Source organism: Antechinus flavipes, chromosome 2 (assembly GCF_016432865.1).
Source record: "Antechinus flavipes isolate AdamAnt ecotype Samford, QLD, Australia chromosome 2, AdamAnt_v2, whole genome shotgun sequence".
NCBI classification, from domain to species: domain Eukaryota; kingdom Metazoa; phylum Chordata; class Mammalia; order Dasyuromorphia; family Dasyuridae; genus Antechinus; species Antechinus flavipes.
In genome coordinates, this window is record NC_067399.1 from 370,955,386 (window position 1) to 371,027,474 (window position 72,089).

Below are 72,089 nucleotides of genomic sequence, written 5' to 3' on the forward strand. Positions count from 1 at the left end.
TTACTGTGGTTTACTGTTTGATCCCTTATGTTAAGAGAAAGAAACACAAAATAGGAGTCTAAAATCCAGTCTCTGTAACCTAAACAGCACATCCACCTACTGCCATGAAAACTTCTTGGAGAGAGATCATATTCCATTGCCTATACATGAGAAGAAAGTATAAAAGAGAGCTTCTATAGAGTCACCACACTTTCAAGATGTACTGAGTGGATTACTCTTCATAGCTCTTTATACTGGCTCAGCGATCAGTATTCTTTGATGCATTCTCTCTCCCCCTGATGGTATATCATCTCCAAATTCACCACTGATGGATCCCTAGAAATGGACAGGAGAGTTCAATTTAGCTCCATGTATGGTCCAGGAGGATGTGTTCTAGCCAGAGTAGATCAGGCAGGGCCTTGATAATTCCCTCTACAATGGAAACATAAGACAAAAAAGCTATAACACAAGTTTTCATGATCTTTACCAAAAGACAAAAATTAACCAGCTGCTCAACTTTTAGTTTATCGATTGAAATGTTTTGATTTTCACCTGCTTTATCATTATCTATATGAAGAAATGCTTTGTTGAATTATTAATAGTTGTTTTGTTCAGTCATTTTTTCAGTCGGGTCCAATTCTTCATGGTCCCAGCAGCAAAGATACTGGAATGGTTGCCATTTCCTTCTCCAGTTCATTTTAGAAACAAGGAGACTAAGGCAAACAGGCTAAGGGTTATACAATTAGCAAGTGTTTTGATCCCAGATTTTAACTCAGGGTGATGAAATTTCCTAACTCCAGGCTCAGCTCTATTCACTGTACTACCTAGTTCTCTATGTATACACATAAGTGAATACAAAATAAAAATAATTTGGAGTGGAGAACGGAACTAGCAACTAAGGAAAAGGTTCTTGATTCTATACTTTTGTGTTAAATCTGTATCTCAGATATCAGAATCTTTTTTTTTTTTAAATAACTTTTTATTGACAGAACCCATGCCAGGGTAACTTTTTACAGCATTATCCCTTGCACTCACTTCTGTTCCGATTTTTCCCCTCCCTCCCTCCACCCTCTCCCCCAGATGGCAAGCAGTCCTTTACATGTTGAATAAGTTACAGTATATCCTAGATACAATATATGTGTGCAGAACCGAACAGTTCTCTTGTTGCACAGGAAGAATTGGATTCAGAAGGTATAAATAACCCGGGAAGAAAAACAAAAATGCAAGCAGTTTTATTCATTTCCCAGTGTTCTTTCTCTGGGTGTAGCTGTTTCTGTCCATCCTTGATCAACTGAAACTGAATTAGCTCTTTATCAAAGAGAGCCACTTCCATCAGAATACATCCTCATACAGTATCATTGTTGAGGTATATAATGATCTCCTGGTTCTGCTCATTTCACTTAGCATCAGTTCATGTAAGTCTCTCCAGTCCTCTCTGTATTCATCCTGCTGGTCATTCCTTACAGGACAATAATATTCCATAAGGTTCATATACCACAATTTACCCAACCATTCTCCAATTGATGGGCATCCATTCCTTTTCCAGCTTCTAGCCACTACGAACAGGGCTGCCACAAACATTTTGGCACATACAGGTCCCTTTCCTTTCTTTAGTATCTCTTTGGGGTATAAGCCCAGTAGAAACACTACTAGAACAAAGGGTTTGCACAATTTGATAACTTTTTGAGCATAGTTCCAAATTGCTCTCCAGAATGGCTGGATGTGTTCACAATTCCACCAACAATGTATCAGTGTCCCTGTTTTCCCACATCCCCTCCAACATTCCGCATTATCTTTCCCTGTCATTCTAGCCAATCTGACAGGTGTGTAGTGGTCAGATATCAGAATCTTATTAAAGATGTTTATACAAAGATGTGTTCACAATCTAATTTCCATATTTGTTCTAGCTCTATCATTGACTTTATATGAGCTTCCAAAAAGTTTATGTAACTGAAATGATTGATTTTACCTTTTGTGATGATCTTTTATTTGGTTTAGAATTCTCCCATTAGCCATATGAAAGATGCCCCCATTCCATTTTCCTCCAATTTTTTTAATGATGTAATTTTATATTTATCAAGTCCTCATTTGGAACTTACCTTGTATGTAAGCTGCTTGTCTAAAGCTAATTTCTAGCTTTTCCCCCAGCAGTTCTTACCAAACAGGGAGTTATTTCCTAAGTAGTTTGTTTTTAGGATTTTTTTTAACACTTTATTATTGTTTGGTTATTTCTGACTTTTAGTCATCTGGGGTCTTTTTCACCAACATATGTTTCTATTTTTAAATCACTACTAAATGATCTTAAGGCATCTAGGTTGCTCAGTGGATAGCACACTAGGCCTGGAGTCAGGAAAACCTGAATTCAAATCTGACCTTACACTCTCTCTAGCTATGTGAATGGGGACAAGTCATTTAATGTTTGCTTTAATCCAATGTAGAAAGAGATGGTAAACCATTGCAGTATGGGGAAGGTGGAGATGGGAAACTAGATGGCACAGTGGATATGCCAGGCCTGAAGTCAAGAAACTGAATTCAAATCCAGTCTGACACTCCCTAGCTAAATTAAACAGTAGCCACTGTTCTACTTCTGTTTTCTCATCTGTAAAATGGAGATAAAAATAATACCTACCTCATAAGGTTGTTGTGAGGATCAAATGATAATTTTGTTAAGCACTTAGCACAATACCTGGCACATAGTATGCTTAATAAATGCTTGTTCTCCTTTTTCCCTGCTCTTCTATTTTTTTCTCCTAGATTTTGCTTTTGCTATGTGGGAAGGCAGATGATTTCTGTGGTTTAATTTTGTATTCTGCAACTTCGCTGAAACTATTAAGAGTCTCAATTAGTTTCTTTTCTGATTTTGGAGGTTTTTCTAAGTAGACCATTCTGTCATGTGCAAATATAAATGATTTCATCTTTATTAGTGTTTGTGACTTTAAATTTATTTCTCATCTTAATGCTGTGGTAAGCATTTATAAAATTATATCAGATGATAGTGAGGAAAGGAGACATCTTTGTTTTCTATACTTATATTTATTAGATTATGTTTCTCATATTTACCCATTGCAAATATTAGCTTTTAACTTTAAATGTTTTATAATATTAAAAATGATCTTTCAATGGCTATATATTTTATGGGTTTTAAAACAAATTAATATTGTATGTTGTAAATTCACGTGCTATGTTCTTTATTCTCTGCGTTTCTCAGAATGGTAGCACTTATAGAAAACTAACTTTGAAATTCTTCTATTCTGTCTTTATATCATTGAATACTGAAGGTAGGGATATACTGATGTTTTAATAATTGGCTCTCTGAGAAGGGGCAACACTTTTAACACTCTTTTGGATACACTTTTAAATTTAATCTTTATTATTCACATTTCCTTCATTTTTTAAAAGTCTAAACAATATACAAAATAGTTTATACCATTTGGAGGGTGTGAACACTCACACTGAAATCATCAAGCTTTCTCAAGTCAATATGAGCCTACGTCCAACACACCACTGACTTTGTATTTCATTCTCTATCATCTCTTTTACTGAAGTGCCTCATTCTTAAGAAACATCAATTCATGAAGTAAGCAATGCTGAAAAGGAGTATCCTGGGATGAGTGCTATGACCTTTAACAGGATCAGCCTCTATTCCAAAACTTAGATTATCTATACTATGTCTGGTTTCATGTGTCCCTTACCATTCTAGGTGCTGGCTCACCTTGTGGACTCATATCTTCTCTCCAAGGGTGAAATTTTTTCCTCAGGAGGACAACTCTTTGAAAAAGTGAAAATTCCTAGTCTCTCTTCTAATCATAATGACTCTTTTTCTCTTTTAAAAATTGTTCAACGGGGACACTAATACATTGTTGGTGGAATTGTGAATACATCCAGCCATTCTGGAGAGCAATTTGGAACTATGCTTAAAAAGTTATCAAACTGTACATACTCTTTGATCCAGCAGTGTTTCTACTGGGCTTATACCCCAAAGAGATACTAAAGAAGGGAAAGGGACCTGTATGTGCCAAAATGTTTGTGGCAGCCCTTTTGTAATGGCCAGAAACTGGAAATTGAATGGATGCCCATCAATTGGAGAATGGCTGAATAAGTTGTGGTATATGAATGTTATGGAATATTATTGTTGTGTAAGAAATGACCAGCAGGATGATTTCAGAGAGGCCTGGAGAGACTTAACATAAACTGATGCTAAATGAAATGAGCAGAACCAGGAGATCATTATATACTTCTATAACAATACTATATGAGGATCAATTCTTATGGGCGTAGCTCTCTTCGGCAATGAGATGAACCAAATCAGTTTCATTTGTTCAATAATGAAGAGAAACAGCTACACCCAGCCAAAGAACTATGGGAAATGAGTATGAACCACAACATAGCATTTCCACTCCCTCTGCTTTTGCTTGATTTTTAATTTCCTTCTCAGGTTATTTTTACCTTATTTCTAAGTCCGATTTTTCTTGTGCAGCAAAATGACTCTTTGTATACATATACATATATATATATATATATATATACACACACATATATATATTGTATTTAACATATACTTTAACATATTTAACATGTATTGGTCCACCTGCCATCTAGGGGAGGGGGTGAGGGGAAGAAGGGAAAAAATTGAAACAAAAGGTTTTGCAATTGTCAATGCTGAAAAATTACCCATGCATACATATATCTTGTAAATAAAAAGCTTTAATAAAATAAAATAAAATAAAACAAACGAACCATTAAAAAAATGTTCATTTTTCTTGTGATCAAGAAACAGAGACTCATTTCTTTTACCACATTTACCCTCTGTGAATCTTTTTTAGATCACACCCTTTTGTTTTCTCTTCAGGGGCAAAACTGCCTCTTATTCCCCATATCTCAAGTCTTCTCCCACTGTTGCTTACCTATGGAATGAGTAGAAAGAAGCTAGCTCCAATTCCTTTTTTTTTTTTTTTTTTGCATAACTCTTTTTTGTGCTTTCTCCCACAAAAGATACCCATTCACTTACAAGGCATCATAGGCTTTAATCCATGGGGTATTATCCATCTCTTCCTCAATCCCTTCTCCTGATTATGTTCTTAAATCTTTAGACTTAGTTTTGTTTGTTAAAGGCAGACGTATGTTTTATCAGTTAGTACCAATATAGCCCAATGCTTTAATGTGATTTGTGTTTTATTGCCATTTTAAGGTTGTCTTCATTAATTTAGTCATAGTAATTAAACATCTATAAATAGAAGCTCTCGTGCCCAAAGGAAAAGCAGGAAAAAGGGTACAAAGAACAGTCCATTTAGGTCAAGTACAGTCACAATTGAAAAGGGGATAGCTCATTCCCTAGAAATTCCAATCAAACGCCTCATGGCCACAAAGCCATGGAAATATTTGAAACCTTTAGCTACTTTAGCTATATTTACAACATTCAGGCTATTTAGTGTCTTCTAGATGGGCTTGCTAGTATATATTTGTTTTTACGATCCTATTTGTCATGGATATGGACATCCTTGTTTTTTTGTGTCAATTCTTTGTTCAAACTTTGTCAAAAGCCAATAGATATTAGATCATTCAAGATAGACACTATATATATATATATATAGTGTGTGTGTGTATATGCATACACATATATGTAATGTTAGATATGTTTTATTGTAATTTTTACATATTTATCTGATTCAGGCTCATATCTAGATATCTAGCGGAAAAATATTTGATTTTTTTCAATTAGATGTAGAAAAAATTAGCTATTTAGAATAATGCAAAACAATTTAGAGCTTACCAGGTAGATTTATTGTTAAGTTATATACTTGATTTCTACTTTCATAGTGATTTTAGATTGATTTCCACTATTTAGGATATTACTTCCAGAATCTGTATGATCTAATTTCATTTTTGACAATATAGTTATAACATGATTTTAAGTAACATTTCTGGCTTCTGAAAAGTAATTTCTCAAGCTATTTCCCCAGTATTCTAGCTACTTGCATCTGTTATGAACTGGAGTTCATGTCTAGGAGGACTTGTTACTTAGTCATTATATAAATATTTTTAACTTAGGTTTCTAGGTGGTGCTGGTGGTTGCTGTTGAGTCATTTAACTCATGGCTGAGTCCTCAGAACCCCATTTAGATTTTTCTTGGCAAAGACACCAGAGTGATTTGCCATGTCCTCCAGCTCATTTTACAGATAGGAAATTGAAGCAAATAAGGACAAATGATTTTTTGCTCACTAGTAAGCATCTGAGGCTATGTTTGAATTCAAGTCTTCCTGACTTCAGGCCCTGGCACTTTATCCATTAAGCTACCTACCCAACTTCTCGGGGCATCAGTTTTCACATCTGTAAATTAGGAATAATATAACCTACTTAAGAGAACCTAATGAGATTATATAAAGGACTTTACAAACCTTAAATATATTATTTTAACTGAGAGGATCTTGTAGCATGTCCATTTTCTTCTAGAGATTACTGTTTTTTGTCTTTTATCCTGCAGATTTTCCTTGTTTTTTAAGATTTATTGTGTTAAATGAGATTATATAAAGGACTTTACAAACCTTAAATATATTATTTTAACTAAGAGGATCTTGTAGCATGTCCATTTTCTTCTAGAGATTACTGTTTTTTGTCTTTTATCCTGCAGATTTTCCTTGTTTTTTAAGATTTATTGTGTTAGGTCTTTTTTTCTTACTTCCTCGAGTTTTTCTCATTTTGATCTAGGTAATTTTTCTGTGAGGTTTTTTTTTTTCCCCTTTCCTCTTTTTTTAGTGATTGTTCTAGAACTTCATTTGATGCATTTATTATTGTTTTGGGAGGTACAAGGCAGCTGATACTTCCTTCCAAAACTCTTTGAACCAAAATAAACATCTCAAAGGCTGAAGGGTGAGGTCCAGGAAATAAAGAATTCTTCGAGACAAGCCTTTCCCATTACAATACAAATAACCTAAATTAGCCATTTTAGAATGACATAATTGAGAAAAAGATTCATTCAAATATTCTCTAGAGAGGACACAGGACTAAAATTATAGATTTCAATATTTCAAAGGACTCATAATTTCATCACTGTCAGTAGTGTATGGGACAAGACCACCTGAATTTAAAACAAAAAGGGGACAAAAAGGAATTTATTTTCTCATAAGAACGAATACGTCCCTCTCAGCACCCAGAAATTATCACATGGGGAGTACAAAGGAACCCAGCTAAAGCAAAGATTTTATCCTTAATGCAAATCCCCCCATCCTAACCTTATTCCCTCATACTATTGGCTGGGAGGTGTAAAAACTCTTCCCCAGAAACAAGAGTGGAAAAATACAGAATGCCTAAGGGCCCCCAGTTATCTTGATGTGATAATCCAGAGATGAATCTGAGTGTAGACAATATTAGGCCAAAAAATAGATAAATAAGGATCTTATAGTTTGGCTATCGTGGTGTTCTGCAAAAATAGATCCTTGTTGTGAGGTATAGAATGTGCAAAACAAATAGTTTGTAGTTACTGGGGGGATACCACTTATTCTTACCTCACTCAATCCCTCCTCTTATTTGTCTGTTTTTAAAGATCCCCTCACACTGATGGAGATGCATCTTCTAGGAGAAATACAGCACTAATTCTGAGGTCCCCAGACTTTGGGAGTGCTACTGTTCTAACAATCTGTTTATCAATGATCCTGAAGTCTCCGGGCTTTAGGAATACTATAGTGTAGTCTAGAAACTCTGGTGACTTGTCAGATAACTGGTTGGTCTGAGGGTTTCTGAGACAAACAGTGAGGTACATACCAGACCACTCCTCAGTTCAACTCTGTGCCATAAAATTAGCATATCAGGGACTTGAAGAACCAGATCTTTCTGTCTTTTCCTATAAATTTGTCTTCTTGCTTCTAGTTCTTTGATAAATCCTTTTTGGAACTTAGCCCATTTCAATGGGCATTACAATAACAATAAACTTTGCCTCTTGACTTGGAGATGGGTTCAAGGCTGCAAATTCTTTTGAGACACCTTGTGACCCTGTGACGGTTTTTGAGATTTCCTTTTGAACCTCAGTATCACTCCTGGTATGCTGCCTCAACTAGATCTCCATCTGGTTCTTTCACAGTCATCTTGCTTTATAGAGATCCATCCCTGATTTTTAAAATCAAGTCTTACTCCTTTTCCTTATTCTCCAGTCCAATAATCTTAGATAGAGTCTTAGACAATTTGACTTATTAACAGACTCATTCAGGGGAGACATATAGTAGGATTACATCATTGATGGCTATGAGGAAAAATCAAACCATCTGTTTTCATTATGATACTCCAAACCATGACCACCAGGAAGTATTGAAAGGGAAATTCCAAGTTTGGAGAGGAACATGAGTCAATTTCCTAATATCCTCTGTACCGCCTTTAACTGCTTGCCCACTATTATCAATCTTTAGGCAACAAGCTGAAAAAATTCAATTTTCCACAGATCCTTTCTTCCTCGACCAGTAAGTAATCCAGAACCCAGTCTATGTTATAAAATTGCCTCCCTCACCTGGGTGGATTGGTTGGTCAAGAGATCTAAAGCCCTGGCCATTTGGTTAGTACCTAACAGATTACACTCATCTCCCCACCAATTGGACAGGCTTGATCAACCCAAATTCTTCTTCCTTCCTGGAAGAAGGGGAAATCATTTGGGAGTAAAACTGTATGAGGACTTGGGGGGAGTAAAAAGAACCATAGACATTTCCCTTACTAATGCAGAAGATGCCAATGAGTGGGTGACACACTTGACTCCCGGAGAGAATCATCCAAATTTATAAACCTTCTACATGGGCAGTAATTGGGGGTACAGGATTCCCATATATATTCAACAAGCTCATTAGACTAGTAGTGGTTAAGATTATTACTAATCAAGAATTACTAACCAGTTCCTTCATCCCATCCTCCTTCCTTCCCTCTGTCCATGTAGGGTATCATATCCTTACCTACAGATGTTCTTAAAGGCAATTTTTTTTTCCTTTTTGCACCTTTGAACCTTCCCAAGATATCTTGGGGTTTACTGGCTAGATTTCCTTCTTAAAGATCCTGCTTTAAACCAAAATAAATCTGATTCTAATTGGCCACCAGTTCTTAGGCCAAGCCACATTTGGTCATTGTTTGGGTCCTGATTGACTCAAATGGAATGTAAGTAGCAATTATTTCTGCTTTGGCCAGAAACCTGCGGATCTTCCCCTCACAAATTCATTATTTATTTACTTATTTAGAGGTATTTGTTTTTGTTTTTGTGGGGTTTTTTGACGTTGAAAGAGGAGATTCTTTACCTAGATTGCTACCTAGCTTTAATCACTAAATTTCTAAAGCAGCTGATAATGCAATGGATAGAATACTCAGCATAGAATCATGAAGACCAGAATTAAAATCCAGACTCAGACACTTCCTAGTTGTGACTATGGATTTAGTCACTAAAAACTTGTTTGCCTCAGTTTCTTCAACTGTAAAATAGAGATAACACCACCACCTACCTTTGCAGGATTGTTGTGATGTTCAAATGAGATAATATATGTAAAGTACCTGCTACTTATTAGGCACTATAAATGCTTATTTCTTCCTTCCCATTTCCAGCTCTAAATCTTGGGGATACTGGAGCTAGGGCAATCACTGAACCTGTGGGAAAATCACTGGGGGTGTGGGTAGGGGGAGTAAACAGGCATCATAAGGAATCAAAGTTTCTCAGGGATGGAAAAGACAAAAACAGAAGTTGGAAACTAGAAGCTTAAGTGAGGAATCCAAGCCAAGATCTGTAGATAGAGCTAAGACACTAGGAAGGTAGTGAAATGACACTTTGTTTGAGGGTCCACCCAGACCATAGAAGGATCCAAGAGCGTAGTGACAATCATTAGGATTTCATCATCTTTAAAATGAGAGGTTTGAAATTGGAAGAGCATAGGATAGTTTACCTCTCAGACCTGTGAAAGAGGGAGGAATTTATGACCAAAGAAGAACTAGAGATCACTATTGACCACAAAATAGAAAATTTTGATTATATCAAATTGAAAAGTTTTTGTACAAACAAAACTAATGCAGACAAGATTAGAAGGGAAACAATAAACTGGGAAAACATTTTTAGTCAAAAAAAAAAAAAAGAGATTTGAATGAGATCATCCCTAAAGCCCCTTTTAGCTTTAGTTCTAAAATCCTATGATCTTTGATCAGCTTATAGGTTGAAGTGGTGATGTAATGGAAAGCTTGTTTAGGGTCCAGAATTTTTTAGTCAAATTCTGACTCTTTTAGAAATATGTAAAAGGAAACAGGAAGTTATAAAAGTCCAAACCCAATGAAGTAAAGCTGCTAAAACATAGCATTAGAGTATTTTATTTGTAAGAAACTAATAGTTGAGTATTGTCAAGAAATTAAATATATTCTTCAAGAAGATAATCCCCAAGCTAGAAAGGGTGGTGTCATATATAGATCTTCTCCAGCATCAGGCACTTTTTAGAATGCATATTCCTCGTACAAATTCCTGGTACAAATGAAGGTCTCCAATAAAATTGGATAGAATTTCAAAGCAACTGAAGCACACATCATCTGAAGTACCTCATTTGGAAAGCTGTGGTTCTTGGGACCCCAAGAGTTGAATGGAGCACCAATAGTCTTCTTGAGACAATGAGGTGCAATGGAAAAGGACTGGATTTGTAAACAGAAACACTTTGGTTGCTTTACTTGTGTGACCATGAGCAAATTTCCTTCATCTCTCTGGGCATCATCAAGTATAATGGGGAAGGGGAGGGAGAGAGAAGAATCTCAAAGTTCCTTCTAGTTCTTAATTTTGTGATCCTAAGAAACATATATAAAGTGCTATGAAACTCTTGAATGAATTATACAAAGGTGAACTATCATCCATATTCAGGCTGATTCCATTGTACTACGCCTTCCACTGGATTAGGCCCATGGAAGACATTCACTAAAAAACACATTTTTTAATACAAGGGTAACACTCAGAAGGAATCGCTGTCATCTGGGGCCATTTAGTGAGAAAGGACACATATGAAGCCATCTTTAAGTGTGCTTCCACTATTCTCAGTATTTGTCAAAACTGCCTTTTTCTGGGGACTAGGAAACTAGCTTTCTACAGAACTTTACAGGGAACAATCACAACATGCCACTTGTCTTATCTTATAGGCAGATTTTTCCAACATGGTGTTTGGATAAAAAAGGACTTAAATTATGCAGTAATCAGATTTTTGCTTTTAGAGATGGAATGAAATGCAATGGCAGAAATAGCAAATTATATTTTAGTTTTTGCTATTGTAATAACAGACTCTATACTAATAACTTTGGAAAATAAAGTTTTGAAATTAACAAGGCTTTTCATAGCTCAGCTAGAGAAATGCTGGCCTGGAGCATAAGAGATGTGTATTCTTGCCCTGGCTCTGACACTAACACATCAGGTTGCCATGGCCAAGTACCTTTTCTTCTCTCTGAACCTGCTTCCCACATCTGTTAAATGAAGGGGCCAAAGACAGAATGTCACAAGGACATGTACATAAGAGGTCTGGTGTATGGTCAGCAGGTTCTTTCAATAGACATTCTACGGTTCTAGGGGGATTCATGGTCCTTTCTGGCTCTAATTTTCAGCTCAAGCACTAGGATTCTGAGATCCCTTCTAACTTGGACATACTGGTTCCCCCCCCACCCCTGCCCCTACCTCTTTTCATTTTGGACTCTCACTCTCACTCTAGGCAAGAAAGACTGTTATCTCCACTGTAGTTTAAAGTCTGCATTTTCTTGTTGTCACAAAAGTAAAAGTGAAATGAATATCTATAAAAACCATCAAAAATAGAAAAAGAAATAGAAAACACATAATTTTTAATTTAATTTTTAAAAGCACTGATGACAATAATTTCTACCAAATGGAAATGTACATAACAACATTTGCACAGGAAAAAAATATTTAAAAATTTAAATACTGATACAACCAAAATTAAATCCCAAAATTTGAAGATGGTTACTTATAATGTCATAGAAAATTGAGGAAGATTTTCTTTTAAAAAGAAATGATATAAATAAAATAGTTTTCTGTACACATACAATCTGGATCAATTCAAAATGATCTTGAAATTATTTACTTCTGTTTATCTGTGACATCAGTAACATTAAAATGATTACTTATCTCAAATATTTATAATTCAGGATAAGCTTAAAGCCAAAGTACATCCTTATTTCCTATCACTTCCGTCAGCACATTTATACCTCCAGTAATAAACAGAGTTGACACTAAAGAATCCCAAGTTAACATTTGGCATTGAGACATGACCGACTATTATTTCTTAAAAGATGATCTGATCGATTTTGATTTTAGTAATCATATTTATGTATTCAGTTGCTAAAAGCATTCTGCCAACAAAAGCTCTATAAAATGAAAAACATATTTTGAGAGAAGTATATTGGAATATATAGATCCTTTACCAAAAAGAAACCTGAGGTCTAAAAAGAATTGACCTTTCCAAGATCACACAACGATTAAAAGCCTAAACCAGAATTAGAATTTCCCTGACTTTCAAATTTGGTGCTTTCCCCACAATACTGATAACATATGGCTTTTTCTCAAAACCTGATGTTCTTAAGGCAGATGACAAAGGAATACAAAGTTAGCAGAGATTAGGCCAAATTTAAGAGGTGAAGAACAGATCAGCAAAGAACTCTGCTCAATAAAGCTCCAAAATCCCTGGCCAAGATATCTTGGTCAAGGAATATAATATTTTTAACACCAGAACCTTTTAACTCCAAATTTCAAAGGGCCCTGACATTAAGTTTCATCTTACTGTGAAACTGGAGACATTTTCTTGCTTTTGTGAATTCAAGTCAGATGTTTTGAGTTTCTCAAAATTTTCTTCTTGAGAGAAACATATTTATATAAAAAAGTTCAATAAACCAGTTCCAGATCACTGGAATTCTTCATTCTTTCCAGGGGTTCTTGCTAAAAGTCCATTGATGCCTTATTCAGTAGCACTGTTTGTCAAGCACTATTCAGTGCTGATCTGTCCCATTACTAAAGGGATGATTTAAGCCAGTAGAACAAAATAATTTCTTTTACTAGCTCAACATGCAGGCTGCTATCATAGCACCTTAAAGACCTTAAAGATAATTTCAGAAACCTATTTTGGGACACTTGAGGCCAGTTTAAAATAGCCACAGGAAAAAACCACTCACTATTTTAGAATCACAGCTTGTTTGGAACCCAAAGCTATCCCAATCAGCATTTGCTTCATTTGCTAGACATGGCTTCTCAATGTTTCAAAAATTCCAATCACCCTTTGAGGATAAAGATATATTACAAATTAAAATATTCAAAAGATTAGGAGGTAACTTCTGGAGAGGAATTCCAGAAATATTTTGAACAACAGTTATAGTTTCATTTGGACGTACCCACATTCTTATTCATTTATTTAAAAAAAAAACATAAATTTTTAATTGCAATATAGTCACAACTTCAAAGCTTTGTTTCAAAGGATATTCAATTTCAAAATAAGGACCAAGTATTTCTCTAAATCTTTGGCAACAGATATGATGTCTGACCAGCACATGGATATATATACTGGGGATAGTTAATGTTTATGATGGCTTAATTACCTCAAACTGTGATTACCTCATAAGGGGAACCTCAATTCCTTTTAAAGCATATTTTAGGTAAGTCTGGCACAATGAATTATAGAACCTTGATCTTATCTCAAAACATGCTGACCAAAAACTGCAAACTCAAGAATTTAAATGATCATAATATTTATCTTTATCAGGAAAAATCATGTGGAGCAAAAGCAAGCTGAAACCTGAAAGTTCTCTGAACCACACCTCTGTCTTGAAATAACTCTTCCACAATCTATTCCAAGTCATATAAATTACATTAAGGGCTTGGGTTGTTGTGGCAGGAATATAAAAGTGACTCTCAATGGAAAAAATTTTTAAAACCTTTTGGTTACTTAAAAAAATTTTCTTTATCATCTACAAAAGTTGAGTTTGTCAAGTCATTTTCATATGAAATAATTATGTTCAAGGTAAATAGATGTATGTCACAGTCAGCAAAGAGCTGGTAAAGGCAGATGCAGGCATGCTTCTAATTGTTCTTCATCTGTTTGAATCCAAGCTTCTTCCAAATCCTCTCTAGAGCCACTCTTCCCATGAACAAGGTGATAGTAAAATTACGTTTGTACCAGTCTCTAAATTTCACAAGAAAAAGAATAAGTAGCATTATATATTACATGCAACAATAAATTACAATTAATATTCTAAACATCAGAGAAAAGATCCAGTCCCAAAACCAAAGAGTTCAGCTTACTATCCTCCTCTGTTAATAATGTTTCCATTTCCTTAAGCTGCCACAAACATTAAATATTTATTACAATTAAACAGTAGGAAGGATATAATAATATTTATGGTTAATGAGGTTCTTTTTATCATCTAATATTTTAAAATAATATATTTTTTAAAATTTTTACAGGAAATCACAGAATCTCAGAATCCCTAAGAGAATATCCAGTTTCTACTTGAATTATCTCCAGTAATCGAAACTGACTACTTGTAGAAGCAGTATTTTACTATGAAACAGAGATCCACCTTTTTTAGTCTTTCTTGACTCTGATACTACTCTGTGGTTTATATGGAGTTTGCAATGTACTAAAACCCTAGACCTTTGTCCAATGAATTATTATTGTTTGTTTAGATCTATATTCTCCATCCAACTTAGGCAGTTGATTTTTTAAAAATCTAAATGCAGAACTTTACATTTATCCTTATTAAGTTCCATTTTATTAGACTTTGTTCATCATTCTCCTGAGAACTCTATTAGCTTTCAAAATGAATCAGGACTAAGCCCTTTGTCCAACTATCTTTGCTTATTCTGGTGATGTAAGCTCATTCCTGACTTGAGTTTCCAGGAAATAAGGAACATTGGTGGCCTTAGGAAGAAATGCAGAAATTTGATGGATTTTCTATACATGTTAGAAAGCTTTCTCTGAGAAAAAAGACTTGGTAGATGAATGCTAAGGGATATGTTGAATAGGTAATGAGGTACTTGAACAAGCTCTGTGGGAGCTGGGAAGGGGGGTGCTACACTGTATGTATGGACAATGCCTGATCCTGGGACCCTATTTACAGGAGCAACACATTTCATGCTCAAAGGGAAAAAAGACAGGCTCCACCTCCTCTCCCATAATGGCCAGAAGAGTGGTTAGATTAATTTATCACTGACACTGACCTCAGAAAGATTATAGAAGTCCTCTGTTCTCATTTAGTGGCTCAATTTCATAAGTTTTTCTTTCAGTTTAATTCCTCAAAAAAGCTTTGAATTGTCTAAATACAAAAAATTGCTGATCCATTTCATGCATAATCACAGTCTTACTTGATTTTAAAAATCCTCAAGAACATACTGAAACTTACATTTAGCATTACTATACTTAGTCCCCATTTCAAGTAGTAATGCTCATATAGAATCTATAACTCAAGGCAAAAATCCCATATTCTGAAAGCTAAGTCTTATCTCAGAGGCAGAATGCTAATAAGTATGTAGGTCATGCCATTACTTTCAGTCAAATGAGCTGATGAGTGAACACAGGACTTCTGTTCTGGAATAGGCTCAGAGTACTTTATCAGCACTTGAGACAGGATGAGGAAATAACAAACAAGAGCTCAAACATAAAGCAAAGGGATGGCAAGCAGATGATGTGAAATAGCATATTACATAAAGCCTTTCATAGTTATTCTGAAAACTACACAACTATCCAAGCCACATGAAAACACTATTTAAATTTCTACTACTTCAGGGGAGAGCCTGGGAACCTAATCACAACTTGTAACATCACTTCTATGAGAAAATGTGCCCTGAATTCTAAACAATTGATGTGTAAACTTTTAGAACATGTTATAGTGAAAAGTATACAGGGTTAAAAAATTGGAAACCTAGGTTCTACCATGCACTCACTATGTGACCCTGGACAAGAAAGCTTCAATTTCTTCCTCTATAAAATGAAAGGAGTGGAGAACATGGGCTTTAAGGCTCCACCTGTTGTGACATCCTATGTGCTAAAGTCTCTGTCCCTTTTAACATTTGAGATTCTCTTAAGTCTGTGAATTTATTGATGGATGACCATACAAAAGGAAAGCAATGCTTTAATAAAAATCAGTATGAAGAGTCACTAAGTATTCTGTCTAGATTTATTGAGAATGAGTCTATCATACATGAGTATCACATATTGATTCCTAATTAGATTTTTAAAATGTAAAATTTGAAATTATGCAACTGTGGCTAAGACTCCATTGCTAGTGTTCCCTCTCACTTCACATACATAAGTTATAAGTAGTCAATGGTACCACATTATTAACAAACTATAAGAACCAAGCACACAAGGCTGAGGATAAGTATGATAATAAAAGACTTAAAAGTTATTTAATGAAATCTGTAAGCATTATTGTGTTGCATTGCAAGATCATTAGGCATAATTATAAGTAGCTCATATATATGACTGATTCATGAAATAAGACTTGGATTCACAAATGGAATTCACCAACTTCACAATAAGTTGTGAGAGTTAACAGCAAAGCTTCACTTTCCTATGTACTAAATGAACTAATGGACACATCCCTCAGCTTCTACGGACACAAGGCTGTTTACCCTATTTTGCAGAGAACAGGAGGAAAGAATAAGTAAGTACCAGGCACCTAAGAGGGGAGGGAATGTTACCAAATGGGTAAAAAGACAAAAGACAAGGCTGTGGGCTTCATCCACTTCACAACTTTGCTTAAAGTTTATTTACTTTCCACTCTACTTTCCATATAAGCTTTGCCTAGACAGATTTTAGGTCATATGGTGTTGTACACCTACAGAGAACACAGTCATGTGCTCAACTCAGAAGCTGAAGAAAGAAATTAAGTACAATAGATACATGTTTGACTAAAAACCTAGTTCAAAGTACTAAATCACCATTTAGAAACACATTTTAGGAATTTAGTATGGTAAAAAGGAAATGTTTTTTCCATTTGAAATCTGAAGCAGCAAGCCAAATCCTGGCTCTGTTACTTTGATCACATCTCTTCATCTTTTGTGTGGCTCTTGATAGCAGCTGAAAAAACCCGATCCAGACCTGCCTTAGAGTATGGCCTCAGTTTCTTATCTATAAAACTAAAGAGTTGGACTAGAATATTCCTAAGACACTTTCCTATCTGATATTTCTCAAACCTTTAAACTTTGTTAGACCATAAAGAAGGCTAAAATAAGAAAGTTAAACAGATCATTTCAAAATTTAAATATTCTAAGTAGTAGGTTGGCAGTAGGAATGTAAGCCTCTTACATAAAGATGAGATTGTTAAGTTTAAAGAGACTATTACTGTGAATTAATGTGCAATTATAAACCATTTGGATTTAGTTTTCTCAGCTGTGTTAAAATAAAGATATACCTACCTGTTATAGTACATATGCTTTTGAAAATTTTTACTTAAGAATTCCTTGTAAAAGTCTGCCATTTCTTCTGCATTCAATGTTATTTTTTTACCTGAAAGTTAATTTAGACATAAAACAATGATACAGATTTAGACAGGAAAAATTTTTTTCTACTGTAACTAGAGTGTAGAGTTCAGTTTTGCTTCCAATCATTTAAAGAAGTATAAGGAAATATATATAATTTTAGATTTATATTCCTATCACAAACTTTTTTACTATTTAAAAAACACAAAATAAGAAATGCAACACCATTATGAGAAAGCAGAGTTACTAGGTGAGAGAGACTTTCCCTTCAAGCATTCTAGTGTGAAATTCAATCCTGTGTACATACCAAATTGTGTATATATCATATAGGTTATTTTATTACAAATAACTGTGGTGGGGGCAGCTAAGTGGCACAGTGGATAGAGCACTAGCCCTGAAGTCAGGAAGACCTGAGTTCAAATCTGGTCTCAGACACTTACTCCTTTTCCTTATTCTCCAGTCCAATAATCTTAGATAGAGTCTTAGACAATTTGACTTATTAACAGACTCATTCAGGGGAGACATATAGTAGGATTACATCATTGATGGCTATGAGGAAAAATCAAACCATCTGTTTTCATTATGATACTCCAAACCATGACCACCAGGAAGTATTGAAAGGGAAATTCCAAGTTTGGAGAGGAACATGAGTCAATTTCCTAATATCCTCTATACCGCCTTTAACTACTTGCCCACTATTATCAATCTTTAGGCAACAAGCTGAACAAATTCAATTTTCCACAGATCCTTTCTTCCTCGACCAGTAAGTAATCCAGAACCCAGTCTATGTTATAAAATTGCCTCCCTCACCTGGGTGGATTGGTTGGTCAAGAGATCTAAAGCCCTGGCCATTTGGTTAGTACCTAACAGATTACACTCATCTCCCCACCAATTGGACAGGCTTGATCAACCCAAATTCTTCTTCCTTCCTGGAAGAAGGGGAAATCATTTGGGAGTAAAACTGTATGAGGACTTGGGGGGAGTAAAAAGAACCATAGACATTTCCCTTACTAATGCAGAAGATGCCAATGAGTGGGTGACACACTTGACTCCCAGAGAGAATCATCCAAATTTATAAACCTGCTACATGGGCAGTAATTGGGGGTACAGGATTCCCATATATATTCAACAAGCTCATTAGACTAGTAGTGGTTAAGATTATTACTAATCAAGAATTACTAACCAGTTCCTTCATCCCATCCTCCTTCCTTCCCTCTGTCCATGTAGGGTATCATATCCTTACCTACAGATGTTCTTAAAGGCAATTTTTTTTTCCTTTTTGCACCTTTGAACCTTCCCAAGATATCTTGGGGTTTACTGGCTAGATTTCCTTCTTAAAGATCCTGCTTTAAACCAAAATAAATCTGATTCTAATTGGCCACCAGTTCTTAGGCCAAGCCACATTTGGTCATTGTTTGGGTCCTGATTGACTCAAATGGAATGTAAATAGCAATTATTTCTGCTTTGGCCAGAAACCTGCGGATCTTCCCCTCATAAATTCATTATTTATTTACTTATTTAGAGGTATTTGTTTTTGTTTTTGTGGGGTTTTTTGACGTTGAAGGAGGAGATTCTTTACCTAGATTGCTACCTAGCTTTAATCACTAAATTTCTAAAGCAGCTGATAATGCAATGGATAGAATACTCAGCATAGAATCATGAAGACCAGAATTAAAATCCAGACTCAGACACTTCCTAGTTGTCACTATGGATTTAGTCACTAAAAACTTGTTTGCCTCAGTTTCTTCAACTGTAAAATAGAGATAACACCACCACCTACCTTTGCAGGATTGTTGTGATGTTCAAATGAGATAATATATGTAAAGTACCTGCTACTTATTAGGCACTATAAATGCTTATTTCTTCCTTCCCATTTCCAGCTCTAAATCTTGGGGATACTGGAGCTAGGGCAATCACTGAACCTGTGGGAAAATCACTGGGGGTGTGGGTAGGGGGAGTAAACAGGCATCATAAGGAATCAAAGTTTCTCAGGGATGGAAAAGACAAAAACAGAAGTTGGAAACTAGAAGCTTAAGTGAGGAATCCAAGCCAAGATCTGTAGATAGAGCTAAGACACTAGGAAGGTAGTGAAATGACACTTTGTTTGAGGGTCCATCCAGACCATAGAAGGATCCAGGAGCGTAGTGACAATCATTAGGATTTCATCATCTTTAAAATGAGAGGTTTGAAATTGGAAGAGCATAGGATAGTTTACCTCTCAGACCTGTGAAAGAGGGAGGAATTTATGACCAAAGAAGAACTAGAGATCACTATTGACCACAAAATAGAAAATTTTGATTATATCAAATTGAAAAGTTTTTGTACAAACAAAACTAATGCAGACAAGATTAGAAGGGAAACAATAAACTGGGAAAACATTTTTACAGTCAAAAAAAAAAAGAGAGATTTGAATGAGATCATCCCTAAAGCCCCTTTTAGCTTTAGTTCTAAAATCCTATGATCTTTGATCAGCTTATAGGTTGAAGTGGTGATGTAATGGAAAGCTTGTTTAGGGTCCAGAATTTTTTAGTCAAATTCTGACTCTTTTAGAAATATGTAAAAGGAAACAGGAAGTTATAAAAGTCCAAACCCAATGAAGTAAAGCTGCTAAAACATAGCATTAGAGTATTTTATTTGTAAGAAACTAATAGTTGAGTATTGTCAAGAAATTAAATATATTCTTCAAGAAGATAATCCCCAAGCTAGAAAGGGTGGTGTCATATATAGATCTTCTCCAGCATCAGGCACTTTTTAGAATGCATATTCCTCGTACAAATTCCTGGTACAAATGAAGGTCTCCAATAAAATTGGGATAGAATTTCAAAGCAACTGAAGCACACATCATCTGAAGTACCTCATTTGGAAAGCTGTGGTTCTTGGGACCCCAAGAGTTGAATGGAGCACCAATAGTCTTCTTGAGACAATGAGGTGCAATGGAAAAGGACTGGATTTGTAAACAGAAACACTTTGGTTGCTTTACTTGTGTGACCATGAGCAAATTTCCTTCATCTCTCTGGGCATCATCAAGTATAATGGGGAAGGGGAGGGAGAGAGAAGAATCTCAAAGTTCCTTCTAGTTCTTAATTTTGTGATCCTAAGAAACATATATAAAGTGCTATGAAACTCTTGAATGAATTATACAAAGGTGAACTATCATCCATATTCAGGCTGATTCCATTGTACTACGCCTTCCACTGGATTAGGCCCATGGAAGACATTCACTAAAAAACACATTTTTTAATACAAGGGTAACACTCAGAAGGAATCGCTGTCATCTGGGGCCATTTAGTGAGAAAGGACACATATGAAGCCATCTTTAAGTGTGCTTCCACTATTCTCAGTATTTGTCAAAACTGCCTTTTTCTGGGGACTAGGAAACTAGCTTTCTACAGAACTTTACAGGGAACAATCACAACATGCCACTTGTCTTATCTTATAGGCAGATTTTTCCAACATGGTGTTTGGATAAAAAAGGACTTAAATTATGCAGTAATCAGATTTTTGCTTTTAGAGATGGAATGAAATGCAATGGCAGAAATAGCAAATTATATTTTAGTTTTTGCTATTGTAATAACAGACTCTATACTAATAACTTTGGAAAATAAAGTTTTGAAATTAACAAGGCTTTTCATAGCTCAGCTAGAGAAATGCTGGCCTGGAGCATAAGAGATGTGTATTCTTGCCCTGGCTCTGACACTAACACATCAGGTTGCCATGGCCAAGTACCTTTTCTTCTCTCTGAACCTGCTTCCCACATCTGTTAAATGAAGGGGCCAAAGACAGAATGTCACAAGGACATGTACATAAGAGGTCTGGTGTATGGTCAGCAGGTTCTTTCAATAGACATTCTACGGTTCTAGGGGGATTCATGGTCCTTTCTGGCTCTAATTTTCAGCTCAAGCACTAGGATTCTGAGATCCCTTCTAACTTGGACATACTGGTTCCCCCCCCACCCCTGCCCCTACCTCTTTTCATTTTGGACTCTCACTCTCACTCTAGGCAAGAAAGACTGTTATCTCCACTGTAGTTTAAAGTCTGCATTTTCTTGTTGTCACAAAAGTAAAAGTGAAATGAATATCTATAAAAACCATCAAAAATAGAAAAAGAAATAGAAAACACATAATTTTTAATTTAATTTTTAAAAGCACTGATGACAATAATTTCTACCAAATGGAAATGTACATAACAACATTTGCACAGGAAAAAAATATTTAAAAATTTAAATACTGATACAACCAAAATTAAATCCCAAAATTTGAAGATGGTTACTTATAATGTCATAGAAAATTGAGGAAGATTTTCTTTTAAAAAGAAATGATATAAATAAAATAGTTTTCTGTACACATACAATCTGGATCAATTCAAAATGATCTTGAAATTATTTACTTCTGTTTATCTGTGACATCAGTAACATTAAAATGATTACTTATCTCAAATATTTATAATTCAGGATAAGCTTAAAGCCAAAGTACATCCTTATTTCCTATCACTTCCGTCAGCACATTTATACCTCCAGTAATAAACAGAGTTGACACTAAAGAATCCCAAGTTAACATTTGGCATTGAGACATGACCGACTATTATTTCTTAAAAGATGATCTGATCGATTTTGATTTTAGTAATCATATTTATGTATTCAGTTGCTAAAAGCATTCTGCCAACAAAAGCTCTATAAAATGAAAAACATATTTTGAGAGAAGTATATTGGAATATATAGATCCTTTACCAAAAAGAAACCTGAGGTCTAAAAAGAATTGACCTTTCCAAGATCACACAACGATTAAAAGCCTAAACCAGAATTAGAATTTCCCTGACTTTCAAATTTGGTGCTTTCCCCACAATACTGATAACATATGGCTTTTTCTCAAAACCTGATGTTCTTAAGGCAGATGACAAAGGAATACAAAGTTAGCAGAGATTAGGCCAAATTTAAGAGGTGAAGAACAGATCAGCAAAGAACTCTGCTCAATAAAGCTCCAAAATCCCTGGCCAAGATATCTTGGTCAAGGAATATAATATTTTTAACACCAGAACCTTTTAACTCCAAATTTCAAAGGGCCCTGACATTAAGTTTCATCTTACTGTGAAACTGGAGACATTTTCTTGCTTTTGTGAATTCAAGTCAGATGTTTTGAGTTTCTCAAAATTTTCTTCTTGAGAGAAACATATTTATATAAAAAAGTTCAATAAACCAGTTCCAGATCACTGGAATTCTTCATTCTTTCCAGGGGTTCTTGCTAAAAGTCCATTGATGCCTTATTCAGTAGCACTGTTTGTCAAGCACTATTCAGTGCTGATCTGTCCCATTACTAAAGGGATGATTTAAGCCAGTAGAACAAAATAATTTCTTTTACTAGCTCAACATGCAGGCTGCTATCATAGCACCTTAAAGACCTTAAAGATAATTTCAGAAACCTATTTTGGGACACTTGAGGCCAGTTTAAAATAGCCACAGGAAAAAACCACTCACTATTTTAGAATCACAGCTTGTTTGGAACCCAAAGCTATCCCAATCAGCATTTGCTTCATTTGCTAGACATGGCTTCTCAATGTTTCAAAAATTCCAATCACCCTTTGAGGATAAAGATATATTACAAATTAAAATATTCAAAAGATTAGGAGGTAACTTCTGGAGAGGAATTCCAGAAATATTTTGAACAACAGTTATAGTTTCATTTGGACGTACCCACATTCTTATTCATTTATTTAAAAAAAAAACATAAATTTTTAATTGCAATATAGTCACAACTTCAAAGCTTTGTTTCAAAGGATATTCAATTTCAAAATAAGGACCAAGTATTTCTCTAAATCTTTGGCAACAGATATGATGTCTGACCAGCACATGGATATATATACTGGGGATAGTTAATGTTTATGATGGCTTAATTACCTCAAACTGTGATTACCTCATAAGGGGAACCTCAATTCCTTTTAAAGCATATTTTAGGTAAGTCTGGCACAATGAATTATAGAACCTTGATCTTATCTCAAAACATGCTGACCAAAAACTGCAAACTCAAGAATTTAAATGATCATAATATTTATCTTTATCAGGAAAAATCATGTGGAGCAAAAGCAAGCTGAAACCTGAAAGTTCTCTGAACCACACCTCTGTCTTGAAATAACTCTTCCACAATCTATTCCAAGTCATATAAATTACATTAAGGGCTTGGGTTGTTGTGGCAGGAATATAAAAGTGACTCTCAATGGAAAAAATTTTTAAAACCTTTTGGTTACTTAAAAAAATTTTCTTTATCATCTACAAAAGTTGAGTTTGTCAAGTCATTTTCATATGAAATAATTATGTTCAAGGTAAATAGATGTATGTCACAGTCAGCAAAGAGCTGGTAAAGGCAGATGCAGGCATGCTTCTAATTGTTCTTCATCTGTTTGAATCCAAGCTTCTTCCAAATCCTCTCTAGAGCCACTCTTCCCATGAACAAGGTGATAGTAAAATTACGTTTGTACCAGTCTCTAAATTTCACAAGAAAAAGAATAAGTAGCATTATATATTACATGCAACAATAAATTACAATTAATATTCTAAACATCAGAGAAAAGATCCAGTCCCAAAACCAAAGAGTTCAGCTTACTATCCTCCTCTGTTAATAATGTTTCCATTTCCTTAAGCTGCCAGAAACATTAAATATTTATTACAATTAAACAGTAGGAAGGATATAATAATATTTATGATTAATGAGGTTCTTTTTATCATCTAATATTTTAAAATAATATATTTTTAAAAATTTTTACAGGAAATCACAGAATCTCAGAATCCCTAAGAGAATATCCAGTTTCTACTTGAATTATCTCCAGTAATCGAAACTGACTACTTGTAGAAGGAGTATTTTACTATGAAACAGAGATCCACCTTTTTTAGTCTTTCTTGACTCTGATACTACTCTGTGGTTTATATGGAGTTTGCAATGTACTAAAACCCTAGACCTTTGTCCAATGAATTATTATTGTTTGTTTAGATCTATATTCTCCATCCAACTTAGGCAGTTGATTTTTTAAAAATCTAAATGCAGAACTTTACATTTATCCTTATTAAGTTCCATTTTATTAGACTTTGTTCATCATTCTCCTGAGAACTCTATTAGCTTTCAAAATGAATCAGGACTAAGCCCTTTGTCCAACTATCTTTGCTTATTCTGGTGATGTAAGCTCATTCCTGACTTGAGTTTCCAGGAAATAAGGAACATTGGTGGCCTTAGGAAGAAATGCAGAAATTTGATGGATTTTCTATACATGTTAGAAAGCTTTCTCTGAGAAAAAAGACTTGGTAGATGAATGCTAAGGGATATGTTGAATAGGTAATGAGGTACTTGAACAAGCTCTGTGGGAGCTGGGAAGGGGGGTGCTACACTGTATGTATGGACAATGCCTGATCCTGGGACCCTATTTACAGGAGCAACACATTTCATGCTCAAAGGGAAAAAAGACAGGCTCCACCTCCTCTCCCATAATGGCCAGAAGAGTGGTTAGATTAATTTATCACTGACACTGACCTCAGAAAGATTATAGAAGTCCTCTGTTCTCATTTAGTGGCTCAATTTCATAAGTTTTTCTTTCAGTTTAATTCCTCAAAAAAGCTTTGAATTGTCTAAATACAAAAAATTGCTGATCCATTTCATGCATAATCACAGTCTTACTTGATTTTAAAAATCCTCAAGAACATACTGAAACTTACATTTAGCATTACTATACTTAGTCCCCATTTCAAGTAGTAATGCTCATATAGAATCTATAACTCAAGGCAAAAATCCCATATTCTGAAAGCTAAGTCTTATCTCAGAGGCAGAATGCTAATAAGTATGTAGGTCATGCCATTACTTTCAGTCAAATGAGCTGATGAGTGAACACAGGACTTCTGTTCTGGAATAGGCTCAGAGTACTTTATCAGCACTTGAGACAGGATGAGGAAATAACAAACAAGAGCTCAAACATAAAGCAAAGGGATGGCAAGCAGATGATGTGAAATAGCATATTACATAAAGCCTTTCATAGTTATTCTGAAAACTACACAACTATCCAAGCCACATGAAAACACTATTTAAATTTCTACTACTTCAGGGGAGAGCCTGGGAACCTAATCACAACTTGTAACATCACTTCTATGAGAAAATGTGCCCTGAATTCTAAACAATTGATGTGTAAACTTTTAGAACATGTTATAGTGAAAAGTATACAGGGTTAAAAAATTGGAAACCTAGGTTCTACCATGCACTCACTATGTGACCCTGGACAAGAAAGCTTCAATTTCTTCCTCTATAAAATGAAAGGAGTGGAGAACATGGGCTTTAAGGCTCCACCTGTTGTGACATCCTATGTGCTAAAGTCTCTGTCCCTTTTAACATTTGAGATTCTCTTAAGTCTGTGAATTTATTGATGGATGACCATACAAAAGGAAAGCAATGCTTTAATAAAAATCAGTATGAAGAGTCACTAAGTATTCTGTCTAGATTTATTGAGAATGAGTCTATCATACATGAGTATCACATATTGATTCCTAATTAGATTTTTAAAATGTAAAATTTGAAATTATGCAACTGTGGCTAAGACTCCATTGCTAGTGTTCCCTCTCACTTCACATACATAAGTTATAAGTAGTCAATGGTACCACATTATTAACAAACTATAAGAACCAAGCACACAAGGCTGAGGATAAGTATGATAATAAAAGACTTAAAAGTTATTTAATGAAATCTGTAAGCATTATTGTGTTGCATTGCAAGATCATTAGGCATAATTATAAGTAGCTCATATATATGACTGATTCATGAAATAAGACTTGGATTCACAAATGGAATTCACCAACTTCACAATAAGTTGTGAGAGTTAACAGCAAAGCTTCACTTTCCTATGTACTAAATGAACTAATGGACACATCCCTCAGCTTCTACGGACACAAGGCTGTTTACCCTATTTTGCAGAGAACAGGAGGAAAGAATAAGTAAGTACCAGGCACCTAAGAGGGGAGGGAATGTTACCAAATGGGTAAAAAGACAAAAGACAAGGCTGTGGGCTTCATCCACTTCACAACTTTGCTTAAAGTTTATTTACTTTCCACTCTACTTTCCATATAAGCTTTGCCTAGACAGATTTTAGGTCATATGGTGTTGTACACCTACAGAGAACACAGTCATGTGCTCAACTCAGAAGCTGAAGAAAGAAATTAAGTACAATAGATACATGTTTGACTAAAAACCTAGTTCAAAGTACTAAATCACCATTTAGAAACACATTTTAGGAATTTAGTATGGTAAAAAGGAAATGTTTTTTCCATTTGAAATCTGAAGCAGCAAGCCAAATCCTGGCTCTGTTACTTTGATCACATCTCTTCATCTTTTGTGTGGCTCTTGATAGCAGCTGAAAAAACCCGATCCAGACCTGCCTTAGAGTATGGCCTCAGTTTCTTATCTATAAAACTAAAGAGTTGGACTAGAATATTCCTAAGACACTTTCCTATCTGATATTTCTCAAACCTTTAAACTTTGTTAGACCATAAAGAAGGCTAAAATAAGAAAGTTAAACAGATCATTTCAAAATTTAAATATTCTAAGTAGTAGGTTGGCAGTAGGAACGTAAGCCTCTTACATAAAGATGAGATTGTTAAGTTTAAAGAGACTATTACTGTGAATTAATGTGCAATTATAAACCATTTGGATTTAGTTTTCTCAGCTGTGTTAAAATAAAGATATACCTACCTGTTATAGTACATATGCTTTTGAAAATTTTTACTTAAGAATTCCTTGTAAAAGTCTGCCATTTCTTCTGCATTCAATGTTATTTTTTTACCTGAAAGTTAATTTAGACATAAAACAATGATACAGATTTAGACAGGAAAAATTTTTTTCTACTGTAACTAGAGTGTAGAGTTCAGTTTTGCTTCCAATCATTTAAAGAAGTATAAGGAAATATATATAATTTTAGATTTATATTCCTATCACAAACTTTTTTACTATTTAAAAAACACAAAATAAGAAATGCAACACCATTATGAGAGAGCAGAGTTACTAGGTGAGAGAGACTTTCCCTTCAAGCATTCTAGTGTGAAATTCAATCCTGTGTACATACCAAATTGTGTATATATCATATAGGTTATTTTATTACAAATAACTGTGGTGGGGGCAGCTAAGTGGCACAGTGGATAGAGCACTAGCCCTGAAGTCAGGAAGACCTGAGTTCAAATCTGGTCTCAGACACTTAACACATCCTAGCTGTGTGATCCTGAGCAAGTCATTTAACCCCAAATGCCTCATGGGAAAAAAAGAAGAAATAACTGTGGTTTCAGGCCATTTCTCAGGGGAAAGATTAGTGTATATCACATCAAAATGACTTCCCAGTTGTTAATCCTTATTAGCAGCTTTATTATACATCTCTAAAGCTGATGGGACCTGGAAGTATTTTTATCTTTTATTTATAGTAGGCCCTTCTATGAGAATAGCATTAAAGAGACATTGAATAGGGGAAGAATGATTGTTTTAGGATACTTATACTATATGTATCTATAGAAATCCTAAAACTACTATATATATATATATTTTTAATTCTAGAATTGTTGTTGGCAAACTATGGCTCTCAGACTAAATTCTGTGGCCTGCAAAAACATTTGAGGTTAGGACAGTTTTCACATTTTAAAGTATTATGTATTTCAAAATGCAAAAATCATTTTTAGTTCATGGGCCATACTCTAAGGCAGGTCTGGATTGGGGTTTTCCAGCTGCTGTCAAAAACCACACAAAAGATTCTAAAGATTATAATTAAAGAGATTATATACTTTTCTGTTTTTGGTATCTTTTTATTCATATCTAATCTAGTGCTTTGCAAAGGCCAGATGCTATTGTTGGACACGGTCTCTATTTGTTTGCTAGGGAGCAGGAAGGAGCATATAGGGAAATAACGGTACTGTGAGAATAATAAAAAATAAGATTGGAAGGACACGTTGGAATCACATTCTAGAAAGTCTTATGTAACAGACAACTTTTATTTTATCTTGGAGAAAACAGGGAAGGGAGGTATTGAAGACTGGGATTATTTAATTTGGTAGTTATTTTCTATTCCAGCAAAAAAATCTAAAAATTACACCAGATCAAATAATGATAAAGAAATCCAATAAGAAATTACAATTGGGATAAAGGCAGCTTTGAGAAGGGATGAACAAAACAGGCTTAGCAAAACTGTAGCAATAAGTTCTTTACCATCAATAACAATATGATAGAACTTATGAAATCACTAATAACAAGACATAAATAGAACAATTTTGAAATTTTGTCTTATAACCATCTATGTGGTAAAGAAGTAAAAAGACAAACTAGTATAATGCTAGAGGAGTTGTGGGATGACAGGAACAGTAATGCATGTACAGTTGTAAATTTATTCAGCTGTTCTGAAAAACAATTTGAAATTATACCCATTTTGTATAAACCTTTTGACCTAGCAATCTCACTTTTAAGAGGTAAAAATCTCATGTACAAAAATATTGTTTTGTAGCGGCAAAGAAGTAGAACCCAAGTAGATGGGAAACAGCTGACTTCATTCTAGACTTCATTCAGCATCATTTCATGTAAGTCTTTTCAGGCTTTTCTGAAATCAGCCTGTTCATCATTTATCCTTTTTATTATAGTTGTCATGTAAATTATTTTATTGGTTTTGCTTCATTCTGCTTCCATATTCACAAATTCCTCCAAATTCTTTTATATATTTATTTAAATTTATTACAACACAATAACATATCACAATTTGATCAGCTGTTCCCCAATTGGTTAGAGACATTGCCTTGGGTTCTACTTCTTTGCCACTACAAAGAATACTGTTACAAAATTTTTTGTACATATGAGATTTTTACCTCTATTATATTTAATTGTACTGGTTACAAGGGAGCATTTGGAGGGAATAGTCAGAAAGTGATAGTAATATATATGTGTATATGTATATTATTTTAAAAAAAAGAGAGAGAGCACCAACACAAGATTTTTAAAAAATAAAACAAAAAAACATAAGCCCTGGAAGTCAGAGAATTCAAAACATGGTTTCCTCCTCTAAGGAGAGGTAGTGGACTTCCAGTGTAGAATGGGATGTATTGTTAGTTGTGGCCAATATGTTGGTTTGTTTTGCTCAGTTGTATCTTGGGTGAAGAACAAAGAGAATCAATTTACATTGATATCTGTTAAGGCACTAATGAGACATTAAAAATAAAAACAAAATAAAAGTACGTAGCACCTCCAACAATTCCAGGGCTCTCAACATAAATAACTTGAGCAAATCACTTAACTTCCATGAACCTCCCTCCAGTTTTTCATTTACAAAATGAGAGTGTTGGACTAAGCTGGCCTTTGAAGTCCCTTTCAGCTCTAGATTTGTGAGCCTCTGACCAAAACTTTTCTTTTAAACACCATTATTCTAACAGTTATGCCAACAGGACTGTGAATTGAGAAACACCATCATCTCTTATGTATCAGAGGTGGGTGATCTAACAGTTTGGGCATATATTGTAAATGGCTTATAATCAATGATGACTTACGTACATGAAATAGCCTAAAAAAGATCAGGAAGGCAATATGTGATGGGAAAAGGTACATATTGAGAGCAAGGGATAGCCTGTCATTCTGATAACTCTAATGTTAAAAGACATTTAAAAAGACCTTGAGGATATTGAATATATGAGAAGACAGGGACAAAAGTTGCACATGTAGAGAAAAGTTAGATAGATTGCATTCTCAATCATTTGAGAGAAAACCAGGGAAATAATAAAATATCCCTGAGCATAATTCTAAAAATGTCTTCCTAAAATGCAAGTCAGAAATAAGTTGCCTAATAGACTATTTGTCTAAAAACTGGCCTCGTAGACAGAATATTGAACTGGGAGTCAGGAAGACTTGGATTCAAATCTTATCTCAGACATTCACTTGCTGGGGGACCATGAGCAAATCACTTGACTTAGTAAGATCAGACTGGCAAGACTGTTGTGAGGTCCCCAATGAGCTATGAAAGGTTTTGTGAACTTTGAAGCACTAAACATTAGTATTATTAAAATGGCATCTTTATAAAAAAAAAAAAAAAAAAAAAAAAAAAAGACTGTTGAACTAACCTGTTTCGTCTTTCAGTCCCAGACCTCTAGCTTTCAATCTTGAGTGAATAAACGCTTCTTTTTCCTAAAAGATGATGATTGAAATTGTATGACTGAAATTGTAGACATTTTATCACTGGCTCAAATGTTTCTTCCCAAACTTATTTCTCCTACTTCCCTTTGTGGACTATTATATTGAAAGGTGTGCTCAGTACCAGGGTCAGGTGTGCCAGCATCATAGGATCACACTCCAGGTAAGCCTAGGACTATATCCAGAATAAGGGACTGGTCATTCTCTTCTCTTTTCCTACCCTTCTCTACCTCTCTTGACATTGAGCAAACCATCCCTCACATCTGGAAGGCCCTTCTTCCTCATCTCCACATGATAAAATCCTGCTCTTTTACCTCAAGATGCTGCTTGGGTGCCACTCTATCATTCTAAAAGAAATCCTTTCCTCCTCAATCTTTCTCTGATTGGTTTGTCTTCTGTGTTTATCACATTCTGATTTATGGTGTAACTATTGGTATATATGTCCTATCCCTTTACTACATTTTCAAGATCTTTAATATCAGGTTTGTATATCATCTTTGTATTCACAGTGTTTAGCACAGTGCCTTGCACAGAACAACATGATAGCTCAGAGTTAACACATTATAAGTCCTGTACTAAATTTGCCTATATTTGGCAGTATCAATCACTGCTTTCTATTTATTTAAACCCTCTTCAAAACTGTTTTTCTTACATAAATATCAATTTATATTTGTCAATATAATGAACATAATTAGAAATATTAATAAAATCACCATGTCGGATTGCTAATTACTGGTTATTACTCATACCATCCTGTCCTAATTCTTGTCCCAATTCTCCCAATTTCCTTCTCTTTTTCATTTTCCACATCCGCAAAGAGAATATAACATACAGAAATCTAAGAAGTCTGAGACCTCGATTTCCTTCCTATCTCCTTGCATATTTTTATACTACCAAAATTCAGTTCAGTTTCATAAGCATTTTACAGAGATAGGGAGCACAAGAAATTCTAAAACAAACTTCTGATTGTACAAAGCTTGCTTCTAAACTCACAGAATAGGATACACATTTTTGACAGATCACCAGAAATATTATATACATATATACACATCAATTTAAATATTTATATTTAGTTTTATAAACTATAATTTTAAAAATATTTTTTAAAATTTATTTTTTATATTTATTTTTAATTGTATATAAAATGTTATGGAAAGAAATTTAAAATCTTAGAAAGAATAGGGTCAAATTACACAAAACAATTCTACACACATAGTTGTACTCTTTATGTATAATGCGTGCATACAATTTCAAATTCACAATTCAATAATAATGACTTTTCAAACTATTTTTATATAGTGAATTGAGATTTAAACTAAGTGTAAACTACCAAATAACTAAAGAAATAAAGGTACTTTTAGCACCACCAAGTGGCCAACAACCCAACTTATATTTTGTTAAAACTTAAGTTCACCTTATTAAATGTCAGATTCTGGTTTGCCCAGTATTGTTGGTTCCATTCTTGTGTTTCTTGTCTTAATTTTCTAAGCTGCTGTTCCAAAGGAGATTCATTTTCAGGGATATAAAATTTGATTGGTCGGAGGTTTGAATATCTATCTGGGGGTCCAATCCAATCATTGCAAGATTTTCCAGGAGGGCAGGATCTTGACACCTTTAAGAAGAAGAATATTAATATATATATAACTAAAACATATCAACAATGATTTAAGTTTAATAAACAAACTAGATTCACCAAATTGCTTCATTAATTTTCTTTTTAAGTTTTATTGGGCATCCTTAAGGTGCAGTATGTTACCTGTGATTATCTTTATGCAAAGAATGACATAAAAGATACTACTGAGAACATATGACTATAAAAGGAAAAAGCCAGTTACGTAACAAGAATAAAAGGCATCAGATAATAAAGCGAGGAGTCAAAATATTGCACTGTTATTCACTAAATATTAAGAGAACAAAAGGAAGGTCATCAGAGTACTGGGTAAATCCTGAACATCGTATTTATATGAAAACAGATAAAAGCTGCACACACAAAGAAGAGAGAGAGGTTGTAGGGAACATTCACATAAATGAAGTTATACAACTTTATTTGAAAGCATAGACAAGAACTGCAATTAATGAAATGACATGGGACAAGAATTCACATGAACAACTATTCATCATGTCACTACCATCATCATAGCTAATAGTTACATAGCATCTGCTATGTTTTTTGCATCTGCAGTTTACAATTATCTCATTTGATCCTCGTGCCAGTCCTGGGAGGTAGATACTATTATTATATCCACTTTAGCACTGAAGCTGACAAAAGTTAAGTGACTTGTCCAGGGTCACATGGATAGGAAGTGTCTGAGGCTAAATTTGAACTCAACTCTTCTTGACTATGCACTCTATCCAACTTTTGTTCACTTTACTTTGTATCAGTTCATGTAAGTCTTTCCAGGTTTTTCTGAAAGCATCCTGTAATGGGCTGAGGCTAGAGTTGAGGCACTGAGGTCCCAAGTACATGAAGCTAAATAGTAATGGGACCATACTCTATTAATATATATGCTTGGAGAAAGAATGGCCCCCGCCTGCTCTTTGTGCAAGTCCTGATGTGTTGTATAGGAAATGACGTTTTTGGTGAGTGGAAGCAGCGGGGTGGAAAGGGAAGCGGAGAGACTGCTGGCTGGTGTCTTGACACAGCTGCTCACATTGCTATCTTGACCGCTCTTCACCTCCAATCCCCCTCTGCTAGCTGGCTGCCTGTCTGCCCATATTGCTATCGCAATCCTTCTTCACCTCTTCATTTCAATAAAGATTGAAGATTTTCCCTTAACCTGAATTCCTGATTCTGGCTGATTTTAAATACGCGGTCATCACAGCATACTACTCCTCATTTCTTATAGTACAATAGTATACCATCACATATACTGCAAGTTGTTCAGCCATTCCCCCGATTTGCCTCAATTTCTAATTCTTTGTCACCACAAAAAGAGCTACTATAATTATGTATATATAGGTCCTTAAAAAAAAATTCTCTTTGGGACATAGATATATTGCTGGATCAACAGATATGAATATTTTATAGCCTTTTGAGTATAGCTCCAAATTGTTTTCCAGAATGATTAGATCCATTTTCAACTTCACTAACAGTTGCATTAACATCCCAATTTTCCCACATCCCCCTCAACATTTTGTCATTTTCCTTCTCTATCAAATTAGTCGATCAGATAGTGTAACATGGTACCCTCAGAGTTGTTTTAGTTTACATTTCTCTAATAAAAAAGTGATTTAGAACATTTTTTAATATGATTACAGATAACTCTGATTTCATCTGGAAACTGCCAACTGACATCCTTTGACCATTTACCAATTGGGGAGCAACTTCAATTCTTCTAAATTTGACTCAGGGCAGGGGTTCTTAACCTTAACTTGTTACCCTGGGGCAAGGGCCATGGACCCCTTTTGGCATTATGTAAAACCTCTAGATCCCTCCAAATAATATTTTAAATGCATAAAACAAAAATATATAAGATTAAAAAGGAAATCAATTAAAGATATGTATTTTCTCATTCCCAGGATAATACACTATGACCAAGTAGGATTTATACCAGGAATGCAGGGCTGGTTCAATATTAGGAAAACTATTAGCATAATTGACTATATCAATAACCAAACAAACAAAAACCATATGATCATCTCAATAGATGCAGAAAAAACATTTGATAAAATCCAACATCCATTCCTAATAAAAACACTTGAGAAGACAGGAATAAATGGACTTTTCTTTAAAATAGTCAGGAGCATATATTTAAAACCATCAATAAGCATCATATGCAATGGGGAAAAACTGGAACCTTTCCCAGTAAGATCTGGAGTGAAGCAAGGTTGCCCACTATCACCATTATTATTCAATATTGTTTTAGAAACACTAGCCTCTGCAATAAGAGTCGAGAAAGAGATTAAAGGAATTAGAGTAGGCAATGAGGAAACCAAATTATCACTCTTTGCAGATGATATGATGGTGTACCTAGAGAACCCCAGAGATTCTACTAAAAAGCTATTAGAAATAATTCATAACTTTAGCAAAGTAGCAGGATACAAAATAAATCCCCATAAAAGCTCAGCATTTTTATACATCACCAACAAAATCCATAGCAAGAGAGACAAAGAGAAATTCCATTTAAAATAACTGTCAACAGCATAAAATATTTGGGAATCTATCTATCAAAGGAAAGTCAGGAATTATATGAGCAAAATTACAAAAAACTTTCCACACAAATAAAGTCAGACTTAAATAATTGGAAAAATATTAAATGCTCTTGGATAGGCCGAGCGAAGATGACAATACTCCCTAAATTAATCTATTTATTTAATGCTATACCAATCAGAGTTCCAAGAAAATATTTTAATGATCTAGAAAAAATAACAACAAAATTCATATGGAACAATAAAAGGTTGAGAATCTCAAGGGAATTAATGAAAAAAAAAATCAAATGAAGGTGGCCTAGCTGTACCTGATCTAAAACTATATTATAAAGCAGCAGTCACCAAAACCATTTGGTATTGGCTAAGAAATAGATTAGTTGATCAGTGATATAGGTTAGGTTCACAAGACAGAATAGTCAACTATAGCAATCTAGTGTTTGACAAACCCAAAGATCCTAACTTTTGGGATAAGAATTCATTATTTGATAAAAACTGCTGGGATAACTGGAAATTAGCATGGCAGAAATTAGGCATGGACCCACACTTAACACCGTATATCTTATCTTGATAAGATCAAAATGGGTCCATGATTTAGGCATAAAGAATGAGATTATAAATAAATTAGAGGAACATAGGATAGTTTATCTCTCAGTTGTGTAGGAGAAAGAAATTTGTGACCAAAGATGAACTAGAGACCATTACTAATCACAAAATAGAAAATTTTGATTATATCAAATTAAAAAGCCTTTGTACAAACAAAAATATGCAAACAAGATTAGAAGGGAAGCAACAAACTGGGAAAACATCTTCAGAGTTAAAGGTTCTGATAAAGGCCTCATTTCCAAAATATATACAGAATTGACTCAAATTTATAAGAAATCAAGCCATTCTCCAATTGATAAATGGTCAAAGGATATGAACAGACAATTTTCAGATGATGAAATTGAAACTATTACCACTCATATGAAAGTGTTCCAAATCACTATTGATCAGAAAAATGCAAATTAAGACAACTCTGAGATACCACTACACATCTGTCAGATTGGCTAAGATAACAGGAAAAAATGATGAATGTTGGAGGGGATGTGGGAAAACTGGGACACTGATGCATTGTTGGTGGAATTGTGAATGAATCCAACCATTCTGGAGAGCAATCTGGAATTATGCCCAAAAAGTTATCAAACTGTGCATAACCTTTGATCCAGCAGTGTTACTTCTGGGCTTATATCCCAAGGAGATACTAAAGAAGGGAAAGGGACCTATATGTGCCAAGATGTTTGTGGCAGCCCTGTTTGTAGTGGCTAGAAACTGGAAATTGAATGGATGCCCATCAATTGGAGAATGGTTGGGTAAATTGTGGTATATGAATGTTATGGACTATTATTGTTCTATAAGAAATGACCAGCAGAATTAATTCAGAGAGGCTTGGAGAGACTTACATGAACTGATGCTGAGTGAAATGAGCAGAACCAGGAGATCATTATACATGGCAACAATGATACTATATGAGGATGTATTCTGATAGAAGTGGATTTCTTTGACAAAGAGACCTAACTCAGTTTCAATTGATCAATGATGGACAGAAGCAGCTACCACCCAAAGAAAGAACACTGGGAAATAAATGTAAACTATTTGCATTTTTGTTTTTCTTCCCGGGTTATTTTTACCTTCTGAATCCAATTCTCCCTGTCCAACAAGAGAACTATTCAGTTCTGCATACATATATTGTATCAAAGATATACTGCAACATATTGAACATATATAGGACTGCTTGCCATCTAGGGGAGAGGGTGGAGGGAGGGAGGAGAAAAATCAGAAGTGAGTGCAAGGGATAATGTTATAAAAAATTACCCTGGCATGGGTTCTGTCAATAAAAAGTTATTATAAAATTAAAAAAAAAAAGATATGTATTTTTCCATTTAAGTTCATAGATCTCCTGAAATTAATGGATTCTTTTATAGGTGTGTGGACTACAAGTTTATACATGGCTGAAGTGGACTAGAGAAGTAGGTTGTGTGGGAAAAGAGTAAGTTAAGTAACTAGCAGGTTGGGGTGTTTGAATGAGTATATTGAATAAATATTGAAGTACTATAATATGAGAGGTGTTGGGAAGGAAAGACTGAGGTAGGCACTGGACTCATTGAGGAAAGATGGGGAATGTCTGAAGTTAGGTGACAATAGCTGCTAGAATTATGAATGAATGATAGATGGATTGAATGAACCTCAAAGGAAAAAAAGTTACTTAATACTAGTGGTGTGTAATGTTCTGGTTAGCTCTCTGGAGGTCCTCCAAATGGGTCCTGGTCTCAGCAGAATAATCACCACAAGAATAATCAGGAATAAAGTCCAAAGTCTTTATTATCTCCTTCATAGTCTGTCTTCTTTGCCTGGGGCCGGGCTGGCTTTCTGGGGGACCTCCAAATGAGCCTTGGTTTTAGTGGAGAAGTGAAGGAGACAGGACAGCCACCAAGAGGGTCTTTGTCTTAGAGTCTGGCCTTCAGCCTCCAGTCTTCTGTCTTCTATCTATCTCCGAGTCTGTCCTCCCTCCCAGATCTCTTAGCTCTTATATACTCAATTATAAGCACATCGTCATAGGTGTCAACTTGTAGAACTAAGTACTAAGTACATGTAAACTAGAGAATCATTATCTCAATTCCACTAAGTTAACATCTAGTTGTAGGATTAAATCAATCATATGGAACTAGAGAACTATTAATCATCATGCTAAACTAGATAAATGTTGTCTTATAAATTCCTTTGAGTTAACACCTTCTCCAGAGATCTGGTCCTCTACTGTGGTGGGTAGAGAACTCAAAGATGGCAATGGGGGGCGTAATCCAACTCTCCCATCTCAACCAGTAAGTTGAAGAAGTGAACTTGTAGTCAGTGCTGCAACTGGAGAGAGCAACAATCAACTGCATAAGAATACTTTCAACAACAATTCTGACAAAGTTCATCAACCTTTGATTGTCAGAAAGTTTTCCCTCATTCTCTTTAACAATTCAACTGTTTTTTCTAAATCTGATCTTTGGGGATAGAACAAATTTAATTCTACCTCCTGATGACAATCCTGCAAATGCTTAATGCTACTATGATATGTGACCATCATATGGTATGATTTTGAAGTGCTGCACATCCTATTCACCTTTTTTCAGGATGCGCTGCTGCTAGTCAATGTTCATCCTAAAACAGAGCACCCAGAACTAAACAGAAAACTACAAATATAGTCTGTTCAGAATAAAGCACAGAGACCCTGGGTACAATTCATCTCAACATACTCATAGAAAACATTAAATTTTTTGGCTATCATATTTCAGTGTTGATTCACATACTGAAGTTGCAGCTTTATGAAAGACTAAGATTTTTTTCAAGGGGAACAGCACTTTTTTTTTTTTTTTTTGGCCAAAACTACTCCTCCTCTTTATCCTGTTGCTGCCCCCTCTTCATAGATCTAGTACCTGGAAAGTTTCTGAGCTTCATTATGCTTTTTTTTTTTTTTCACTTGATTTTTCCCAATGTCCTATGAGATAGTATTGGACTCTGTCATCAAACATGTTATTCATCTTCTTATATTTGTGCTAAATACAACTTTTATAAGTATGCTTTCTATGCCATTACTTAAGTTGCTGGGGGGGAAAAAAGATTAGCACAGATCGCAAAATTACTGTATATATCTAGCCATTCAACAAAATCTGAATCCACTTATGTATATTTATCCATTTTTATCTTTTCCACAAGGATAGCACGAGAGGCTTGGTCCAAACTTGAAAATAGCTAACACACTGGATAGCAGAATCAAGATCCCCTCCCCCCCCAAAAAAAAAATCTCAACTATCTAGAATGATGGACTAAATCAGATAAGGTCAAGAAGCAACAGTATAGTCAAAAGAATGATGGATTTGCAGTCATAAGGGCTGGGTTTGAGCCTTGCTTCTGCCACCAACTCTATGTGTGATATTAGAAAAATCACTTTCACCTCTGGACCTGATATTTCTCCTTTATAAAATGACAGGTAGGGGCTAGATGGCCTTCCAAGTCTAAATCTATGATCTGAAGACAAAATTTAATAAAGGAAAAATAAAGTCCTATTTTAAAAAAATCACCGTTAGAAAGTTCTATACTTTTTTAAAAAATTTACTTTTATAACTGAGATGAACAAGTCATCTACTAAAATGAAAAAGAAAAATTTGAGGGGTTTTAGGAAGTTTAATATAAGTTAATAGTATGATAGAGCAGCCACCAAGTTCCTATTTTGATACCTTATTGTGGTGTAAACAGAATATATACTGCTGCATACATTTAAGGGTTTTGTGTATGGTCCCACTAACCAAGTGCATCTGTTTTCTGAGAAGCAAACTGGTCAACTAAAGAGAAGCAAACCAGGTTGGCCACCTGATAATATATGTGTTTTTACTATGGCAACTTATCAAATAAAGAAACATTTTAAATGGTACTCTATTGTTACTGCAATGACAGTCAGGAAAGGAGAAAGAACGTGCTAGAAGAATCACAGCCCACAATTTGTTGAGTATGTTATAGTATAGATTCCTTTTATATATGAAAGTAGATTGCCTCTCTTTCAACTCTCAAATTCTGTGATTGTTATAGAAAGGTTTTATATGAGCAATGTATCCATACCATCAGTTTTTGTAGTAGCAAAGATTAGAATCAAAGTAAGTATCTATCAAGTGGGAAACTGCTAAATAAATTTTGGCACACAAATGTAATGGAATATTATTTTACTGCAACCTCTCTTTAAGCTTCCTTTAATTACTCCAGCCAATTCCTCATCAACAACAACAAATTCTACCATTTCCAGGTAGGATTTTTTCTTAAGAAGTTGCGTTCTTGGGTCAATTTTCTTCTTCACTACAACTGTATGAGTTATACATACCGTGTTTCCCTGATAATAAGACACTGTCTTATTAATTTTTTGACAGAAAAACACCAGAGGGCTTATTTTCAGGGGAGGGCTTATTTTAATGAACATTGACAGCAATTTTAATTTTAAAAAAAGAGTTCTTTTATCCTCCATCATGCCCCCTCACTCCCGCTTACATACCGGGTTTTTATGTTGTCCTGTCTCAGCTCCTCCACGGCACTGCTCTCAATTGCGCCAGCAAGCAAATCACTGGGGAAGAACAGGATGACACACTCACTGCTGCAGCTCTGATTGGATGCAGCTCAGAGTGCGGCATGCGTTTCACTGGGCCGAGGGGGGGGGGGGGAACGGTGCATACAGAGGGTACCGTAATGTAGCGTGTAGCGCAGGGGATCACCTTCACTACAGCAGCAATCTCAATAGGGCTTATTTTCTGGGGAGGGCTTATTTTAGAGGAATCTTACACAGTAAGGGGAGGGCTTATTTTCGGGACAGGTCTTATTATCGGGGAAACACAGTATGTGTGTACACTCTACCAAAACAGCTGTATGTCAATGAAACAGGGAATACAAAAGTCTCCAAAGAATTAAAAATTAGTATTATCACACAGGGATGTGGAGTGGAACATGGTGGAAAAAGCAGGATTACAGAAAGATAGTTGTAACATATCATTAAGGAATGTGTGATTTAAAAAAAAAAAAAAAAAGAGGCTGGGACATGGTGAGCAAGGATAGACAGACACCAGGACACTTTACTTTCACCTTCATGATGTCAAAAGAAAAGTGAAAGCCTTTACCACTCTGGGTGGTTCTATTTTGGCAAATTTATGGGAGAATCACACAGGAGGCAGAGACATGAGCTGAGCTGCAACCTGCATAAGATAAGACCATAAGACCATTGAAGTATTTAAGTCTGTCAACTGAAAAAGTCAACATGACCTTTAGCTGGATTTAAAAAGGCAGTGTCAGGAAGTGAGAGAGATTATGTGCACTAGCCAGATAAAATCCAGACTACTATGTGCTGTGTTTTAGAAAAGACAGGCAAGTCAGCTGCTTAAAATCTAGGCTTCTCAATCTGGAATTATGCCCAAAAAGTTATCAAACTGTGCATACCCTTTGATCCAGCAGTACTACTACTGGGCTTATACCCCAAAGAGATATTAAAGAAGGGAAAGGGACCTGTATGTGCCAAAATGTTTGTGGCAGCCCTGTTTGTAGTGGCTAGAAGCTGGAAAATGAATGGATGCCCATCAATTGGAGAATGGCTGGGTAAATTGTGGTATATGAATGTTATGGAATATTATTGTTCTGTAAGGAATGACCAGCAGGATGAATACAGAGAGGCTTGGAGAGACCTACATGAACTGATGCTAAGTGAAATGAACAGAACCAGGAGATCATTATACACTTCGACAACAATATTGCATGAGGATGTATTCTGATGGAAGTGGATTTCTTTGACAAAGAGACCTAACTGAGTTTCAATGGATAAATGATGGACAGAAGCAGCTACACCCAAAGAAAGAACACTGGGAAACGAATATGAACTATTTGCATTTTTGATTTTCTTCCCGAGTTATTTTTACCTTCTGAATCCAATTCTCCCTGTGCAACAAGAGAACTGTTCAGTTCTGCAAACATATATTGTATCTAGGATATATTGCAACATATCTAACATATATAGGACTGCTTGCCATCTAGGGGAGGGGGCGGAGGGAGGGAGGGGAAAAATCGAAACAGAAGCAAGTGCAAGGGTTAATGTTGTAAAAAATTACCCTGGCATGGATTCTGTCAATATAAAGTTATTATTAAATAAAATTAAATTTAAAAAAATCTAGGCTTCTATTCCTTATGTGTAAAATGAGGAACTAGGGCTAAAAGACTTCAAAGATCCTTTCTAACTTTAAAAGGGGGAAATTAATTCTAGAAAGTAAAAGAGTTAGATAAAGGAACCAGGAGAAGTTGGCATGGAGGAGTGTTAAGGGGAGGACTCAGGAAGGGGGGAAATAAATGAGGGTACCTTTGGAAGTATTGGAAGGGGTATTTCTCCAGTGGAAGAAGCATTCCAATTGTTCTTCTTGGTCTCAGAGGACACAATCAGAGGCAATTTAGGTGGAAGCTACAGAAAGACTGAAAATGGATAAAGGAGCTGAAAGGAAGATAGAAAAGAAGCAAACAGGTAGGAAAAGCATCCAGAGGGCAAAGAGTCACAAAAAACAGGGGGAAAGAGAAAATCTAGGAAGAAGTGGTGAATAACAATATCAAAATCTACAGAGAGGACATCTTACTAGATGAGGACTTTGAAATGGCTATCAGATTTAGCAGTTCAGAAATCACCAATAATCTTTAAAAGGATAGTTTCAGTAGAATACTGAGGTTAGAAGCCAAATGCAAAAGGTTGAAAGAGTGAGTGGTAAGATAGCAGAAGCATTAAGACTAGATATTTTTGCTTTTCTGTCATAGTATGAAAATATATAGAAAAAAATGGTTCTTCAGCTCTGTGGCACAAAAAAACCCCACCGTTGTGTAAGTCTACCTCCTTACCACACAACTGCAAATGTCTGCAGAATAACATTATTCTTGACACTTTTCCAAATAAAAATACTGCATAAACGTGTATTATTCATAATCCCAGACATGTCAACTGAATAGTTAGTATGTCGTTTTAACATGCAGTTGCACAGCTGGAGAGAACTATAAATAGCATCCTTTAGTTAGCATTTCAATGTTGAAGACTGTAATAGTATAGTTAAATAAGGCCATAGCTATACTGTACCCAAGACAATATAAGGGCATTTGAGAAGGCAAGGGACAGTAAATTACTGAAGCTATTCAACAGTGAAACTTCTTCCCCTATGTGACAAGCATGAGTCCTTCAAGAAACTGGTATGATTTTTGCTTTTATACACTAATGTTCTCTAAGACTATTCACTTACTTTGCAAATTATTCACTTACTTTGTAAATATGAGTTCTTGCTCTGAAGAGGGCCCAAGTTTGAATGAGAACTCTAGCAAAATCAGTAGAGATCTGTCACCATAACTAGAATTATATACAAGTTAAACAGTCTCCTGATATAAGAAAGAGGGAGGTGAAGTTGCTATTACTATACTCTGCCTCTGCTCCAAAAGTTATTTAGTCCTCAAAATTTCAGTCAGCGCAATGTAATGGAAAATACATCATTGGGTAAAGGATATGAACAAACAATTTTGAAGAGAAGAATGTAAGAAGCAAGTTCCATATTCTCAAAGAGCTATAAAACTGTGCATACCATTGATTTAGCAGTGTTTCTACTAGGTCTGTATCCTAAAGAAATCATAAAAGAGAGAAATGGACCTACATGTACAAAAAATATTGGTAGCAGCCCTTTTTTGTAGTGGCAAGAAACTGGAAATTGAGTGGATGCCTTCAGTTGGAAAATGGTTGAATAAGTTATGGTACATGAATGTTATGGAATAGTATTGTGCTATAAAAAATAATCAGCAGGATGATTTTAGAGAGGCCCAGAGAGTCTTACATGGAAAGACTCAACTGATGCTGAGTGAAGTGAATAGAACCAAGAGAACACAGTACATAGTAACAAGACTGCTCCATGATCATCAACTGTGATGGACTTGGCTCTCAATAATTTGGTGGTTCAAGGTAATTCTAATAGATTTGGGATGGAAACTGTCAACTGAATTCAGAGAGAGAACTATGGAGACTGAATATGGATCGAAGCATAGTTTTTTCATCTTTTTGTTGTTGTTTGTTTGCTTATAGTTTTTTCCCCTTAAACATGTGGGTTTTTTTCCCCCTTTTGATCTGATTTTAGTTGAACAACATGACAAATACGGAAATATATTTAAGAGAATTGCTCATATTTGACCCATATCAGATTGCTTCCTCTCTCGGATAGGGGAGACATAAGGAAGGGAAGGTGAAAAATTTGGAAAACAATGTTTTAAAAAAGTAAATGCTGGAAAAGTCATTCCTTATAGAGAGATGACAGTCTCAGGATGCACAATGAGACATACTTTTTGGATATGGTTTCTTAGAGAATTTATTTTGTTTGGATATGTAAATCAGTTAAAATGGTTTGGGGTTTTTTATTTGGAGGTGGGCAGGGTGGAGGAGGGCAGATTATTCATCTGAAATAATAAAATTAAATTTTAAAAATTAAAAAAATAGAAAAGACCTTGTCAAGAAATAGATGGCTTTTGGGGGGCAGGAAAGGGAGAAATAAAGAGGGGAATCTAAGGATATAAAATAAAAGATAGCAATAAAATTTTTAAAAAGAGTACATATGTACAAGAAAATTCATTCTTTTAATTAGCCTCCTTACAAAAGAAATAAGGGTACCCTTTCAAAAAGAAAAAATGCTGAAAATTACCTTTGCATATAAATGGAAAAATAAAATACTATTTTAAAAAAAGAAACAAATTCCAAATCATTAACTAGAAAAATATACATTAAGCCAACTCAAGTCGGATACCTCACTATAAATAATATCAAATTTTAATACATACCAAACTAGCACTTTTTATGGTGGTTAAAAAATGGAAATAAAGCATCTATCATCTATGGAATAACTGAACAAATTGTGGCATATGAATGTAGTGGAACATTATGATTTCACTAATATAAAAAACTCAAAGGAAGGAAATTCTCCCTACCGATACTACAATTTATCATCCAAATTACAGTCTGAAACTTGCTTGTTGTTGTTCAATAATTTTAGTTTCCTCTAATTCCTCCTGACCCTATTCAGGATTTTCTTGGCAAAGATACTTAAGTGGTTTGCCATTTCCTTCTCCAGCTCATTTTATAGTAGAAAAATTGAGTCAAACAAGGTTAAGTGACTTGCCTAAGTCACATAGCTAATAAGTATGTGAGGCTACATTTAAATTCAGGAAGATGAATCTTTCTAACTAGAGGCCCAATGCTTTATCCACTGGACCACCTAGCCATCTCAAGGAACTGAGAGATTAAGTACTTGATCAGGATCATAGCCAATGTGTCAGGCTTGGCCAAAGCTTCCTGTCTTTAAGATCAGCTCTCAATCTGCTATACCACACTGCTTTTCGGTACTGCATTTCTATACTTTAAATATCGTATCTTCAACAGACAATCAGTGAATCGATTTATTTATATGGCAACAAAAGCCAAGCATACATCAAGCACAATACTGAGTTGTGGCAGAGAAATAAGAAATGGGGAGTGGGGGTGGGAATTGAACCCATAAAAACATTTGAAAGAGACTGGTTGAAACCACTAGAAATACTTCTTCCAGAGTTGAAGGTGGTTTCAAAACACAATGGGAGATAATGAAATCTATTCTGATCAATTCTTTTACAAAAACATTTCATGTATCTTGACTTTCCCCTCAAACACAGACACACCTGAAATTAGCCAGCAATATATTAGGAAGAGATCCAAACTTGTGCCTCAAGTTAAGAATTTTTCTATCGAGGAGCTCTTAGGTACTAACTTTTCATATGATATAATAAATTCTATAAAACAGCAGAGTAAAGGACTACTCAAACCTAAGAGTCCTTATATATAGTCCCTAGACTAAAAATAACTAATTGTTTTCAGATTGTGGTTAATTATGTCTCCAGAGAAAAGGGACATGAAGGAGAGTAGAGAGCTGACAAAATATCACATCCAAATCCCCTTTCTCCTTTTGCCCTCCCAATAGACTTGAGGCAATATTCAGCTCTGCCCCTATATATCATGGATGATGAGCACACACACGATGGGGTCCTGGTCAAGGGCATAACTATATACACACCCTCCTCACATCCCAAGTCAAACAGCTGCAATCTGACCATTTATTCTTCCTCTGCAGCCAGTTGACTCAAAGAGGGCCTGGCCCTTTAAGGTGTGACAAACATGCGAAGATTTAGGAAATCACGAATAAAGAAGCCCTGGCTTAGGCACTTTGGTTCTAATGGACACACACGGCTCTCACCCCCATTCTATAAACTACACACCAAGGTTCAGTGACACAGACGAGGGCTAAAGGGCACTTCCCCTGCCCCTCCACCCCCAGATGCCAGCATAAGTGTGACACCCCTTCCCCTCAAGCCTAGCTTAAAAACAAACTCTCTCCAAGGCCGGGTGAGCGGAGCCAGAGAGAAGTAGTGGTTCAGTAATAAGTCGGCGTCCCTCTTCCCATCAGTCCCGGGATCAGTGACTTTGACACACGTCGGGGGTCAGCTACCCATCAGACTCAGTGCCAGACCAGTTGGAGTTCAGTGATATTCTTGACCCCTCCCCCACAAGCCAAGGCTCAGAGGCAGACTCTTGCGTCTGGGCTCCGCAATACTCTCTGGGACCCTCCCCCACGGGGCCCGGGTTCAGAGACGTTCTCTCTGCCTCTCTTGCCCACTGGCCGGGGCTCAGTGACAGACATGCGTCGGGGCTCAGTGACTGTCTGCCACTCCCATCAGGCCGAGGCTCAGTGACACAGAGACACGCGTCGGGGTTTAGTGACATACACATACACAGAGACACACGTTGAGGTTCGTTGACACCCTCTCCCCGGGTCCCGGCGCAGTGACACCAGCGTCGCTTCCGTGGGTACAGCTGAGTTACGGCGGACCCGCGGACTCGCCAGGCCTCCTTCCCACCTCGGGGGCCCCAGGCCCGCCCACTGACACCCCGGTTACCCGGCTCTGCGTGGAGTCCCCGGGCTCTGCTCCCCTTTCCGGCCCTGGCCGGCAACCGTGGAAAGCGAAGCCGCGGCGGGGCAGATAGAGGACCCCCTGCCTCCAGCCCACCCGTGTAACCGCCGCGGCTGCCGCCATCCGCGTCCCCTCGATCCAGCCTCGACTGCGCCGCTTTACGGCAGTCTCGTAAAATGGCGGCTGCGGAGGAGGAGCCGGAGAAGGAGCAGGAGCCGGAGAGCAGAGGACCGACTATGTACTCGCCCAGAGAGGACCAGCTGGCGGTAGAAGCGGCTGGAGCATCAGGAGAGTCAGCTGCCACGGGGCCTACGCTCATCTGGCAGCCTGGACCGCCCTCGCCTGGTGATTCGGCGCAATCTCGACGCACCTCCCCCCGGCTTCCCGAGGACTCGGGGCGGAGCGACTTCTCTCCAGGCCGCGGGTGTGTAGGGGCCCTTCCGGGGCTGGGAGGTGCCCGACCTGCGGAAGGCTTGGGGGCGGAGGGAGGCGGAGGAGGAAAAAGAGGTGGAGAGAGTAGAGGAAGAGGAAGAAGCCTGGCTGAGGCTGTGTGAGGTGGCCGGGCCGTGGGAAATGGCGACGGTCGGACAGGTGAGGGGCAGTATGGGAGCGGGCAGCTGAGCGAAACGGGACGCTTTCTTTTCAGTATCCGACTTGAGGTGATAAGAGCGAGAGTAAGAGACCCCATAGAGGTGACTGACCGCTCCCTGCAGCCCATCCAGGGCGCCATAGAAGGGTATGTATCCCTCTCATGAGACCTTTCCTCGTCCCCAAAATGGGACCCCCTCGGCGCCCTCCGCTGCATCCCCTTTTCCCGCTTCCGCCTAGTCCTCTTCTCCCCTTAGTCTCACAGGCCATTCTCTCTTTTCATCGATTGCTCAGACTCCCAAGGCTAGTCCCTCCTCTTTTTATTCTCTCCGCGCTCTTAGACGCTGAGTATCTTTTCATTCCCCTAGTCCTGGAGGTCCCCCTTTTCTCCCATGCCTTTAGAATCTGGGCCCCGCTTTCCTTCTATGCTCTCTGAGGCCAGACCCTCTTTTCCCCCACGCCCTCAGAAACTGGATCCCTCTAACCTCAAATTTACTAGGGCGGGACCTCAGCATTTAGGGAGGGGGCGTCTCATCATCATCACAGCTGCTTCTCTAGTAGCCCTTCCCCACATGGAGCCCATGCTTCCCCGAGGTTTCCTCCCTCCTACTGCCTCCTATTCCCTCCACCCCTCAACGCGATCCACTCCCTTACTGACGTGGAAGGGAACAGGGACATCGATTTTTACCTGACTCTTCGGGAGCTCAGCTTGGAGCCTCAGGAAGGCCCGTGGCCTCCCCTCCCCCATGGCCGACCCTATTGTGAGGTCAGGGCCAAGTCAAGGGCTGAGATGCCCTGGAAGCCCGGCAGCCCTGCCCAGGAAGCCAAGCCATAGAAGGTGGCCGAAGTGGCCAGTCCCCTGAGCCCGTGCTCCTTTAAGAACAACTAGCTGGAGCAGGGTGATACAGGATGTACCCTTGGGTTTTGACACCTAACCCATAAAGGGACTCCTCCGTCTTAACAACTTCTGGAAGCAAACACAGGGGCCTGGCCAGTTACAACACTGCTCAGCAATTTAACATCATTTCTTTGCTTCTGAGTAACTTGAAGAGACCATTGACGGGGTAACACCAAGAACTCAAGGTGGGAGGTGGCACCTGGTCCAAATCCTCATTCACTTCTGTGTCCCTAAAATTTTGTTTTTAATATATACATATGGATATATATTCATATGGCCTTTGCCAAAAGGCAGTTTTGAGAATAGCATTTGTGAGTGAAGTTCTTTATCAATAGGTAGAGCAGAGGAATACCATCAATCACTTGTCTTTAAATCATTCTGGATTCTTGTATTGGAGGGATGTTCATCCAGATTGAGTAGCAGTACTCTGGCCCATATGGACCTTATATGGAGTAAAGAGGGAAATAGCTAAGTCATGGGATGTGGAGCTAGATGGGATCTAGGAAAATAGTTCACATAGTCTGCCTTTTCTCTCTTGCATTTTATAGATGAGAAAATTGAATAATGAAACCCAGAGAAGGAAGTGGAAGTAACTTGCCTAAAGACTTAGAACTGGGTAATAAGTAGCAGTCCCCAAAGTCCAGTTCTTCTTCAGTTCTGTCTTCACATATTGCCAGCCTTTTCACTAGTACTGAATGTCTCAGGCTTGATATATCCCTATAACACTCTTTATGGAATACTTCCCAGATCTCTAATGGAGAGGTTTTTGAGATTTTGGAGTGAATGCAGAAAGAAAATAGAAAATCTGTAGATTAAGGAATGATTCTGAGGAATGAGGACTTAACAAGTCTCTTGTAGATGTTTGATTTTTGTTTTCTTGGGGGTGGGAGTGTGGAAAGAAAGGGGTAAGATTTCTCTGGTATCCTTGCTTAAATAACCTAATTCTTATTGTTAGATTTACTTTCTTGCAAAAAAAGGAGGCTATGAATGAGTAGGTCAGAGAAAGTGAAAGCCAGTTATCTGTTTTCTATTTTTCAACCGTTAAACTTTTTAATATTACATAAAACAAAAGGAAAGGCCAATTTGATAGTTTAAAAAAACTTTTAAAGAATATAGAAGAGTAATGATGTTAATTCCAAGCTATTTGCAATCTACTTTTTTAATAGATTGTGTTGTAGTTATTTATTGCAGTTGAGGATAATTGAGATATATATGTCCAATGCCACAGAATCCAAGTCTTCTTGGTTTTGGTCTCATAGTATATAATGTATATAATTGTTTTTCTAATTTTAGTTATTTGAGTAGTTTGATAATTCTTACTTTGCTCTCTCCTAATGGCATGAAAAATTTCAAAGACAAAATTGGCAGGCTCTGCCAAGCAGGAATGGTTTTCAGTATGTACCCAGTGATAGACACTCCACTTGTTATCTGAAGAACATTTTGGGTAGATTCAGGTTGGTCTCAGGATGATGAATTTTGGATCTTCAATGATTTTAGATTTTCTACTTAATCAAGGAAGGGATTATGTTGGTGAAGGAATAGCTATCTATAGCCATAGTTATGGATCCTTGAAAATGTACTATTGTGAAATGTAGCCTAAGATTTAGGCAATTTTTGAAATAGAAAGCTAACATAATACTACCATGTAAAGAATAATGTGGAAGAAATGAAATTATATTAAATGTCAACTTCCTGTTCAATAATTATGTTAAAATAGCTAATCACTCTTTCTTTTTTTAGCTCTTGTGGAATTGAAACAAATAAAAGTATGGATATGGGAAATCAACATCCTGCTATGTGTAGGCTTCAGGAAATACAAAAGGAAGTCAAGAGTATTGAACAGCAAGTAATTGGCTTCAGTGGTCTTTCAGATGACAAGAACTATAAGAAGCTGGAGAGGATTCTGACTAAACAACTTTTTGAAGTCGACTCTGTAGATACTGAAGGAAAGGGGGATATTCAACAAGCCAGAAAAAGAGTTGCTCAAGACATAGAGCGCCTTCTCAAAGAACTGGAGCAGAATGCAAACCACCCACACCGGATAGAGATAGAGAATATTTTTAAGGAAGCTCAGTTACTTGTCAAGGAAGAAATTGCTCCACTCTGTAGTGGAGATAACCGGGTAACAGATGAATTTGAAGAAGCCATCCAAGATGTCATACTGAGACTGACACATGTAAAAACTGGAGGGAAAATCTCTTTGCGAAAAGCAAGATATCACACATTGACCAGAATATGTGCAGTTCAAGAGATTATTGAAGATTCCATGAAGAGGCAGCCTTCCTTGCCACTTTCTGAAGATGCACATCCTTCTGTCTCCAAAATAAACTCTGTTATGTGCGAAGTGAACAAAGCCAGAGGGACTCTTATTGCTCTTTTAATGGGAGTAAATAACAGTGAGACTTGCAAGCACTTGTCCTGTGTGCTCTCAGGGTTGATTGCTGATCTGGATGCTTTAGATGTTTGTGGACGTACAGAAATAAGAAATTATAGGAAGGAAGTAGTAGAAGATATCAACAAATTATTGAAATATTTGGATTTAGAAGAAGAAGCAGATTCTACTTATGCATTTGACCTGGGACAGAATCAATCCATTTTAAAAATAGAAGGGGTCCTCAAGAAAATGAGAGAAGTAAAGAATGAACTTCTTAAAGCACAAAATCCTTCTGATTTATACCTGGGATCAAAGACAGAATTGCAGGGTTTAATTGGACAGTTGGATGAAGTGGACCTTGGAAAGAACCCATGTATTCGAGAAGCAAGAAGAAGAGCTGTAATAGAAGTGCAAACACTTATGACTTTTATTGACTTGAAAGAAGCTCTTGAGAAAAGAAAGCAGGGGGTTGCTGAGGAACACCCATCCCACAAAGCCATCTGGAATGTTCTTGGAAGCTTGTCTGAGATCTTGAGAGAAGTTCTTTCATTTGATGGAAATAGAACTGATAAGACCTATATAAGGCTGGAGGAACTCCTCACAAAGCAACTGTTAGCACTAGATGCTGTGGATCCTGAAGGAGAGGAGAAATGCAAAGCTGCCAGAAAACAAGCTGTGAAGCTTGCACAGAATATTCTCAGCTATCTTGACTTGAAATCAGATGAATGGGAATACTAAGATACCAGAGGTCACACATTTGATATTGCTTGTTTTGCACTTTATGTAGATTTCTATATATTTATATAGAGCTCTTTCAGTCTACTGAGGCATATATGATTTAAACATGCATATTTCAATACCAGTATTTGTTTATGACCCCTGACTTGAGCAGATTATATATCTACCATTTTTCATGGTGCAAAAATAGATGTATTTACAACCCATTAGCATTTCCATTTGGGTTGTATTATCTGTATGATGTGTATTTTTATTATTCTGGAAAAAAAAAAGTTGTGTTAGAAGCAGAATTTGTAAGAATTGATCTATTTTTTAAATGGATAGTGCAAAAGTAAAAAATGCAGATGTTTTGAAATCCAGATAGCCGCCTTACTCAGTACTGGAAATAATTATGAAAATGAGAAATAGATTAACTTGATTAATCCTGATAAGATTAAAATCCAAACACTAGAGCAGCACAAATTTTTTAATATGCTAAATAAAAGCAAAAAGGAAAACTAATTTTTTAAAATTTAGAAATGTTGATTTGTTTTTCCATTTTAGTATTTGTTGTTTAAAGACCTTTTTTTTTTCTTTTTTGGTAAAACTTTGTGTTTAAAATAATATCTTTTTCCCTGTGCTATGCATGGGGGACAACGAGGTGGTCAACAAATTATTTCCCTTTTTTTCTAATGAAATTATGAAACTAATAGCAAAAAAGGGGAAAGTTATAGATTGTATTGAAGAGGAGATAAAAGTTCTCCAATACTTTTAAGTTTTTGTCTTTTTTTTTTTTTAAACTTTGTATGTTAAATCTGAGTTGAACGCTAGTAATTTGTATGAATTTAGTTAAGTTTTTGATCTTGGTTGGGGGAAGAAAAAACTTGTGGAGACTAGAAATGAGTAACTTGCTGTCAATGGCAAGTTATGCTAAGAGTCAGAAAACATATATAGTATGTAATGGTTTTTTCTTCCATCTGACAGTCAAGGTTATGTAATGGATAAATTTGTTAAATAAACCTGTTATTTGGCAACAAATAATTGCAAAACAGCCACTGAAGTAGATTTCCCTTGACTTGTCATTATAAGAAATTAATTGCCACTGGAAAAGAGATGCCAGCATTTTAAGCACCAAACTAAAAAAGGAAAAAGGCTTTGAAATAGGGTTACTTGGGTAGTCATTAGATTGCTGGGAGTAATTTTATTTACATGTTGAAGCTTTTTTTAAATTCTGAAATAGACATTAAAATAATTGGAATGCTTGAAAGTTTTCATAAGATTCCATAAGTATTTTTTCTAAATTTGATTCTGTTGTCTTGCCAGCCGATTCAAAAGAATTTCTGAAAAATGAAGTGCCTTTTTAGCATCTTAAAAGTAGTATCATCCTTATAGGTTCCCATATTCTATATGGGATAGCCAGATATTTCTATAATATTTCCCTCAGAAGATATTTAAAACCTATTAGGCTATATAGTTTGGACTATATGTTAATATTATTTCAAATGTTTTTGTTGTTTGAATTAGGAAAAAAACTGTTGGCAAAGGAAAAATTTTAATAAAAGTACCACTCTAAACAAGTGGTTAGCTTTTGTTTTTGGTGATTTTACAAAAAGATCGTTGGCTGTCTTTAACTTGGGTCATTTATTTTTTCCATTTTGTCAGCATTATATAATAGGAACCTGGAAACCAGATGCAGAAGCAATCTGTATATGATAGCTTCTTTGCCCCAGTGTTCCCCAGCCTATCATAATATTGCTTTTAGTTTGTGTTTTCATTTTTTTCCATCGTTGCCTCACTGACTTTTTTAATGGATCATTTTAAACTTTAAAGGGATTATAATCCCTGATCTACAATATTGCCTGCTAATTGAATGTGACATTTTCAACCTCTGAGAAATAAGATGTGACATGATATATTTCTATCACCCCAGTTTTATTTTAATTTTGCATTGTGTCTTAAAAGGGAGGGGGGGGTTATTCAAGATTTAAATATATCCACTGATCTTTAGAATATAGCATTTTTTTCATGCAATTTTTTTTCTAAAACTATTTCCCAAATCTTATTAAAGAAATAATCTCATTTAAAGCTTTTAGTATAAGGTACTCTGTGTATATATGGTGCTGAATTTGCCACTTGATTGAAATTGATCACGGAATTATTTTGTCCATCAAAACTTTGAGAGCTATCTTGGTTGTTGGGAGAAAAACTGAAAGTGATCTGTTTGGTTAGTGTTTAAGCATGCTTTATTTATATTAACCTATTCCTTCTTGCCAAGGACTCTTTCTATTGTACTTACTGGTATAATGAAATCTAGTAGCATACAGGTTAGTTTTTCTATTTTACTTACTGGAAACTGGTTTGGGTTGGAATGGAATTTGCAAGTTGGCTCATTATACTATATTTTAATAATTTTTGCATGAAGAAATATTGTAAACTAAGAACAAAATATTAAAAAAAAAAAAAAAAAAAAAGGTATGGCCTGTACTTGTACTTGTGTTACTGAATAGTCTTAAGATATTTACATATTGTATTTAATCTGTGTTCATAACTAGAATGGCCAGAGGGTGTTTCTTTTCTTTAGCTTTTTTAGATCTTTTATTCAACTAAGTTAAAATGACCCAGACCACAAGGAAGTAGTTATTAGAAATAAATATATTTACCAAATAGAATTTAAATGAAATGCTTTAATTTTGTTAAAAGTGACGTGGTACAATGTATTTGAAGTAGTGGCAATACAACATACATTTTGTGTGTTTAAAAAAATTGTGAAATAATTTGTGGGGAAAGGGGAGGTTTCCATTTGTCATTTTCTGCATTTTTTTGTGCAGGTTTGTGATTGTCTTAAGTTTATTCTGCAAATTTAGGATTTTCTTGGGAGTCATTTAAGCATTCAAATGACCAGATCTTTCTTTTTTCTTTAAAAAAAAATCCATTGGGAAATACTTGTTAAATGTATAACTATACATAAGTATTTGTACAGTGTTTTATTTCCTACTTCTTCTTGACTGTATAATAAATATGTCAAGATAGTTTAAAATTGTTTTGAATTATAAGTATTCATACATGCTTAATTACTAATGAAATAAAATCTCTCAGTTTATCTTTGGAATGGAAGAAATGGAAGAAGGGCATAAGCTAATCTAAGATGTGTGTTTTTTGTTATGATGACTAATTGCACTTAAAAAATTTTGTTCAGCATGATTATACCCTCATTAATAGTGATTCCTCTGTTAACAAATGTTTTGCAAACAAAGATCCTTTTTAGTAAAGTTGATTCAAGTGGGGAAGGAGTGTAAGCCTGTTGTAACTGCACTTCATTCCCTGGGATTGGAGGACATCCTTCCTTGGCCAAAATCATGTTCTTTCTCTTGGATGGGAGTTGGAAGCTGTTGTCCTTCTAATAGAAAAGTAGGCATATACTTTGGCAAAGAGGAAGATCGGCAACTATCTTAATGTCAAAGAAGGGAGGGGGGGGGGAGGAAGGGAAGTTATGTTCTAATATTATATAATTCTACCATCTCATACTGTTAATTTCAATGAAATAAGCATTCTTTTCACAAATGGAGGTATGACTATTTTGATCCTTTTAAGTCCTTCTCTTGGGTACATTCGAGGTTCTTTGTATTTCGGGTTCTTGAACTATCCAAGTATGGTACTTTAGCATACTAAGGTATATAAAATTGGAGGGCTGAATGCATGTTTGCAGTAACTATGTAATATTTGCAGATATCTGCATCTATTATATAGCATTTTTATTGCTATCTTTAAGTGATTTCCTGGTGGTTGTTTTTTTTTCCCCTCTTCTCTGTTTTCCAGGTGACTCAGACCAGAAAAACAAAGGCAGCTTGTTTCAGCCATGCAAATTTAGAATGGGCCCATCAACCTAAAGAAATTAGTACAGGTGGAAAAGAAATCACACTTTGTGAAGAGTTAAGAATTTTAATAAAAATGGAAAATTTTACTCCCCCCAACCCCTATGCTGCTTTGAAGCTATTGAGACTTGACCTCATTTAGATCATAGCATGTAGAAGCTTAGAAGGAACCCTAGAAATCTCTTCCAAACCCTCACTGTGACTATTGACTATTGGTCAATTCAACAAAGATTTATGTATGGTTTGGGAGTCCAAAGAATGACACCTCAAGGAATATAGACAGAAAAGCCATACATATTCAAACAGGTAAATAATACATGGAAAAATGAATGTCTTATATTAGTTATGAATTGTTTTTTAATCTTTATTCTGGGTGTCATTCTTTAGTCCAAGGTTTCTTATCCTTTTTTATGGCCTGAATCCTTTTGGTAGTGTAGTGAATCCTATGGGACCTTTTCTCAGAAAAATGTTTTTAAATGCAAAAAATAAAACACATGGTATAACCAAGGAAATAAATTCTATTGAAATTGTCGTCAAAAAAAATTATTTGAAGTTCACAAGTGCTAGGTTAATAACCACTGCTCTAACCCTTTGTCTTTATGACTTTGACTTCTATTCTTCTTAAGTTGGAGGGCAGATAGGAGTAGGAGTACATGTCCATAAGGGTTTCTTAAAATAATTTCATGTGATATAACTGGTTGCTGGATGATATAGGAAGACAAAAACTATATCGATGCTGTTATGTTGAAAATTCATTATACATTATTTTAAAATATATAAAATTCTGTAGTATTTTATCATGATATAGAAGTAACCTTAAATGTCTTCAACCCACAAAGCTCTATCAGCTCCTGATAAACTGAAGAGGTTAAAGTAGTCCACTGAGAGGAACATCTGGCCTCTAAGCAACAACCAGCTTATTCCAAAGAGGCTCAGCTCTAGAATATGAGTCTTTTGGCAACAAATCACTAAGCTTAAGCATAGATGGGACAAAAAGTAATGAGGCAGATGAAATTATAATTGAAGCATGCTAGAAAAAGTTGTAGATTGTTTTACTAAAATTTTAAATTGCCTTAAAATAAGATCCAGAATACTAAATTTGAACTAAAAATTCTGTTATACTTACAATCCTGTTGTCCATGAGAATGAGGGTATAGTTTTCTTATATCATCTTAGGGATCTCTAAAAGCCTTTATTTTCCCCAGGCTTTATGTGACTTCTAGAGAGGCTGGCCAACTTGCTCTAAAAATGTTGATATATTAAAGGCATCAATGTCTTAGCTAGAGTGATTGACCTTAGCTCCTGACTACTACTGTTTGTCTTAAATAATGAAATGGACAAGTATGTCTCAGTACATAATAGCTATAGTGTGATGCATTTCCTACATCTTTCTGAATACGTTAGTTTTGGTCTATAAGCTTGCTTTTTGATTTTTGAGATACACAAGCCTTGCGTATATTTGGATAGTGTTCTGCCATGAAGATGGGCTATAACTTGAAGACTTAACATGATAACTTCCCTCATGTTTATACAGCACTTTAAAGACTTTTCTTTGCTCAACGTAACTCTGGTACAAAGTTATCTCCATTTTGCAGATGATGAAACAAGCACTGAAGTTGTGACTCACCGTTGTTCACACAGCTAATAAGAGCTGTGATGCAAACCTAGGACTCTTCACTACAAGTTCAGCATTCCACTGGGCCCCATTGCATCTCCCATGTGATGTAGGATACAACCTCAAAGTTGAAAAGACTTCAGAGGCCATTTAGTACAACCCATACTTGAATAGGAATACCCATTCATCTAACCTCAGCTGGAAGACCTCTAGCAATGGGGATCCCACTCTAACAAGAGCTGTTCAAAAGTGGTAAGGCTACCAAAGTGGTAACGTGTTTTATTATATTGAACCTAAATCTCCCTTCTCTCTCCCCATAACTACTACTCTTCATCTGTGAAATGTGGGAGCCAAATCTGATCTGTAATATGTTCTTTGGGTCTAAATCCTGTCCTGTTAAATGAGACAGTCACAGAATGTTAGATCTGAAAAGGGATCTTAGCTTTGAATATATTTCCCTTAACCTCACTCCCTCACCTCATTTTATAGCTGAGGAAAAAACTAAAAGGGAAATCAGTGTATTTTACCCCTAAATATTAAAGGCATTTTTTTTGTTTTGTTTCCTGATCAAAATCCTTTAAGGGGATTAAAAACATTTAAAAACATTCATTTTATTAAGCAAAGTACTGCCCCTAATTTCATGGAATTTATATACTATAGTAAGAGAATGAGGCATAAACATTAAGTGACTGGTACATAACATTACATGATTTAAGTCTTACATAGCTCATTTAAAGCAACGTCATTGTATATCATAAGGACTTGGGTAATACTTTATGGGAAAGTCTTGAAAACCACCCTAGAGAGACAAGTAACTATTATTATGCCTTGCTTAACTCTTATCAAGTTCAATTTTAACTTATTAAATGTCAACTTTGTGCAAGATATTGTTCTGAACATTGGTGAAACATAGACTATGAGAGTAAGGAAAAGTGCAAAGATATCTAGACAAGTTGCAATGAGAAATGAGGTGAGAGATCATCTTTCCCTAGATGGCTAGAGGAATTCAGGCAAGGATAATACCTCGAAGGAGCTTCACAGTAGAAAAAGCAGTCTGTCCAGATAAGTTAGTAAAGATGTAGATAAAAGAATAGGGTAGAATAACACAAAGGATCTCAACTGAATTCACAATATTTGAAGGGGAATAGTATGGGATAAGATTTAACACAGGTGAGTAGAGACATAATCCTGAATACTGGAGTTGGATTTATATAGTGGGCAGGAAGGGACAATTGAAAGTTTTTAAATAGGTGATGACAAAATCAGAACTATTCATTCTTAGGAGACTTATGCAGGCATTTATTTGTAGGATGCAGAGACTGAAAGCAGAAAAACCACTTAGGGAGCCTATTGCAATAGGAGAGAAGTGCTGGGATTCGATTATAGTGGGAATGGTGAATAAAGAGCCAAAGGGAGAGAGGTATTTGGAAGGGAGAACTAACAATTTGGCTGGAGTAAAGATTAGGGCAGAATCAAAAGAGACTAAACTTTCCACCTTTGATGACCAGGAGAGTGATGTTAACATTGGCAAAACAAGATACGGGGAGGGCCGGTTGAGGACACTGGACTTATTATCCTTACAATCCTTTCTAGCTTTGACATCCTGTGAATCTTAGAATATGTAGATTTGCTCTTTGGAAGAATATACTGGGAAGATTGGAATGAGATCCTTTGTTAACTTGGTTAACTTTGTTTACTTTGTGATTAAAACATGCAAAACTATATTCTGGGACAGCTAGGTGGCGCAGTGGATAGAGCCACCAGTCCTGAAGTAAGGAGTTCAAATTTGGTCTCAAGACACTTAACACTTCCTAGATGTGTGGGACCCTGGGTAAATCAACCCCAATTGCCTCAGCGGAAAAAAAAAAAAAAAGTATATTCCTTAGTCATGAAACCTTGGAATTACCTTTGGTAACAGTGATATTAAACAGTAAATTTGGAGTAAGAAGACTTGGGTTTCTATCTGTTATGCTGATATTGTGTGACATTGAATAAGTAATTTAAACCTTCTGTGTCTGTTTCTTCCATAAAATGAGAACATTGGAATACATAATCCCTAAACTTCCTCCATACTCAAAATCTGTGATTCCTTTTCTCTGCTGAGGTTATCTAAAGTAAGAGGCATCTTGCACTGGAAAGTATAACATACATTCACTTAGATCCAAATCCCTCTGACTCCCAAGTCTAAACAAACTATGCCTCAAGGTCTCAAAAATGAACTGTGATCTCCCACACAGTGATTCATGTGTCTGTTGAAGATGAATCATGGAGCTACTACTTCAGCTCTAGGCCCTTTTCTACCAAGAATTAGGGATTAGGAACAATATTAACAGTCCCATGAACCACAAAGAGACTATCTCACTTGTGCCTTAACACAAAGCATAAGCATTCATCAAATAAAGGGAGGAAACTGGTATAATTGACAACACTGATTTTCTGTACAGTGTTTTGCCTATTACAAAAGTACCTCAACCCTTTTTATCTTAAGTTTTAATGTATTAATGGGAGAGAGAGAACAAACATTTATTAAATGGTTACTATGTGCCAGGCACTAAAGTAAACACTTTATATTGTCTTTTGATCCTTGCAACAACTCTATGAGGTAGGTGCTGTCATGATTCCCATTTTAAGGTTGAGAAAGCTGAGGCAAACAGGTTAATAACTTACCCAGAGTCTCATTGGAAGTATCTGACACAATCTACTGGATTTCAACTCAGGTCTTCCTGATAGCAAGTCCAGCAACTCTATTCAATGAATCAGCTGATCTCTATTGATCCCTTTTGTTTTTATATTACTTTCATTTCCAAATATATACTTCCCTACATACACTCTGAAGCATTTCCCTAGAAGCAATTAAAAGATCCTCAGGTTTTATAAAGCTCTTTTCCTAACAGAAACCCTGTAAGATAGATCACATAAATATTACTACTCTGTAGCATGGTATAAAGAACTTATAAAGAACTATAAAGATAGAGAGGTTTTTTGTTCAAAGCAAGCACTATGTAGGTGGTAATCCAGTCCCTAGCTTTTGTTCTTGTGCCAGTTCTCTGCTTCCAACTCCACTATCTCTCCTCTCCAGAACCATGACAGAATAGATCATCTCCTTCACCAAGTACTTTCTGATCTGGCATTGCCACTGATGCCTCCCAAATTTTGTAGTGGCCTCTAAGAGCCAACTACTGCAAATGTAACCTACAAGGAAACGCATTACTACTAATTAGTAGTACAAGGGCAGAGTGTAGTCAGAATTCCAAAGTCAAGGGGTATTTTTCTTTTGGTAGGGAAAACTTTTTAAATGTCTTTAAATATTTTCGTGCCCAAACTCTTAACTTTGCCCTGAAGGATTGGCTTTGTTTTGTCAACACTTGGCAATATTTGTGGCAGCCAATATTGAAAAAGCTGCACTAGGACAGAAGGCCACTTTCTGAAAAATCATCAAATCTGATGGAATCTGGGATTTATATCCAATGTTTCAATGTCTCAATGCCTATTATATAGAGAGCAATCTATTTTGGAATCTATGATAGAATAAAAGGCATGCTCCTATAACCTAAGAATATGATTATATAGTCAGTGACACTATAATAGATATGATCTATGCCTTTTGATGGGGATGGAGAACCTGAGACCCAGACAAATTTCTCAGAGACTTGCCTAATGTCATGAAGGAAGTAGAACTGGGACTCAGGTTGTCTTATTCCCTTACATGGTGAATGATGATGTAGTTCAAATGCAAAGGAGCTAATAATCATGTACAACAGAAAAATTGACTTCTGGATAAAGATTGTTAATGATGAAAGTGGCAAAACTTACTTGAAAGGTGCCTTAGAGGCTTAGGCAGAACTTTAATACTTGTCTTAGATGATGAATTGAAAGTAATTAAAGTACATTCTCACTAAAAATAGATATTGAAAAATGTACCAGATAAGTTTGGATTAGGATATACAAGGAAAAAAAAAAAACTAGAATGAGTTAACTTTTCCAATACATAGCAACTTAGGGAGACAGACAAAGAGGTCTATGGATACTAGGGTCAGGTTCTAGTGAAGAGGCCTAGGTGAAGCATTCCAGCAAAAAGGACTGAAAAGATGTGTACCAGGGTATAAAGTCCCGAACTTGGCTCAGATGGGACTGATGCTGTTCAGGAAATAGTAATAGGTTCCAACTGGAAATTCTATCCCTTATTATCTAGTGTTGGGAAACAGATGTAAACTAAAGAGAAGACCTGCACATAGGAGTGATAGTCAGCTACTAAGCATTTATTAAATGCCTACTATGTGCAGGCACTGTGCTAAGTACTGATGATATAAAAAAGATAGAAAAGGCAGTTCTGGCCTTCAAGGAATTCACAATCTATTGGTAGTCCAAGGCTGGGGCTGTTTACTATGTATCAAATGATAAAGCACTGTGTCTGGCAAATAGGAGTGTCCTAGCTTTTCCCTTCACCCTTAGACACCCAAGACCTGGCCTTGAATTTTGCCTGACCCACTCACTATCCTTGAGCAAATTATTTTATCTCCCTGAAACTCATTACTACTTTTGTGTTCAAAACCCTTCATAATCTGACTTCCCTCTACCTTTCCAGTTTTTTCACATCTTACACAGCACCACATTTTCTTCAATACAGTGTGACACTGGCCTCCTTGCTATATTTCTCACATAAACCACTTTAGGAGGAAATCTCCAGGCACTTACCTCATGCATGGAATGCTCTCCCTCACTATTTCCATCTTTTAGTCACCCTGATTTCCTTGAAGTCCCAGCTAAAATTCTACCTTCTACAGGAAATCTTTTCCTAATGCCTTTCAATTCTAGTGCTTTCCCTCTGTTGATTATTAACAATTTATCCTGTATATAGTTTGTTTGTACATAATTGTTTGCATTGTCTTCCTTCATTATATTGTGAGCTCTCCTTGAGGGGATGGACTGTCTTTTAATTTTCTTTGTACCTCCAGTACTTAACACAGTGCCTGACATACATAGTAGTTGCTTATTATTTATTAACTAACTTTACTGATCAAGAAGCAAGTACAGAAACAAACAGCAACTATCTCACCCTAATGCCACAAGTTCAGTGGAATCTCATATTCACCTTTCAATCCAATCTGAAACCGCAGCAGAATAACCAGGGCAAGACGACCACAGTTCTGTTACATTGGACCTGCAGAATTTTCTAGGCTAGTTAATAGTCTGATAGCAGTATAATGAAACCTCAACTAGCAATAAGCTCATGGTTGTGTTGCTCAAAGTTTGAAGAATTTTGATTGGGAGGGTGGTGATCAGATTTTGTCCTGCGTCAAGGTCACTCACAGATGACTGAAAGCTTGAAGGTCCCCAGTTTCAGCTATTGAGATCCTGGAATAAGACAACACTCAGTATCTTGAGAAAGCGATAGGATCCAAGAAAATACAAAATGGGAACAAGCACCCAGTCACTTCCTCCAGAAGCACATGGATCCTGGATCTAACACAAAGTCCAAAATCAGGAAGGATAGCTGGGGAATAAAAAATAACCTCAATGGATCCAAAATGACAGATTTAAAGACAATTACCCAGCTGAATTCTCCCAACTTGAACAATTACAAACAACTTTAAAATAACATCTCAAATCAAATTTTGGAGTGGCAGAGCCCATAAAAAGTCAAGGTGAGACATTTTTCTGGCTTAAGAAAACTTGAGAAGTCTGTCCAAAGCCCCACACACATGGCAGAGGCAATAGCAACTGGAGCAGCTTCAGGAACTCTCAGCTCACAGACAGTGAGAGGGTTGAACAACTGATCAGAAAGCGATTATGGGGGACCTTTTGCTGGTACTGGATATAGCTGATGTTGATTGGCAGTTCTTTGACCCATATAAGTTCTGGGTTATAGTTCCAAGATAGAGAAGGAATACTGATGATTAGTCACAATTCTAAAATAAAGGGGAATGCTTGAGAGTACCAAGAGTCTTTCCTTGATAAAGACCAGAAGTGCAGATGAGGAAAGCGGTGATCATAACCCTCCCAGGATCATACCTTGGAAGTACCAAAAGTTTGTAGATCTCCAGAGCCAGCTCTGAAAATATCACAAAAAAAAAAAAATCTGAAGTTTGGAATGGTTGCTCTCCATCCTTAGATTGGAGTCTGATTGAGTCCAACTCAATTTAAATTTGAATTTAAAATTCAAAGTCAAAAAGCAGGCTGAAAAAATGAACAAACTACAAAGAAAGTTGACTATAAAAAGCTATGACTATGACAGGCATAACGTCAAGACACACACTTAGGAGAAAACAATGTAAATAGTTACCAAAACTCCTAAGAAAATTCCTAATTAAACCCAAACCCAACAAGAATTCCTGAAAAATTAAGAAATGAGTGATAAAGGAAAGACATATGAAAATGTGATGCAAGAAAAATATGAAAAAATAACTTGGTAAAAGAGGCATAAACATTCATTGAAGAAAGGATTTCCTTAAAAAGCAGAAATTGGCAAATGGAAGCTAATTGAGACATCTCATCAGGAAAATAATGTATCATATCTTTAGAAATTATAAAGGAAAACTACCCCAATATCTTATCCAGAGGACAAAATAAAAATTGAAAGAATCCACTGATCATTTCTTGAAAGGGATTCCAAAATGAAAACTACTAGATAGATTTTAGCCAAATTCCAGAGCTTCCAGATCAAGAAAAAAATACTTCAAAAAGCCAGAAAGAAACCAGATATCATGGAGTCATAGGATCACACAATATTTTAACAGCTTCCACATTAAAAGAGTGGGGAGCTTGGAGTACGATACTCTGGAAGGCAAATCAGCTAGAATTATAACTAACAATCTACCCAACAAAACTACATATAATTCTTCAGGGGGAAAATGGATATTTAACAGAATAGAGGACTTTAAAACTTTCTGATGAAAAAAGACAAGAGCTGAATAGAAAATTTGACATTCAAACACAAGCATAAAAAAGGTAAACATGAGTAACCATAAAGGTACTCAATAAAATTGAACTATTTACATTCCCATTTGGAAAGATGATACATGTAATTAAGGTCAGTCTTATTATTAGGGCAGTTGAAAGGAGTTACAAAGGCAGCATGGGTGTGTTATTTACATTGGAGTAATCTCCAAATTAAAAGTAATCCAAATCCAAAATCCAAAGTGTAAAGGAACTGAGAAAGAGGGATGTCCTGGGAGAAAGGTGATGGGAGAGGAAGATTAGATAAAATTTTCTCAAATCAAAAAGGCACACAATGAAGAACTTTTATAGTAGGGGAGAAAGACAGGCAGTGCATGAATCTCGCATTGGAATTGGTTTAAAGAAGGGAGAATATATACAATTTTGTGTAGAAACTTAATACATAGGGAAATAGAGGAACAGGATAAGTGAAAAGGGGTTATGTGATTAAAAGGAAGGGTGGTGGATTAAAGCAAGTACTAGTTAGAAATAAAGTGTACTTTTGAGGAGAGCGACAGTATAAAGAAAAAGGGGAGAGAAGGGAAAAAAATGGGATATGGAGAAATATACAGTAATTGTAATTCTCAATGTGAATAGGATGAACTCACCCATAAAGTGGAATCAGCAAAATGGATTAGAAACTAGAATCCAACCAAATGGTATTTGTAAGAGATATACTTGAAACAGTTAAAGGGCTAGAGAGTCTAATATGCTGCTCTGAAGTTAAAAAAAAAAAAGTAATAGCAGCAATCATGATCTCAAAGTAACAGCAAAAATAGACTTAAAGGAGATAATTAGGGAAATTATACTGTGCTGAAAAGTACCACAGACAAGAAGTAATATCAAAAAAAAAATTATGGTAAATTGAATATAGAACTTGAATCAAATTTATAAAAACAAGAGCTATTCCCCAGTTGATAAATGGTTAAAACAATCTGCTGTTAGAAGAAATCAGTTATCCATAGTCATATGAAAAAAAAATCCTCTAAATCACTATTGATTTATGAGAAAGGCAAATTAAAACAACTCTGAGGTGTACCACACACTTATGAGACATGCTGGAGGGAATGAGGGGAAAATAAGTAATGAATTGTTGATGGAGTTATGAACTGGTCCAATTATTCTGGAGGATAATTTGGAACTATGCCTAAAGGGCTATCAATTGACACAATGGTATACTACTAGGTCTGTGTCACAAAGAGTTCAAAGGAAAAGGATCAATATGTATAAAAATATAGCAACTTCATTTTGTGACAGAGTTGGAAATTGAGAGGATGCTTCTCAATTGGTGAATGACTGAAAAAATTGTAGCATATGATTGTGAATGGAGTACTGTTGTTGCTATAAAAAATGGCAAATGGGGGGCAGCTAGATTGTGCAATGGATAGAGCAGTAGGTCAAAAGTGGACCTGAGTTCAAAACTGGTCTCAGACACTTAACAGCTGTGTGACTAACAGCTGTGTGACCTGGGCAAGTCACTTAATCCCAATTGCCTTGCAAAAAGAAAAAAAAAATGTTAAGTGGGACAGTTTCAGAAAAAATGTCAAGGCAAGTAAAATAAAATGAGTAGTGATGTAATGATCAACTGTGAAAAATTTAGCTACTCTGATCAATGCACTCATCCAAGATAGCTCCAAAGGATTCTTGATGAAAAAAATACTCTCTACCTTCAGAGAGGAAACTTTCTGATAAACTCTTGAGTGCAAAATATAATTTCCTCATTTTGTTTTTCTTTTTAAAAGTAATATGGCTAATATGGAAATTGTTTTTCTTGATTGAATATATACAATTGATGTTTTGATCACCTCAGTGTGGAAGAAACTACGAGGGAGGGAGTGAATTTGCAAGTCTAATTTTGAAAAGTTTTATAGTTTTTTGAATCCCACCATAAAGAGCTATTAAGATAATAATGAAACTCAAGGCAACTCTAGAAGAGAATTACTCCAAAACATTTAAGACAAAAGCTTTAAAGGAGAAAAAAAGTTCACATAGAATTCCTAGAAGATAGGAAGTTTTTTCTCAAAAATAAAAGTGATTTTATTAATGAAACAAGAGTGCTAGAACAGTGGTGTCAAACCTAAATTAACAAGGGGACCACTACTACATTTCTAGGGATTTCTCTAGACTACATTTTGACTAGATTTTAAAATGTAATGTTATCTATGTTTTTTGTATTTTTAATTTTGTTAAAAGTAACAAACTTAGGAATCAAGTTAAAAAATAAATATGAGCAAATTAAACAAGGATAAACTGTTTACATCCTAATATGGAGAAAGAATACATATATCCCCTCAGAACTCTTGTCATCAAAGAATACCTAATAAGATGGAGGCTTGGGAGTAATTTTTTATGTTCTTGAAAGAAAAATCTCTTCTTCTTAGGACATATCGGGGTGGGATGGGAAGGGAAGGAGAGAAGAGGAGGAGGAAGAAATTATTTCACATAATTTGGATGTGCAAGTAGAAGACTACAAATGAAGGAATTGGGGAGGGAAAGATCAATGTAAACCTTTTCATCTAAACTAGACGAAGGAAGCATACAGACACACACAGTTGGGTGCAGAGATTAATTTCATCAGTAGGGAAATGGGAAAAGGAAGAAGAGGAAAATTGATAGATTAGTAGAGGGATTAGTCCTAAGTAAAACAAGCTAAGCTTACGACGATGAGTGGATCTAGAAAAGGACTTCAAGAAAAAAGCAAGGATAAGAAAAATGTGACTGGGCTTTGGTTGAGGGAAGGTGAAGAGAGGCAGAAAGTAGAAACAAATTGCTTCAAACCTAAAGCCGTGATGCTAAGCTCAGTCCTCTCACTATTCTCTTTATAAAGATGTTGACTGCACTGATCAACCAGATTGCAGAGGACTCATGATGAAACTTGCCACCCATCATCTGACACAGAGGTGATAATTTCAGGATACAGATTAGCATATTTTTCCATATGTGACATTCTGCAAATATCAATCAAAGCAATATCAACCAAGCAATCTATAAACATTAAGCCCGAACTATACAGTCAGGCATTATGCTAAGTACTGAGGATACAAAAAGAGGCAACAGTTCCTTCCCTCAAGGAACATCTAAGGGGGGGAGGCAATATGCAAGCAAATATATACAAAGTAAATTATATACAGGCTAAATAGTAAACAACAAAGTTTCAAGCGTAGAAACAAATTTCAAACAACATGCCCCAAGCCAAGAAAACAATTATACATAGTTTGTACAAATGTTTTGTTTTTATTTCAAAGGGAAGAGTGGGGCAAATGGGAAAAAAGATGGATTTTCACTAATTGAAAAAATTTTGTGTGTATTTGAAGAGCTTTAAATTGGGTTAGGAGATAATGGGTTCAAATTCTGAGTCATTTTTGAGTTCTTTCTGTAAAATGAGAGGGGTGGGCTTGATAACTTCTATTGTCCTTTCTAGTTCTGAATCTATGATCCTATGATCTTGCAATCTCTGATCTCTGATCTGAACCTATGAATCTATGATCCTGAATCCTATGATCCTCTAAGTGCTCTTCTGGTTCCAAAGTGATGAGGAACACAGTTCCTCTCTTCAGGATGTTTTTTCAAGGTCACACAGAAGGATCACAGCCCAGATCTTCCGACTATGCAGCACATGGGATAAGTGGGGATTATTGTTCTAATTCTTGACAATAATAGTCTACTGCTTGACTTAGCAGTGCCTTTTTTTTTTTTTTTGACATGTTTCATTTTCAGAAACCTTGGCCTGAAATTTTGGGATTTACTACAACTTGCATCCAATTCATCCTCTCTCCTTCTCTTGTCAAGGAGCTGGAGACCAGTGTGGCAATCCAAGTTGGGTGAGATCCCTTTTGTTTTTTGTCATTCTCTATCATAACTTTAGGCAGCTAAGTAACAGTGATTTAGAACCATTGGATTTGAAATCAGAAAGATCTGAGTTCAAATATGGCCACAGACACTCTGTAACTCTGGGCAAGTTACTTAACTCTGCTTCAGTTTCTTATCTCTAAAATGAGTTGAAGAAAATGGCAAACCACTGCTATCTTTGCCCTCCAAAAAAACCCCAAATGAGGTCATGAGTCTGAAATGATTGAACAAAAAGCATTTTAAATCTTTCCCCAAGGAGATCCTAATGCTGGATGACAAAACAGAACCTAGAGGGGTAGATGAACTTCAATAATAAGAGGTAGGTCTTTAATAGTCCTGAAGCAAAGTGAGAATGAGAAGAGACAAAGCAGTGGGAAAAGCATCAATTTGTGGTCGGAAGATGTGAGTTCTAATCATCTTTGATATTTATTAGCTGTGGGACCATGGGCAAGTTATTTAAACTTAATGAGTTTTTTTCATTTTTGTTTTCTATAAAATCATGATGCCCTATCCACTTCAAAGGGTAATTGTGAAGAAAGTAGCTTTGAAAACAAATCACTATAGAATTGTGATTATAGTTTATTATTTTTGAGTGCTCATAACTGAATTGAGCATTTTTATTGGGCACCCACTTTGTGCTTTAATAAATGTTAATTAATGAATACTCATAATTAGTGGCCTATTTACTTTTCTTTTCCTGGAATAGGGGTGGGGAGAAATGTTGGACTTGGGAAGTCTATCCCTTCCTATAAAATAAGGATGAATATAGCACCTAATATGTTTCAGGCACTGTGTTAAACACTTTTTTATAACATCTCATTTGATCCTTATTATAACCCTGGGAGAGGAAGGTACTATTATTATTTCCATTTTATAGTTGAGGAAACTGAAGGTAAGTGATTTGCTTAAGGTTACACAGCTCTTAAGTTTTTGAGGTAGGATTTGAACTCAAGTATTCCCAATTCTGGGTGCAGCAATCTTGTTTATTTTGCCACTAACTGCCTTTAATAATGTCTCTGATAATTCCTGTAGTATCTTAATTCAACAAGAGTAGTTATGAGTAAAATGATATAAACCTTAAACATGAATTGTTCTTTGTCTTCCTATAAGTAAGTGTGACTTTCAGTATTGACTCAGTTGGAAGAGGCCACAGAAATAGCTTCTACACAATAATACTGTTTACCTGATGTAAGTGCTAAGGATTATGTTGGTGTAAGAATAGAAGTTCTTCCCATCTGTCAGGGAGACTACTTGCATAATGATACTGATTTGGGCCAGATGACCAATACTATTGTTCAGTCATTTTTCAGTTTCAGACTCTTCACGACCCCATTTAGGTTTTTCATTTGTTTTTCCACAAAGATAGGTTTGCCATTTCTAAGTTTCTGTGTTCAGATTTGAACTCTGATTTTCCCTAACTCCGGGTCCAGTACTCTTATCATTGTGCCATTTAGTTGTCCTGATGACCAATACAGTATCTTCTATTTCTCAAATTCTCATATAAATCAGTTTGCTTTCTCACAGATAGTTAAGATTATGAGGAGCACATGGAATCCCAAGAATAAGCCCAAATTTCAAAGAATAGAAATTGAGGGGTACTGAAAAAACAATTATTCTGTTTAGAGTGCTATATAGCAGAATAGGAGAATTTAAAGCTGTTACCTTCCCTCACTGAGCTGCTTTACCCCACCTTGCCCCAAAGCCTTTCGATTCTTTTAATATCAGTACTATTTGCCACACACCCCATGCCAGCAATAATTCATCATAGTATTATTAAGAAATAATTCGTCATAATATTAATTATCCAAGCACACATTACTCACATAGGGAGTATGTTGAGAGAGATCAGTAATTAGACTTCCTTGAAAAGGAAAATTTCAATGGGCCTCTGCCTCTATTGTCTATAGTACATACACTGGTTTATATACAACATATAATGCTGTAGATCTTGGAGATAGAGTCGAGTCTAAGTTCCTGCTCATGTAAATTATTAACATCTGTACCTGTTAAGCAGATCTATGGTATGTAGCATATGTTTTTGTGGTACCTTCCAGCTATTAACAGGTTTCTCAATCAAATAAATCACTTTTTCTTTCTTACTAGAAAAAGAGAACTCAAGTTTAAGGGTAATGAAATATTTTACTTAAAATCACCTATAAGTTAAGCAGTATAAGGATTATTATTCCTATTTTATAGATAAGGAAACTGAGGCCAGTAAGGTGACATAAATATTAGAATCAAGATTTGAATACATCTCTCCCAATTCCAAATCTTATTCCCCATTTTCCTCTGCCAATTTTTTTCTCAGCCTAGCAGAATGACTCCTAAGACTACATCAAATTTCTTAGAGCTTTTCCTTTGCCTGTACTTCTGCTTTCATTTCTTTCATCTTCCCTTGTATGGTAGTTTTTGTCTATTTGATCTTCCTACTATAAGCTTCTTGAGTCCAAGACACCCTGTGTTATATCTAATTTTGTATCCTAATTGCCTATCACAGTGCCTGGTACTTTGTAGATACTTTTAAAATGTGCATTAATTGTACTAAGCAAAATTGAATTGACTTGGTTATATTGAAGGTATATTCCCTATTGGCCTGTCTTCTGATCACATCTGGAACATTTTGTTCAGTTCCAGGAACCATATTTTAGGAAGGATATTGACAAACTGGAATTCATCCAGAGGATGGTGCCCCAGAAACATTGCATACAAAGCTTGATTGAAGGAGTTGGAGGTATTTACTCTGGAGAAGAGAAGACTTCCAAGGAGCATGACAGGTTTCTTCAAGTATTTGAAGGATTGTCATGTGAAAGAAGAATTGGATTTGTTATGAAATGAGTGGTGGGTGGAAGTTTGTAGAGGCAGATTTGGGCTTAAGTTGGAAGGAAAAACTTCCTAATTGAAGCCATCCCAAAGTGAAATGAACTACCTTGGGCTCTCCATCTCTAGAGATTCTAGAGGAGGCTGGATGATCACCAGTTGGGGATTTTAAAGAATAGATTTAGATTTAGAAGGAACTTTAGAGGTCATGTAATTTCATGCTCCTAATGAAGAAAGTGATTTTGTAAAGGCAATTCCTGTTCAGATGCAGTTTGAACTAGATGGCCTCTGAGGTCCCTTCTATCCCCAATCTCTAAAGACTCTGTGATTCTGTGGGTGCTTAGCAAATGCCTCTACACCCTTGAGGACTCAAACTGACACGTCACCAAGGTTGATGAACAAAATATAGGTTGGTTCCTGGTGATAAACTGCAAACAACTAGGTTTGTGAATCTGAGAGGCAATTATCTGTAATGAGTTACCCACTCATCTCTCCTCCACTGATATCTTATAGGGAGAGGCTGCAGGTGGCTGACACTCAAAACAGGCACTGTGGGACGCCCACTGGGTGTATGTAGAGCTAAGAGCTAATCTATTATTGAAGGAAGAGATGAGGTGTCTATGAGGATTAAGCATGGGATTGGAAAAATCAATCAACTAGTTTTAGGATTTTAGGATTCAGCTGCAAAGAAACCTTTAAGATTACTCATTCAGAACTTGGCCACAGGATTTATAGTTGAAAGGAATCTTGAAGTTCATCTCATTTACTCCTTCACTTTATAGATGAGAAAGCTGAAACCCAAAGAGAATATGATTTCCCCAAAAAATTGGTCACACAGGTAATAAACAGAAGAAGAATTTAAATTTAGGCCATCTGATTTCAAATCCACCACCATCATCACACTGCAAGGCCCATCAGTTGAATTCATCTTTGTTAAAATAATGACTATGGTTTTAGCTACTGCAGAGGAGTGTCTGTTCTTCATAAGCCTACAGCTATATCTCTATCAAAGCTCTTTTTGAGGCAAAGGTCTTTTTGAGACCTCCTATATAGGTGTGGAGATTCATGACTCTCTCAAGTCTCTAATATTTAGATGTACCTGAGCCAACCCATTGATCTCTATGCTCTGAATGAGTAATCGCTCACATTTCTTAATTCTTTACTGTGTATTTGCTCTGCCTTTTCTTATCTTTCATACATACATTTGATCATTTGCTTGTGAGAAAAGGCAGAATGTTTTTTTTAATTTATGAAACTGTAAACTTTTATTATGTATAGCTTGATTTCCCCATACACACACACACACACACACACACACACACACACACACACACACATATATATATACAGATTTTTTTGCTGTTTCTTTGTATAATTCAAATTTAACATGGTAGTTCTGATACTGTCCTGCTTGTCTGTATTCTCTATTGAACTTCCTTCTGGTCCCTTCTGTTTATATTTAAATGAATATTTGTCACTCTTCTTTATTTTTAATAGCCTTTTGTTTTTCCAAATATATGCAAAGATAGTTTTTCAATGTTCATCTTTGCAAAACCTCATGTTCTGCATTTCCCCCCCCCCTTCCTACCCTTCCCATACACAAGAAGCAATCCAACATATATAAAATATGTTCAGTTCTTCTAAGCATTTCCATATTTGTTATACTGCACAAGAAAAATAAGATCAAAAGTTGAAAGAAAAAAATGAAAAAAACAAGCAAATAAAAAAATGTGAAAATAATATGCTTTGAACCACATTCAATCTCCATAGTTCTCTCTCTGAATGTGGATGGGTTCTTTCCATTAACTGGAAGTCTATTGGAATTGCCTTCAATCACCTCATTATTGAAAAGATCCTATCTTTTTGCTGCTGTGTACAATGTTTTCTTGGTTCTACCCACTTAACCCACCATCAGTGGCAAGGCAGAAATTATAATGCCTATTATATAGTTGGAGAAAGTATAGTCACATGCCTAAGATTATATTGTTGCCAGGAGTCAAACTGCTTTGACATTTAGTATAGTCTTTTATCCACTATACCAAACTGTTTTCTAGGTTCATGGGATCATATGCCAGGGGTTCTTAACCTGGGGGTCTGTGAACTTTAGTTCCTAAAATCTTAGTGCACGCT

At 36.0% G+C, this 72,089-nt stretch overlaps 2 protein-coding genes across 9 annotated transcripts; one reads left to right on the forward strand and one right to left on the reverse strand.

Annotated features, from left to right (window-relative positions):
- Window positions 1–11,770: 11,770 nt before the first annotated feature.
- LOC127549878 (cytochrome c oxidase assembly factor 8) lies at window positions 11,771–47,668 on the reverse strand. Of its 6 annotated transcripts, none has more exons than XM_051978302.1 (5): window positions 46,279–46,533; window positions 32,012–32,209; window positions 30,528–30,591; window positions 17,372–17,462; window positions 11,771–14,135 (listed from the first exon to the last, which is right to left on the reverse strand). In XM_051978302.1, exons 1-5 carry the CDS (start codon window positions 46,414–46,416, stop codon window positions 14,033–14,035), a joined length of 594 nt encoding a protein of 197 aa, XP_051834262.1. In that variant the 5' UTR covers window positions 46,417–46,533; the 3' UTR covers window positions 11,771–14,032. The 6 variants fall into 6 exon arrangements, with proteins under 6 accessions (XP_051834262.1, XP_051834261.1, XP_051834263.1 ...); XM_051978301.1 differs by lacking the exon at window positions 17,372–17,462 and adding an exon at window positions 27,145–27,235; XM_051978303.1 differs by lacking the exons at window positions 11,771–14,135; window positions 17,372–17,462; window positions 46,279–46,533 and adding exons at window positions 21,544–23,908; window positions 27,145–27,235; window positions 47,570–47,668.
- Window positions 46,630–54,841, forward strand: BAG5 (BAG cochaperone 5). 3 transcript variants are annotated; one of them, XM_051978299.1, is made up of 4 exons: window positions 46,630–46,717; window positions 46,940–47,029; window positions 49,520–50,901; window positions 54,687–54,841. In XM_051978299.1, the coding sequence occupies exon 3, from the start codon at window positions 49,548–49,550 to the stop codon at window positions 50,889–50,891; it is 1,344 nt and encodes a 447-aa protein (XP_051834259.1). In that variant the 5' UTR covers window positions 46,630–46,717; window positions 46,940–47,029; window positions 49,520–49,547; the 3' UTR covers window positions 50,892–50,901; window positions 54,687–54,841. The 3 variants fall into 3 exon arrangements, with proteins under 3 accessions (XP_051834259.1, XP_051834258.1, XP_051834257.1); XM_051978298.1 differs by lacking the exons at window positions 46,630–46,717; window positions 46,940–47,029 and adding an exon at window positions 46,791–46,884; XM_051978297.1 differs by lacking the exons at window positions 46,630–46,717; window positions 46,940–47,029 and adding an exon at window positions 47,738–47,964.
- Window positions 54,842–72,089: the final 17,248 nt, after the last annotated feature.

Coding starts and splice junctions, on each gene's coding strand:
- LOC127549878 (XM_051978302.1), bottom strand. CDS start 46,416: ATGGCGGCAGCCGCGGCGGTTACACGGGTGGGCTGGAGGCAGGGGGTC. Junction 32,210..46,278: donor GGGACTCCACGCAGAGCCGG/GTAACCGGGGTG, acceptor TTCTTCTTAAAG/GTGTCAAGATCCTGCCCTCC. Junction 17,463..30,527: donor GGGACTGAAAGACGAAACAG/GTTAGTTCAACA, acceptor ATTAACTTTCAG/GTAAAAAAATAACATTGAAT.
- BAG5 (XM_051978299.1), top strand. CDS start 49,548: ATGGATATGGGAAATCAACATCCTGCTATGTGTAGGCTTCAGGAAATA.